Source organism: Maylandia zebra, linkage group LG18 (genome assembly GCF_041146795.1).
Source record: "Maylandia zebra isolate NMK-2024a linkage group LG18, Mzebra_GT3a, whole genome shotgun sequence".
In the NCBI taxonomy this organism is placed as follows: Eukaryota; Metazoa; Chordata; class Actinopteri; order Cichliformes; family Cichlidae; genus Maylandia; species Maylandia zebra.
Genome location: NC_135184.1, coordinates 33,987,299 through 34,059,387, shown reverse-complemented (window position 1 = coordinate 34,059,387; position 72,089 = coordinate 33,987,299). Strand labels below are relative to the sequence as shown.

General features: G+C 44.6%; 1 protein-coding gene across 2 annotated transcripts; it reads right to left on the bottom strand.

Moving 5' to 3' along the window:
- Window positions 1-24,801: 24,801 nt before the first annotated feature.
- paxip1 (PAX interacting (with transcription-activation domain) protein 1) lies at window positions 24,802-56,091 on the bottom strand. 2 transcript variants are annotated; one of them, XM_076876326.1, is made up of 23 exons: window positions 55,896-56,091; window positions 53,720-53,854; window positions 53,453-53,496; window positions 53,115-53,178; window positions 52,887-52,997; window positions 52,615-52,690; window positions 51,770-52,291; window positions 46,486-46,595; window positions 42,133-42,868; window positions 31,080-31,174; window positions 30,880-30,975; window positions 29,529-29,666; window positions 29,257-29,378; window positions 28,659-28,843; window positions 28,362-28,405; window positions 27,952-28,019; window positions 27,734-27,836; window positions 27,427-27,595; window positions 27,186-27,286; window positions 26,119-26,253; window positions 25,820-25,895; window positions 25,644-25,703; window positions 24,802-25,112 (listed from the first exon to the last, which is right to left on the bottom strand). In XM_076876326.1, the coding sequence occupies exons 1-23, from the start codon at window positions 55,974-55,976 to the stop codon at window positions 25,096-25,098; spliced, it is 3,288 nt and encodes a 1,095-aa protein (XP_076732441.1). In that variant the 5' UTR covers window positions 55,977-56,091; the 3' UTR covers window positions 24,802-25,095. The 2 variants fall into 2 exon arrangements, with proteins under 2 accessions (XP_076732441.1, XP_076732442.1); XM_076876327.1 differs by having other exon boundaries at window positions 42,133-42,769.
- Between the last annotated feature and the right edge of the window lie 15,998 nt (window positions 56,092-72,089).

Below are 72,089 nucleotides of genomic sequence, written 5' to 3'. Positions count from 1 at the left end.
TCTATATCACTAAAGCACTTCTGGATGGATGCAAACTGCATTTCGTTGCCCTGTACCTGTGCATGTGCAATGACAATAAAGTTGAATTCTATTCTATTCTATTCTATTCTATTCTATTCTATTCTATTCTAACTAAACATAACCACGCAGACATGACGCATGAACCAGGGAGACTTAGTACAGGGGGAGATGACATAAACAACTAAGGAACAAGGACTAAACAGCAATCTCAAAATAAACTAGATGAGCTAAACTAGGGCACAAATGAATACAAAAGATACATAAAACTCAAACACTGGGTCACTCGACCCAGGACCATGACACCACCCCCCCTCCAAGGGCTGGCTCCAGACAGCCCCAAACAAAACAGACCAACGACCCCGGGCGGGCGGCGGGGGGTCCAGGACGGAGGGCACAGAACAGGAAACAAAAGTAGTCAACAGAGAACACTGGAGCTCATGACCACAGTTCAAACATGGCTCCGGGGGCCGGCCCGGAGGACGGTAACACAACAGCCCACAGTTTATGAGTTCAGGGGGCCGACCCAGAGGTTGACGGCACAACGGCCCATACCATCCTCTATCAGGAGGCCGTCCACGACGGCAATGATGTCCAGCTGACGGCTTGGCAGGGGCCGGTCGTGGACGTGGCTTGGCAGGGCCAGGCAACATAGGCACTGCAGGGGACGGAACTGCAGGCTGGGACTGGACGGGCTCCTCGGCCCTCCAGCGGACGAGGCGTGGGACTGGACGGGCTCAGACAATGATCCAAAGTTCATAGTGGGTTGGACGAGCTCGAGTGAGCTCTCCACTGCTGGGCTTAGAGGGCCTGAGTCTGCTGAGGTCTGTAGTTTGGCATCTGAGGAAGCCCTGGAGAGAGTCTCAGGCTCAGAAGTGAGTGGTGAGGCAGCACATAGAACACCGTTAGCATGACAATCTTTGAAACCATAATTTCTCAGGTCATGAACACTTTCGGTAACTCAAGTGGTAGATGCCAACTCCCTGTCGGCATTGTCAACACAATAGTTCATGGTAGGATTACACATAAGTCCATGGCTGAATTCAGAGTCACATAAAGAGACAGACATGCTCATGGCTGGCCTAACAGTCTGCAACTGAGAAGCAGTATCATCAGAGCTCACGTTCCTGTACATTTGGTCTTGATCACTGTCTGCAATTCCAACATCAGGGAATACAGTATTAGACTCCACTACAATCTGCACACGGGGGCAACACTCTGTCTCGGCTGTACGAGTTGGCTGCGGTAGAAAACAGTCTGAGGCGGAGAGAAAGCTCACGCAGCCCTTGGCCATCTTTGATGTTTCACAATCATTCCCAGCAGGCTCAGAAGCAGACTGTACAGTTGACGTATGAACCCCTTTCACTGTCTCATGAACCTTGGCTTCATGTGGTGCGGCTATGGGAGCAACACTAGAAAAAGTCCTGATTTCTACAGAGTCAAGAACATGGTCTGTGATTTCATTGTGCGCTTCTTCAAAACAGTTACACACAGTCTTTTTATTATCACAACACGACTCTGACTGGCCCTCAGTCTTAACCAGAGTTAGGTTGGCCACAGCATGGAAGTCTATGAAATCATGATTAACACCTGGAGTCCCAGGCTTCTACCGTTCTACCTATAAAACCCGAGAGCAGCCAAATGGCTGGTAGGCTTTTAGCTAAGCTTTAGCTTCAGCCAAGTGGAAGCTAAATTGGCTAGTCATTCATATGTATATTAGGTCGTTACCTGGGAATTCTGGAGGGAGGGGAGTGGGGGTGTGTGATTGAGGGCGTGGGGGAGCGGAGCTGCTAAAAGCTGTGCACTTCCTTTTGTGTTTCATCTTGATGCATTCTCAATCATCCAGGGAAATAAATCTCAAAGTCACCAACTTGGAGTGTTTCAGTTTGCCATCTTAGGGAGAAATCAACACACATGGGTGTATGTCCTTTGTTGCTGAGATTTATTGATAAAGACAGTACAAAAAACCAACCATTTGTACACATATTTACAAATAATAATAAAAAGTGAGTGAGTACATTTCAACATTTTCAGCAATCACTCACAATCCTGGCACTGCCATGGTATCTGTAGTCTGCATTTACCACATGTGTATCTGTTGCAGTGAACACATCGCACAGTGGCATGATTGTTCTTGCATTTGTGTGTTTGTGTCCCAAACTTGTCAGGTTTACTTGCAATATACTGCAGGAAACAGCACCGAGTCTTTGATGGGAAAAGCTGTTCATCAACGGTGATATGTAGACCAGGGTTGTAGCACGTGATGCAGTTGGTGACAAATGATCCCCACACACTGGAAATTGCAGCGAACTTTGCTCGATCACTGCGGGTGGACTTGTCATCAAAGCGTAGGTGTTGCATGATGTCTTGGAAGCGGTTTCGTGCCATAGTTCCAATTATCTGTGGGTTTCCCAGGTTTGCTGACCAGCAGTCATTTAGAGATGGAACCCTGGTAACCCCCCGCAAGATGCATGGCCAGACTAGACTGTCAAAAGATACATGCGAAAAATAAAAAGTAATATTAACTGGCACCATAGAAAAATCGTGAACTGGTTCTTGTAGAAAACCGGTACCCAGCATCCAATTTTTTGAATTTGCTAGTCTGCTTGTTTATCCATCCGATTTCAGGTTGTGTGCCAGAGGAGGGAAATGGCATTGCAGTATATAGTGTGGATATGGACATAACTTTTATTTTTATTGCACAACAGCGCGATGGTAAAGTGGAGGAATTAATTTTTCTTGGTGTAATTAACATACTGCATTACTTTTAGGGAAACGCATTCAGTGTAATGTGTGTAATAATTACTTTTTCTGAGTAGAGATCCGAACACTGATCACAACAAACATGCAACAACATTGTATCAATGTAATGTCTTTCGTATGCAGCTTAGCAATGGTGGTCATTGTCAAAGTGAATCAATGAGGAATCGAATCAGTAAGTGATATCAATAATAGAATCAGAATTACTAAATTCTTATCCATTCCCATTCCTTGTTCACAGTACTCAAATGGACTCCACAGTCACCAGATCTCAATCCAGTAGAGCACCTTAGATGGGAAATGTGCATCATGGATATTCGCTGACAAATCTACTGCAACTGTGTAATGCTATCATGTCAAAGTCTAAGGAATCTTTCCATCATCTTGCTGAAAATTAAGGCAGTTCTGAAGGCACAAAGCCCGTAAATATGTGTACAAATGGTTGGTTTTTGTACTGTTTTTATCAATAAATCTCAGCAACAAAGGACATACACCCATGTGTGTTGATTTCTCCCTAAGATGGCAAACTGAAACACTCCAAGTTGGTGACTTTTGGAGATTTATTTCCCTGGATGATTGAGAATGCATCAAGATGAAACACAAAAGGAAGTGCACAGCTTTTAGCAGCTCCGCTCCCCCACGCCCTCAATCACACACCCCCACTCCCCTCCCTCCAGAATTCCCAGATAACGACCTAATATACATATGAATGACTAGCCAATTTAGCTTCCACTTGGCTGAAGCTAAAGCTTAGCTAAAAGCCATTTGGCTGCTCTCCCGGGTTTTAAAGGTAGAAAAAGCCAAATGGCAGTCCGTGGGGGTTTAAGTAAGTTAATGGTAGAGCAGTCTTTGGCACCAGTTTCTTCGTAGCTGGGCTCACAAAAGGGCAACCCAGTACACTCCACTATATCAGGCTCATGGGATGAAAAAGCACAGTCACTCACCTCCGTTATAAGAGGAGTCTGGGACAAAACTAGGACGGGTGCTGACTGGACAGCTGCTGCCCCCACCTGGGAATCAGATGCGGGTATAAGGTCAAGCAGTGCCACAGCCGCCTTGGAAGTGCACCCAGAGTCCTGAACATGCAATTCAAGGGGTGCTAGCAGAGGGGCAACAACAAAATTAGATCTTAACTCTTCAGAGACTTCAGCACAGTTCAAACAGTCTTTAGTTGCTCCTTGAGGAAAGCTAGACAGTCTCTCTTCAGACTTAGAAAATGGTTTAAGCAAAGTTTCAAACCTGGCATGAGGTGGCTTGGTAATTGTTAAATTGTCTGAGGTAACAGGATTTAATTCTTGATCACACATACAACTAGGACTGCTCGCTGATGATTTCAACACATTAAATCAAAAGTCATATGATACAGAATACTTTGAGTCTGAACCTTTACTCCCAGCATCTTTCATTATTTCAGAAAAACCCACCGACTGCAGGTTCACTGTGTGAGACTTAACGTCCTCATCACTAGTTAACTCAGAAAAACCCTTTGATTTGGTAGGAAGACACAGTACAGAAGTACAACGGTTGGTGGCTGCAAATAATGGTGGGTTAGTTATCACAGTGTTGCACGTTACAGACAATCCGTCCTGTACTGCGCTAAAAACCCCTGTAGAGCTGGGTGCTAGGTTAGTGTTGGCGGATACAGACACATTTTCATCAACGGCAACATTGGGACTGTTGATCGTAGTACCAGATTCAGACATTGTCTGCTCAAAGCTTGCTGTACCAGGGATAAACAACTCTAGAACAAGACAGTTATTGTTTGCATCAGTACAACATTCAGGTTCAGAAGTCATAGAATAGAATAGAATAGAATAGAATAGAATAGAATAGAATAGAATAGAATAGAATAGCCTTTATTGTCATTGTACAGAGTACAACGAAATTGGAGTGCCACTCCCTTGGTGCAAGTTTCAATAATAAATATAAATGTAAAATATAAAAAGTACAAAAAAAACAATCGTAAGTACTCAAACAATAGTATGTACAATATATACAGGATAGCAGCATTAATATAATGACAGTATGAATAGCAGCATAATATAATGACAGTGACGGTATGGAATAGGTTCAATTGTTTTTGTGCTTATTTACTACGGTGGTAGCTCTGGGAAAGAAGCTATCCCTGAATCTGTTTGTCCTGGTTTTATGTGACCTGTACCGTCGGCCTGACGGTAATAGTTCAAACAGTTGGTTGCTGGGGTGAGAGTGGTCCTTGATGATATTGCCAGCTCTGCTGAGGTACCGAGAGTTTGCAGTGACCTCCAGGCTGGGCAGAGAGCAGCCAGTGATCTTCTGGGCTGTGTTGATGACCCTCTGCAGTACTTTCCTGTCCGCAGCTGAGCACCCTGCATACCATGTTGTTATGCCGTACGTTAGGATGCTCTCTATGGTGGCTCTGTAAAATGTCACCAGCAGCCTCTCCTCCAGGTTGTTCCTCCTGAGCACTCTCAGAAAGTGGAGACGCTGCTGGGCCTTTTTAACCACCGCCGTGGTATTTGCAGTCCAGGAGAGGTCATCAGAGATGTGCACGCCCAGAAACCTCATGGAGTGTACCCTCTCCACACAATTCCCGTGGATGTAGAGTGGGGCCGGGTCTGCTCTGCCCTTCCTGAAGTCCAAGATAAGTTCTTTCGTTTCGTGGTGTTCAGTTGGAGGTTGTTAACTGAACACCACTCAGTCAGTCTGTTGACCTCATCTCTGTAGTCCGACTCATCCCCCTTGCGATGAATCCAACCACTGTGGTGTCATCCGCGAACTTTATGATGGTGTTTGAGAGATGGGTAGGGGAGCAGTCGGATGTGTAGAGCGTAAACAGGAGGGGACTCAAAACACATCCTTGTGGAGACCTGGTGCTGAGTGTGATGGTGCTGGACCGGTGGGGGCCGAGTCTGACAGACTGTGGTCTATTTGTCAGGAAGTCCTTGATCCAGAGGCAGATGGGGGTGTAATCAGGACCATGATACCGGATGCCGCTATCTCAAATGGGCCTCTCCAGTCCTGTTCAGGAAACTCAAAAAGAGTCTTAACTGCCTCCTCAATGCGTTCATTAGGTTCGAGGTTCTTTATTTGTCACATGCATAGTTATACAAGTATAACACACAGTGAAATGTAGCCTGACACGCTGGGGGGGGGAGGTGTAGAGGAAGAACATTATATATATATACATATAGTATATACACTGGGTGAATGTGCAGTAGTAGCAGCAAGCAGGTGAATTCTGTACATTAATATGAATAGACATCTGACTATTTTACAGGATAGACAATATAAACATATTTAAAATTAAAGGAATTGAAATGTACATTGTGCCTTGGTTTAGTGTCTGGAAGAGTCCTGTCTCAGTCAATTATAGATGATGTGAGAGGGCGGGTGTGTGTGTTTAGGGCACGGATGGCTTGGGGATAGAAGCTCCTCTTGAGTCTCTCTGTCCTTGCCCGGAAGATGCGGAACCTTCTACCAGATTGCAGAAGTTGGAACAGTTTGTTGCCAGGATGGGACGGGTCCTTCAGTATCTGCGCTGCTCTAGTCCGGCATCTCCTGGTGTAGGTGTCCTGAAGCGGGGGGAGAGCAATCCTGCAGCAGCGTTCTGCTGTACGGATCACTCTCTGGAGAGCTTTTTGGTCCTTCACACAGCTGTTCCCGAACCACGATGTCATGTTCTGTGTGAGGATGCTCTCCACAGCGCCTGTATAGAAAATCCTGAGGATCTTTGGAGAGACCCTGAACTTCCTCAGTTGTCGTAGGTGATACAGGCGCTGCCTAGCCTTTTTGGTCTGGACCTGAATGTGGGCAGCCCATGTCAGGTCTGAGGAGATGTGGACACCAAGATACTTGAAGGACTGCACCCTCTCCACTGGAGCTCCATTGATGATAATGGGCTTGTAGTCTCTGTGCTGACCCCTTCTGAAGTCCACCACCAGCTCCTTGGTCTTGCTGACGTTCAGCTGGAGGTGGTTGTCCTGGCACCACGATGCCAGATTCTTCACTTCATCCATGTAGGCCGCCTCATCTTTGTTGGAGATGGCACCCAACACCACTGTGTCGTCAGCAAACTTCACAATGATGTTGGAGCCATGGGTGGCCACACAGTCTGAAGTGTAGAGGGAGTAGAGCAGTGGCGAGAGGACACATCCCTGAGGTGCTCCTGTGTTGATGGTGATGCTGTTGGAGAAGCACCTGCCCACCCTCACCACCTGAGTTCTGCCAGTGAGGAAGTCCAACACCCATGCACACAGACGCCTGTTAAGTCCCAGATGCCTCAGCTTTGTGAACAGTCTGCAGGGCACTATTGTATTAAACGCTGAACTGTAATCAACAAACAGCATTCGCACATAGTTACCCTGTTTCTTGTCCACGTGGCTGAGAGTGGTGTGTAGGACGTGGGCGATGGCATCCTCTGTGGATCTGTTGGATCTGTAGGCGAACTGCAGCGGATCTGTGGTGTCTGGGATGGAGGAGGAGATGATGTTCTTCAGCAGCCTCTCAAACACCTTCATTACTACCGAGGTCAGTGCAACTGGCCGGTAATCGTTCAGGGATGAGGGTTTGCTGTTCTTGGGCACAGGGATGATGGTGGATCTTTTGAAGCATGTGGGGACCACAGACTTCGCCAGGGACTCGTTGAAGATGTAAGTGAACATACCTGCTAGCTGGTCAGCACAGCAGCGCAGCAGACGGCCGGTGATGCCGTCTGGCCCCGCCGCTTTCCTTGTGTTCACTCTCCTCAGTGCCGCTCGGACGTCATGCTCCGCGATGCTGGTCACCGGTCTTTCGCTGATGACGTCACTGTCCTCGGTAGTCAGGCGGTAGATAGCATTAGCCGCCTGACTCACCGCACGCCGCACGCCGTATGAGGCCGCTTTGTAGGCGCTCATATCGCCAGTGGCGAGACCCGCGTTGTAGGAGGCGGTCCTGGCGTTTACTGCAGTGCGGATCGATCTGTCCATCCACGGTTTCTGGTTTGGGAATGTGGTGACTCTCGCAGTGGGGATAATCTCCTCCGCTAGCATATTGACGAAGCATACTGCTACTTCCGTAAACTCGTTGATGTTGACTGCGCATGCTCTGAACATGTCCCAGTCTACGTCGTTGAGTGCGTCCTGTAGCGTAGCTTCTGATTGGGCAGTCCACCGTTTTACTTCCCTCGTGGTCACGTCTTCCCTCCGTATGCTTTGTTTATACTGGGGAATGAGGAAGATGGCGTTGTGGTCAGACTTCCCAAAAGCCGGGTGTGAGACAGCTTTGTAGCCCTGCTTGTATGGCGTGTAGCAGTGATCCAAAATCCGATCCCCTCTCGTTGGACACGAGACATGCTGGTAAAAGTTTGGCATGACTTGTCTGAGGTTCGCTTTGTTAAAGTCTCCTGCTACAATGAGGGCTGCGCCCGGGTCCTTGTTTTGAAGCGAGCTCAGCACATCATGTAATTCGGACAAAGCCATACCTGTGTCCGCTTGGGGTGGGATGTAGACCGCCGTGGCGATGACTGAGGTGAACTCACGGGGCAGATAGAAAGGGCGGCACTTAATGCTCAGGAACTCCAGATGTGGCGAGCAGCCGCTGGAGAGAGTAGAAATGCTCCTGGCATCACACCACTTTCTGTTTACCATGAAACACACTCCTCCACCTTTGGTTTTGTTTGACTCTGCCGTTCTGTCCGCGCGGAGCACAAAGAATGAATCCGACGGAGTTACGGCCTGGTCCGGCACGGTGGGGGTCAGCCATGTCTCCGTGAAGCACAGAATGTTGCAGTCCCTCATGTCACGTTGGAAGGTGACCCTTGCTCTTAGGTCATCGAGCTTGTTCTCCATGGATTGTACATTGGCCAGTAGGATACTGGGCAGTGGTGCGCGATGCGCCTGCTGTCTCAGTCTGTTCCTAATACCAGCGCGTTTTCCCCGGCGCTTCTTTGTTCTGCGCCTCGGATGAGCGGCCCGTCCTTTGTTGTTCTCCGCGCCGCGTAGAATCTCTGGCGGCCAGGAAGGGTCAGGTTTAAAAGTGTCCAAGATTAGATGTTGCAACCTTGGCACCGATGTTTACAAGTGATCCGCTGTCGTATACTATAAGACTAGAGGATTTTGGGATGTAAACCAGAGCAAAAAATAAGTAAAAAACAAGAAAAGTGGATAGTTATAATTATAATGATCCCGAAGGATTATGATGGTTGTATGAGCCCAGTTCTTAGCATTGCCCTCTATTAGAGTCTGCCCTGGTTCCTGTAGATGCACAGGAGGAGTGGCAGGTCTCAGATCGCCGTCTCTTCCCTCCACCGTCTTACTGGAGAGTGACAGTTCACCTCCAATCGGGTCAGACGTCGTAGCAGTCGTAGTTTTGGGTGCGGCGTTAGCTGTGGGTGGAGCATGAACTTGTGCTGTGACAGAAACGATCCGGCCAGTAGTGGCCTGCAGTGCTGCGGGTTGTGTGTGCAGAGAAGCTGATTGTGATGCTTCAATCAGGGGTGCAATCATGTCCAAATGTCTCACCTCTCCATTTACTTGTGGCTGATGATCTGGTTCATTGATGGTGTTGCTCCACTCCGTCGATCCAATAGTTGCCTGCAAGTCTGCCAGCTTCGCCACAATGACAGCCTCAGTTTGCTCCAAAGATTCAGGCTGAAGACGGCGGCCCAGATTCCTTTTGGCCCAGGATGCCGCTATCTCAAACGGGCCTCTCCAGTCCTGTTCAGGAAACTCAAAAAGAGTCTTAACTGCCTCTTCCATGCATTCATTATAATGATCCCGAAGGATTATGATGGTTGTATGAGCCCAGTTCTTAGCATTGCCCTCAATTAGAGTCTGCACTTCTCTATTGGGGATAGCTGGCTTAATCACAGTCATTAGATTTTGAGCTATCTTGTTCAGAGAGGGAGGAGGAACGTCCCCTGAAACATTTTTTAAATGGTGCACTGTCTTAATGAGTTTATGAATGATGCGAACCTTTGCTGAGAAGTCAGGATCATCTGACTGTATTTTCTTCTGTGGAGGTTCGGCCCGGTCCGTTCGCAGTGGCGTGTCCAGTGGGGTGGCCTGGGGGGGCACAGGCCACCCCCCCAACCAGACTGGCCACCCCAGGTGCCACCCCAAAGGCAAAACAATAAAATTCAATCAAATATCAAATGTACGATTATGTTTTCACGGTGAAGCTCAGATATCCGAGTGTAAGTGAATGCAGCATCGGCTTCTGCACTATGTGCATCACGTTAGCAAAGGTAGGAGAGCCAAGCACGAAAGACGGCACCGCAGGAAACAATTTTTCGGTGAAAGAAAATGAGGAGAGAATAAATGTCCCGGTAAGTAATATTAAGTTTGAGTTTAGTAAACTTCGGTGAAATTAGAATACCAAGAAAAAATAACACTTAAAGAATTATTGCAGCCGTCGAATATTTCAGACAGTAGGCTACTGAGGGGAGCTAACATAAGAGTTATGAGTTATAAGATATAATCTAAGTCGTAACATTGCTGTATGGAGCTGCAGATTTGGTTGCAGGTTAACATAGCTGGACTGGCCATCGGGCATACCGGGCATGTGCCCGGTGACTTATTTTTTATTTATTTTTTGTAATGGCATGAACAATGAGAGGTGGTGGATTGGCCAGATGCAGGTCGATGTGTAAAAATAACTCAGTTGTTTGGTGGTGGCTATAGCGGGGCTTCCACAGAGGCCAGCAGGTGGATGAGGGAAGGGGAGGCAGGAGGAGAGCCCCGAGGCAGCCGCCACGCTTGTGGTGATGAAGTGCTTTGAGAGACTGGTCTGTCAGCACATCAGGGCCGGTCTGCCTCCCACTCTGGACCCCCACCAATTTGCCTACAGGACTAATCGATCCACCGAGGACGCTATCACCATAGCGCTCCACACTGCTCTGAGTCACCTGGAGCACCGAGGAAGCTATGTGAGAATGCTCTTTCTGGACTTCAGCTCAGCATTCAATCATATCATCCTGGAGATCCTGGTCCAGAAACTGTCTCACCTGGGACTCTCCACCCCCATCTGCCTCTGGATCAAGGACTTCCTGACAAATAGACCACAGTCTGTCAGACTCGGCCCCCACCGGTCCAGCACCATCACACTCAGCACCAGGTCTCCACAAGGATGTGTTTTGAGTCCCCTCCTGTTTACGCTCTACACATCCGACTGCTCCCCTACCCATCTCTCAAACACCATCATAAAGTTCGCGGATGACACCACAGTGGTTGGATTCATCGCAAGGGGGATGAGTCGGACTACAGAGATGAGGTCAACAGACTGACTGAGTGGTGTTCAGTTAACAACCTCCAACTGAACACCACGAAAACGAAAGAACTTATCTTGGACTTCAGGAAGGGCAGAGCAGACCCGGCCCCACTCTACATCCACGGGAACTGTGTGGAGAGGGTACACTCCATGAGGTTTCTGGGCGTGCACATCTCTGATGACCTCTCCTGGACTGCAAATACCACGGCGGTGGTTAAAAAGGCCCAGCACCGTCTCCACTTTCTGAGAGTGCTCAGGAGGAACAACCTGGAGGAGAGGCTGCTGGTGACATTTTACAGAGCCACCATAGAGAGCATCCTAACGTACGGCATAACAACATGGTATGCAGGGTGCTCAGCTGCGGACAGGAAAGTACTGCAGAGGGTCATCAACACAGCCCAGAAGATCACTGGCTGCTCTCTGCCCAGCCTGGAGGTCACTGCAAACTCTCGGTACCTCAGCAGAGCTGGCAATATCATCAAGGACCACTCTCACCCCTGCAACCAACTGTTTGAACTATTACCGTCAGGCCGACGGTACAGGTCACATAAAACCAGGACAAACAGATTCAGGGATAGCTTCTTTCCCAGAGCTACCACCGTAGTAAATAAGCACAAAACAATTGAACCTATTCCATACCGTCACTGTCATTATATTATGCTGCTATTCATACTGTCATTATATTAATGCTGCTATCCTGTATATATTGTACATACTATTGTTTGAGTAATACGATTGTTTTTTTTTTGTACTTTTATATTTTACATTTATATTTATTATTGAAACTTGCACCAAGGGAGTGGCACTCCAATTTCGTTGTACTCTGTACAATGACAATAAAGGCTATTCTATTCTATTCTATTCTATTCTATTCTATTCTATTCTAGTTTATTTTCATTGTGCTGACTTTTTACAGTCAGTTACAGTAACTCGTACTGCTACTAGCTAGCATGACGGAGTTTCTATACAGCTGGGTGGGTGCTATGATGTTACTGATAGTAAGCTTTATTTTATTCATAAGGTTAGTTAGTAGAGTTGCCAACAGCTCCTTAAAAAAATGGAATGGTCCCTCATTCAGAGAAAATATTACGCGTTTCGTATTGAGCTGAGAAGAGACGCAGTTTGTCCTGGTCTTTCGCTATAATGAAAAAAAGACACAAAGCTGGAGTTATTCTGTCGTTACGCTGCACAGCTGCCTCTTCTTTTCTCATTCTCTCCCCTCTCTCTCCTGTTGCTACTTCAATCATGAAACTGATCAATGATCAGCTGATCGGCTTTTCTCTCTTGTTTATTTATTGCCCACTTTTCGCCAGAAAGAGGAAACCAGGAGATGTCCTTATTGAATCATCAGAGCTGAACAGGTGATAGAGAAACAGGTTTACCTTTTAGGTGACATGAATGAGTTGAAGGGAAGTTATGAACTGTTTCTGAGAGACAAATAACACCAGGATCCTTTTCTAAGCAACTGACAGCTGGTAACTGTGCAGGGGCGGGTCTAGGAAAGTTTTGCCAGGGGGCCAGGTAGGCATTAACAGGGAGAGGGGGGCACAAAGAAATACTTTTCTTTCTTATTCTCATTTAAAATATCTAGCTTTTATTAAATAATTATCTGAATCTTACAACCAAAGTTTTTATCTGACGTAAAATGTATAGAAATCATACATATACCAACAAGACTGTACATCACTGTCACAACAGCGTTTGTTTTCATTCAAAGTTTTTATGGCTTTAATACCTGGTGGGCCGGTCTGTAGTCAAAATACTACAATACCGTCTACATATGTCTGTGCTTTCCATCTGACATGTTCATTGTTTTTTTCAGAGGCGAGCGGGACAAAGTATCTGCTGTCCAGAGTGATTTTCCTGGGGCGTACGGCACACTGTACGAGTCTCATGAGTCTCGTACAGTGTCTCGTACAGCATGAGTCTCATTCTGAATTGCTTGATCCTGGGTGGCAAGAGATCCAGAGCTTGTCCTCCCAGTAAGGAAACGTGAGGTTTGTGGTCAGTTTTGAGACAGAAATGTTTTCCAATCAGAAAATCACGAAATTGCTCACACGCCCATGTAGACGCCAGTGCCTCTTTTTCCACTTGTGCTTTTTGTTGTTCAGTAGGAGAAAGTGACCTTGGGTCGCCATCTTTCTTCTCACAGTTACAAAAGAACACCAACGAGACCATAGGATGAAGCATCTGCTGATACTTTAATGTCTCCGTTGGGGTCATACATTGCAAGTAGGGCTGGGTTTTGATTATCGATTTATCGATTAAAATCGATTCTAGCTTGGATAACGTGATATCGATTCATTAAAATCCTGAATCGATTTTAAAAATTTTAAATTTATTTTGTCCTCAGGTTAAACCTCACAAAATTTCAACAACCACCAAACAGCTAAAACAGTAAATGAGAGCAGGAACACGGATTCTGCACTAAGACGAAAACACAAAGCGCGGAGCTGCCGATGCATCAGAATCAGTGAGCTGAGCTTTCTCACCCGACGGCACGGACAGCTCGCTGATTCTGATCCGTCGGCAGCTCCGCGCTTTGTGTTTACGTCCTCTTTGCGCTGATTCTGAAACTGCAGGTTTTATCTCTCTCCAATATTGACTGAACCAGCAGCAAAAGAAGATCCAAACTACGCTTCACATTTCGCTTCAGATAAACATCGTCATGAATTCGCTCTGACTTTTCCTGTTTTGCTTCCACCAGGATAAAATCACACTTCATACAGAGCTCTCTCTCTCTCTCTCTCTCTCTCTCTCTCTCTCTCTCTGTACTTCAAGAACAGTTTCCCGTCTAAAAATCTGTTTTCTGCATTATTCGCTTGCTTGTTACGCACAAGTCTACCGTTGTTTACAGCGCTGTGGGCCGCTGTGTTTTCCTTTTACTTACTTCCAACAAGAAAGCCTCATTTCTGCTGCTCAATAGGCTTCTGAACAAATTTAAACTTTTTAAAATTATGCAAAATTGCAAAACGCTTGGTTGTGTCTCTAATAAAACCTCTGTAACTTTGCTCTGCTTCACTTCAGCAGCATCAGGAAATGTTCATATGGTGATTCTTCATTTTTGATCTACTGCAGAATATTTTTAAGGTTATCTGCTATAAAATCCCAGGCCAGGAAAATCTCCTTCATGTTTTTCTGTGTTTTATCTTCAGTTACTTTGACACAAAGGCCTCTGCTGTGATGCTTACACCTTGGATAAAGTCTCGCAGGTGTCAGCTTTCTTTTTATAGACAAAAAAATATAGAAATGTACTGATGCGTGATCAGAATTATAATTTCCCCGATTCAAATTTCCCCGATTCAATTCGAATCGGAATAGAATCGAATAGAATCGAATCAAATCGTGGATCGACTCGATTCGGGACCTTGTGAATCGGAATCAAATCGATTCTAGAGATTAGTGACGATACCCAGCCCTAAGCACTGGAGGTGAGGTCAGGGCATCTGTTAATGTTTTGAAAGCTCTCGCTTGGTCCGTTCCCCAGTACCATGGATCATATTTGGAAAGAATATCTTGCAGGGCTTTGTCTTTTTCAGCTAAATGGGGGAAGAACTTGCCCACTTGATTCACCATGCCCAGAAAAATGCGCAACGTCCCCACACCAACACATCATCAATGTGACACACCACTCTTTTGAGACCCTCAATGACCCTCAAAAGTGTTCGGGCGCTGAGTTGATCCCGAATGGTAGGCGAGTAAAATGGAACCGCCCAAAGGGTGTGATGAAGGTGGTGAGTTTGGCAGACTCATCGGACAGGGGAATCTGCCAGGAGCCCATGTCAGCGTCCAGTTTGCTAAACACTTTGGCTCCTGCGAGCATTCCAAGATTTGTTCAACCGATGGCAGCACATATTTCTCCCTGCACACATACTCATTTAGTCCAGTAAAGTCTACACAAAGTCTCAGCCTAGGGCTGTTTTTCTTTGGAACAACAACCATGCTGGCACACCAATCCGTTGGTTCCTCAACTCGGTTAATGACACCAAGTTCTTCCATTCGTTGGAGTTCCTCCTTTACCCTTCACATTAGAGGCAGAGGAAGCCTTCTCGGAGTTTTGAGCGAGTACGGCACAGCGTTTGGTTTGAGTTTAATATGACAGACCCGCTGCACTTTCCCTAGACCATTGCAAAGTTTAGGGTAAGTAGTCTTCAGAGTATCCACTGATACCACATCAACTCGCACCAGCAGGCCAAGAGCTGTAACACAGGCAGGCCTAGCAGTGGAGTGCTCAGGTTTCTTACAACATAGACCTTCTCTGTTGTTTGTTTTGCTCCGTAGTTGAGCTGTAGCTTTGTAAAACCTGCAACGTCCAGTGGTGTTTTTCCAGGGCCTAACAAAGGTCTTTCTGGCTGCTGGAGAACTGGTCTTTGTTCGTTAGCAAAGATCTTTGACAGAGAAAGTCAGAGTCAGCTATTACAGTCACATCTGCTCCAGTATGTTGGCTGTCCACGCCTGGCTGTCACTGGAAACTGAGCCTAGGAAGAAACCTTGCTCCTCTTCCTCCTCAATACTTTGTACTGTCTTGCTTTGTCTGCAGACGTGCTGGTAGTGACCTTTTTTTATAAACGACATTTTACATCATTTGCTGGGCACTCAAGTTTCAGATGTGGAGAGTCTCCGCACTTGTAGCATTTGTTACTTTGTCTCTCGCTATATTGCTGTTGTGTTTTGACAGTTTTATTTTTGAACATGTTGAACTTTGTTTTGTCGTGCTTTTTTATAACTCTGTCAATTGCATTCACATTTACTTGCATCGCGTTTGTTTCAAAGCTGACTGTTGCTTTTAGATGTCTTCTGACGGCCTGGCCATATTTATAGCTTTATCCAAGTTCAAGTCTTTTTCCATCTGCATGCGCTCAGACAGCCTCGTGTCAACCAAGCCCACCACTATTCTGTCTTTTATCAGCTCATCGTGGAGCGGTCCGTAGTTACAGTGCTCTACTAATGCATGAAAGGCAGTCATGAATGCATGAATGACGAAATCTCTCGAAGTGACGGACCCATCTTGTCCATTCATGTGGTTTGGAAAAATCAAAGGGCTCCGGTGTTCTGGCAAACCATCCTACCCGTTGTTTCTGCGCATGTGCACAACTCAAAATTAAGTGGCGAACCATCCTACCTTTGTGAATATTAGCTAGAAAAATATTGTGATGGCTAAAATTAAGTGGCAAATCATCCTACCATTGTGAATGTTACCTATAAGCATATTTTAACGGGTAAAATGAAGTGGCAAACCATCCTGTCTTTAAGAATATGAGCTATAAGCATACTCTGATGGGCAACGTTAAGTTGCAAACCATCATACCTAGTTAAATTTGTGCTGGAATTATTCTGTGACAGCAGAAATGTGCATAAACTACTTACGGTAGGATGTTTTGCCAAAGTAGGATGGTTTGCCAAAGTAGGATGGTTCGTCAGAACACCAGTGGTTGGATGCTAAACATAGTGCTGGGAGTGCTAGCCGCAATGCTAACTCCTGCCCTCGGACGATCGTCTGCATCATCATTTGGCATTTCCTTTTTACCTTCCATTTCTCCTCACACTTGGCAGATGTATGTCTTAGTCACACAGCACTTCTGACACCATGTGTGATTCTTTCTCTGAATCGGAATAAGTACGCGGGACAACTGTGTGCGATAAGGCCAACTCTTTACTCACTTTATTGCCAGTGCGTAACACGTAATTACACAATTACACAATTATTACACAATTGAACAATAAACACATACAACAAACAAATGTACAACATATGTACCAGGGACAATTATTCAATTTTGAATACATAACAGTTGCTTGGATTCTGATAAAAGGTGGTCTTTGGAACATTTTGTCCTGAAAGTTAATTTAAGCTAAAAATAAATAAATAAATAAATCTCAAAATCAAAGTCAAATTAATCAGACACACTGACATTTAATATTTCATGTGGGACATTAATCCTATGTTTCACCCATCAAATTCTTCACCACCTGCTCACTACACGGACTGTTTTACTCACTTGGAGTATTACATGTAAATAAACACAAAGTTTAAAAACTGAGATAACTGTATGCAAATGTACTGTTCTCTTCCCTATAAAGCAGCCATGTGAGCTGTATGATTTAACACACTGTGTGGACCTCTTACTGCGTTCTGTCTATAGAAATTAAAAAGAAACAAAAAAAACTTTAAAGCCTAAATGCATAGTTTCATATTAGCTTTTACATTTATGCAAATAAATTTCTGGTTGTTTGTCTTGCCAAGATGGGAGCCTGTGCATGGCTTAAACTGTCAGTTTTAAAATGTATGGAGATTATATGTCCTGTAAATGTCTTGTTCTCTGATTTTATAAGCTGTTGGCTCTCTTAGCTTCCTGGAGGTTGGAAAAGTAATAAAGGGCTTCCACGGTGTTGCGGCTCTCCTTTGATTTCACAATACAATGATGTTTTGTACCACTAGAGGGCAGTAGACACACACAATGACCTAATGGATTTCATCTGATCCTCCGATCATATATGAATATAGTTTGAATGAAATGACGCTGAATATTTACAATGAAAACATTTATCTGCTAAAAATAAAATCAAGAATGGATTCATTTCGTAGGAACCACTAGTGTTAGTACTGGTACCTAAATTTTGTGCTTTTACTTTATATAAATAAATATTCTTTCGTCATGAATTATGCACTTCTGCATTGTGTGCTACAGCTATATATAAATTCAGCACCTAGTACATTCAACACATGCACAAACAACCTATCAGCATAATGCTAAAGACTGTTACAGGTTATTGAATAAATTGGTTTTTAAATGTTATCTGATCATAGATTCTTTTTCTTTTTTTTCTCTCATGGACTGCTCGAGATAAGATAAGAGCCAGTCCATTACAGTTTTCCAACATTCGGAAGAATTGCGGCCATTTCAAACAGAAGGAGCAGGTGAAGAGTCACAACACGGACATGAAAGGAACGAACTTCAGTGTAAACGATCAGTTCCCAAAAGAGATCCTGGAACGACGCAAGGTCCTGTTCCCCGTCTGACGCACCTTAATACAGATTGGCTCCCGTGCATCGCCATGCAGGTCCGGCTCTACCCTGTTAGTTTGTACTAACGCCATTCCAGATAAGAATCCGCGACGTTTTTCTCTCCTCCTCTTGCATTAACATAAATCTAACTTATCAACTTTTTAATACAATGTGACGTCATAATAGAGAAAACCCATCAGTCTCCATAGCGCTAATGCATTAGTTACAGTGTTCTTCAACGTTCTTCAACGTTCTTGAGAAAACTTGAACGAAGAAAACTTCGTTTAGGTTTTCTCTTTCATCCCTCCCGCTTGCCCTTTTCCATGGTTTTCCTCCTTCTAATTTCTTTCATGCACCGATCACCTGTTTTTCTACGCAGTCACAAACGTCACCTGCTATTTTTACACAACTGCACAGCATGATCACGCACATTCACATCACCACATCACCACAGCCTCACAGCGTACACAGACATAGAGGACACACATGTGTCATATATATGAATATGCATGCACATAATAAGACTTATGGAGCCTCTCGCCACACATGTTTTTCTCTGTTTCTTTCTTACACTCGATTGATGTATTTCCTTGTTCCTCACTCATTTGAGCTGCAACGTTAGCTGCACACACACAACTGTGGGACGCTAAGGTTTGTCACATGGAATGTGCATGGAGCTGGCTCCACAGGGAAGAGGTTAAAAACTAGGGCTGGGTATCGTCACTGATTTCTAGAATTGATTAGATTCCAATTCACAAGGTCCCGAATCGATTTGAATCGGGAAAATTTTGCCTCAGAAATATTATAATTCCGATCACGCATCAGTACATTTCCATATTTCTTTGTCTATAAAAAGAAAGCTGAAACTTGCAAGACTTAAACCAAGGTGTAAGTGTCACGGTTTGCAATGGCAAACCGTGGGGAAGGAGGACCCAAGATGCAGGACTCTGCCATGCAAACTGCATTTATTTACAGTGTGGTTAACAATAGATGCACAGTTTATCCCCGTTGCTCCCCAAGACTCCCGTGTGTGTTTCCCACTCAGACGTCCGTGTTCGTGCTCCCCGCTGTTGTGTTTGCTGTCCTTCCTGCAGGAAAACAATAGAAGCAGCCGTTAAACACTGACCCCCGCGGGGACACACGCACGCACGCGCGCGCGCGCGCGCGCGCACACACACACACACACACACACACACACACACACACACACACACACACACACACACACACACACACAGACTTGGAGTCTAACTCAATGATCCTGCGCCGGTGGGAGCTCCAACACTCTCCTAAATAGCTCCCCTGACGAGCCCTGATCAGCAGCAGGCGTGTGGCAGGGGCTTCAGGTGTGGCCAGTCCCCTAGCAGGGCCATACCCACCAGGCCTGAAGGCGCCTGTAAACAGGTGTTCGCAGAAACACCTGCATCCACACACACACACACACACACATCTGCAAACAGGAAGAAGAGGGAAAGCACTACCAAAAATACATATAATGAAAGATAAGTCCATAACTGCTCAGGACAGTAAGCATCACAGCAGAGGCCTTTGTGTCAAAGTAACTGAGGATAAAACACAGAAAAACATGAAGGAGATTTTCCTGGCCTGGGACTTTATAACAGATAACCTTAAAAATATTCTGCAGTAGATCAAAAACGAAAGAAAACCATGAATCAGCATATGAACTGTAAGTCCGCTGCTGCTCTGCTGGTTAATAAAACCACGTCAGTTGAAACTACTGCTTCATCATTATCATACTGGTGAACATACAACATGGTGTCAGAAGCGACGGAACACGTACTCCGTAGTTAACGGTATTTTTTTTTCGTTTATGCACCCACAAAAAGTCTATTTTGTGGGTGCATTTTTTTTTTGTCTCTGGACTGTAGCCGACATGGCGGAAGGATTCAGGAGGCCCGACCCGCTTGTTTTCAATGGTAATGTTGCTGAAAATTGGCGCATTTTTGAGCAAGAATATGACATCTTTATAGCGGCGACACACTCTGACAAGCCAGCGTGCACACAAGCCTACATATTGCTCAACTTAGCCCCAAAGCTATAGAACGAGAGCGGCCTTTTGTTTACGCGCCAGAAGTGAGAGAGCCCGGCGATGGAGGACGAGTCCTTATTCCTGCAGAATCGAAGGAGGATCCTGAGTGCCTCAAAAGGAAGTTCAGAGAAATGTGCAGCCCACAAACCAACGTCACGATGGAAAGACACAAGTTCAACATGCGGAATCAGAGGACGAGACTGTTGAATCCTATGTAAGTGGTTTACGGATTAAAGCAAAAAGCTGCAGATTTGGTGATCTGAGTGATGCACTAATAAGAGACAGACATCAACAATGACAATTTAAGGAAAGTGCTACTGCAGTGATTTAACGTTAGCGAAAGCCATATCTGTCTGCCAGATTCATGAAATGACTGAAGAGCACAATAAAACACTTGCTTTTCCTCAACAATCTGCGACAAATGTTGATGTGCTCCAGCCCAAATTTACAAGAAAGCACAGAGGAGATAAAATAAAAATGCAAGGAGACAGGTCTGAAACACAGCATATCACTAACTGTACTAACTGTGGGGGCGATCATTTGGTTTGCAAATTTAAATGTTCCTAAGGACCAGCATATGTGACCTTTAATGCTGTGATTATTATTATTTAGCATGCATTAAACTTTATATCTGGTTAGGGATGTACTAAAGAAGGGGGGTGTAGATAACCTCCTGTCAGTTTCGTATTTTGTCCTAATCCGCTTGCCGTACCTCCGTGTAGGTCTGTATATGTTTGAGTGGTGTATGCGGCATTCGGCTATTGAATCCAAGCGCTGCTGCTCTGCCGGTTAATAAAACCACGTCAGCTGAATCTACTGCTTGATCATTATCATACTGGTGAACATACAACATGAACATTACCTGATGTTGCTGAAGTGAAGCAGAACAAAGTTACAGAGGTTTTATTAGAGACACTGTTACGGCCCTGGGCCTTGGAGGGACTGAGACTGCCTTTTTTTTGTTCATGCAAATCCAAGTGTGCTATGACTCGCGGATGATTGGTTGCTGGGAGACCCGTGCCAGCCCTCTTCTATGCAGATTGCAGTGTGCCAGACCACGCGGACGATTGGCTGCCTGGAGATCCCATGACACTCCAAAAGGAAATGACTGGCTGATTGTGTGCACCTGTGGGTATAAAAGGCAATTGTTTGCCCAGTGGTCTGTTGAACAGTCCTGTTGGTTTTCTGTTTAAAGTTTGCAATAAACCCTTTTATTTTACTCAGTTTTCATGTGGGGGCTTGTGTATGTTACTCCCCTCCTGTCGCCCAGCAGAGGGGGTCATAACAGACACAGCCAAGCGTTTTGCAAATTTTAAAAAGTTTTTTAAAATTTGTTCAGTAGCCTGTTGAACGGCAGAAATGAGGCTTTCTTGTTGGAAGTAAGTAAAAGGAAAACACAGCGGCCCACAGGCTGTAAACAACGGTAAACTTGTGCGTAATAAGCAAGCGAATAATGAAGAAAACAGATTTTTAGACGGGAAACTGTTCTTGAAGTACAGAGAGAGAGAGAGAGAGAGAGCTGTGCATGAAGTGTGATTTTATCCTGGTGGAAGCAAAACAGGAAAAGTCAGAGGGAATTCATGTTTGCGTAAAGCGAAATGTGAAGCGTAGTTTGGATCTTCTTTTGCTGCTGGTTCAGTCAATATTGGAGAGAGATAAAACCTGCAGCTTCAGAATCAGCGCAAAGAGGACGTAAACACAAAGCGTGGACCCGCCGACGGATCAGAATCAGCGAGCTGTCGGCTTTCAGCCCCGGCCGTGTCCGTGCCGTCGGGTGAGAAAGCTCAGCTCACTGATTCTGATCCGTCGGCGGGTCCACGCTTTTTTTGTTCACGTCTTAGTGCAGAATCCGTACTCCTGCTCTCATTTACTGTTTTAGCTGTTTGGTGGTTGTTGAAATTTTGTGAGGTTTAACCTGAGGACAAAATAAATTTATATTTAAAAATCGATTCAGGATTTTAATGAATCGATATCACGTTATCCAAGCTAGAATCGATAAATCGATAATCAAAACCCACCCCTAACCACAACTTCTGAGGGACAAGCTGGAGCTATCAGGAGTGGACGACCACATGTCCCAGTGGATACTGGACTACCTCACAGGACGCCCACAGTATGTGAGGACACAGGGCTGTGTCTCTGACACGCTGGTCTGCAGTACGGGGGCCCCACAGGGAACTGTGCTGGCACCGTTCCTCTTCACCCTCACCTTCACGCAGACCCACCACACTGACAGCGGTGAACATCCAGGGAGTGGACATTGAGATAGTGGACTCTCATAGGTACCTGGGTGTTCACCTGAATAATAAACTGGACTGCAGCCACAACACTGATGCTCACCAAACTCAAAATGCTGGGACAAAAAACCCAGAGCCAACCATGACATAGAGCAGGATACAGGACTCTAAGACCAGGCAGACCAACCTAAGAACCACCTGGATTGGGTACCAGAGAGCCTGTAATTCAATAGATGAAACAATCCTGTCACCACTTGTGGACACAAGCAGTTAAAAACATTCACTACTCTGAGATCCACTAAACGTATCATTTACATTGTATTCGTTTGTCTGTTTTCTTCTTATATGGCTTTGTTTTTTTGGTCATGTAATTTTATTTTTCTGCCCTATTGCTGAAAAACCTACATTTGATCAAATGTGCTAGTTTCTCAGTACTATTTGAGCCTGCAAAGCTGTTGCTTAAAATACTAGCATTCATCACCACCTCCAATTATATCTAGCAGCCCCTGAGCAGGGCACTGAGGCTGCTGCACAGTGAACATGGAAACCTGACTGTAAAACCAACCTTTTCCTGTTCTCGTCTTCGTCTGTGAGTAAAACAATGCATTCCCCTCCAAGCATAATTTTCTCCAAAAGTAGAATGAGATGGCCCAGCCCATGTAATTGGTTACATTATTAGTCATTAGTTCCATCGTATGCTAATTAGCTCATATGTTAATTTGCAGGGCCCGATGAATCCCAACGCCCGTCTCTGTGTAATTAGTCTGTAATTCCTTTGCATCCTGTGGAACAGGCAAACCAAAGTGTGTCTGAGCCAACAGAGGGAGGAACTGGGGACTAATTAGAAATATCTCACATGAAGCATTTCTGTATTAATTACAACAGTTTCTGTGTCCTTCCTTCTCCCCATAACTGGGCTGTGTCAGAGGAGGACATCGCAAACCAACAAGGAGCCCAACTGCTGCTTAATCAAAGATGTGGCTCTTTTTTTTTTTGCATCTTTAATTGGAATTAATTAGGATTGCCCAAATACTGTGTGTGTGTGTCTGTGTGTATTCGCTGTACTCTGAGATGTTCTTACTTCTTTTGGATTTCTTCATTTATCTGATGATGTCATTCTCAACAACACACAGGCAGCAGGATTGAACCAACATATCAGAGGGAGTCGGCTGTTTTTAAGGCGGACACATTGTTGTGTCCAAAACTGCCGATGCCCACTGTAATGTACTGCAGTTTAACAGATATCACTATACTCTGTGTCCCGTAGATCAGCTTTCAATCACATTCTTGGCGTATGGTTTCTCTTTTTTCACACCTCATTTTGTCCAATTAGCAGTCTTTGGTTGCTTCATCATCTTCATGCTTTCCATCAGCCCGATGTCATCTCCCGCTGCAGCTGTACAGGGCTTTCTGACCCTAACGTTTCAACAGTAAATATTACAGGTCGATGCTTTCATTTTTTAGAGCCTTCTTAGAAGACAACATTAAGTTAAGGGAAGAACAACCACTGAACCTGTGAAAGAATCATGGGCACATAAGGCTCAATAATTGGCATCGAGAGCAAAAGCTGGCTGCGTAGCTTCAGAATGGACAAAGTGCCAACGCCAAAAGATCCTACATTGAACGCAAGCATCACAATTGAACCATGAAGAGGTGGTTACGCTGTGTTTTAGTTAAAAGTGCTGAGTGAGAAACCTCTGGCAGAACTTTTAACAGTATTTGCTCTGATTGCTTGTTTTCTCTCCAATACTGTGGGATCTTTACAATACAAAGCACCATTGCTGTGGTTAAATCTGAATTCATCTCAAACACTTCCAGTACCTAATGTATCTGCTGCTGTGTCTGCGCTCAGTCTCAGGAATGCCTGCACCCACAGCTTTAGTCAGGCTTATTGGTGTATTCAGTGACACGCCAAGTGTGTATGATGGCTCTTTTTCAATACAGCAACATGAATCTCTGTGCAGTTCAGCCATGATTCTGCACGGTCAGCCATGAAACATCAAATCTCACGTTCATGTAAATACACATCGAGCAGTGCTACTGGCACCCGCACGTGGAATATGTAGTACATGACCTTGGCTCAGGCTGTGTCTAATTCAGTCTGTCGTTTTTGAGGACAGCACCGCAGGCGACGCCGCACGTCTCACTTCCACCCACATGATCTCAGGCTGTCTGTCTGACAGCCAGCAATTAGAACTTCACCAGTAACTACCCCAGACCCTCATTAGCAGTTAATTAAATTAATTCTATCAGGAATTATCCGTTTAAACCTGGGAGGAATAACATCGAGAAAGCGTTGAAACCCTCAAAAACATGAGAAGTCAACAGACCTTTTGTTCTCAACATGTCCATCTTTTACTGCGTGACTGCTTGAATTGTGAATTTAGCATACTCTGCTATGAGGCTTTATTGCACATGCACAGACATTAACTTTATCTAAAAAGCTAATGTTTTACTTTAGTTATTAACAGTTTTCTTGATCAGGTATGAAGCTGAAAGCATTTTTCACAATCAAAGTGTAGTTTTTATTCCAAAAAGCAGCATTTGTGAGCTGAAGCTTTACACATCCTATTCTCAACAACAGAAAACAAAGTTTCATCCTCCATAATTTAAACAATTATTTCACAAAAATAACATCCATTTAATTCGTCTCAAACAGGTAACAAAAGGCTACAAAAAGACTGGAGACATCTGCACAGAAATAAAAACATAGAAAAGTCAGTGTGGCTGGACTGTACACACGGTCGTCCTCATTCTGTCCCGCGTCCTCTTCTTTATGCTTCACTGCTGCGTCATCAAGTGAACTTATATGTGTGACTGTCAAGGAAACTGACTGAACACAGTAACACCACCATCCGGTCACTCTACATCACACAGCAAAACATTTCTCCATGGGCTCAAACGCAGCTGCAGTTCTGGCCTCTATCTGGTAATAACATCCACATTAGTATTACAGGGGAGGGGCTCCAGGCCGCTTTGGAAAATACCCCTATTGCGTACTTTTGTTGATGCCAAACGATTGGCATGTGTGCATTAGTTCATAGATAACATGACAGTAAGTGAAGACCTGTGCAATCTCAGGCAGACTTATTAGATTAATCACTGTGGATTCATCATGAGTGATGAATCCACAAATCTCCCAATAGTGTGTTTAGTCCACACTGCAGTGAAGAGGACATGTGACTAATGCGTTTGTTTCCCACTGACTGCATGATCCCTGCCTGGAAGAACAACTCTACAGCTTTAATTTGGGATCATTTTGGGTTTAAAGACTGAAAGTATCATTCAGCCATAAAACATGTCAGCAAACTAAACTAGTTGCTGTGAGACTGTAAAGGATATGATTCATAGTCAAGTTTCTGGGTGAGAACTCCAGTCAGAATGAACTCAGCATTGTGGACATCTGGAAAACAGAGACCACAAGAGTGCAAATGAAACACAATGTCAACTTTATGAAGACACTCTGTAAAAAAAATAAAATGAGGATAAATACAAGTGGGCCCTGGGAGAGCATCTTACCAATGTTTTTCAAGAAGTATTCCCTACAGAGGTGAAGGTCATTGTCGCAGGAAATTAATATGATCTCCGGAAGGTTCTGCAACCAAATGCCAACATGTGGTTACTGATTTATAGAGAAAAACTGTAATAAAAGACTTCTGTCAAACACATGTCTGTTTTATTTTGTGCTGAAATGAAAATACATGAAATAAAAGCTACACTCCTCCCAGGTTTCTGCCATATTGTCACAAGAACCCACCACCTCTGTGGACATTTACGAGTGCCTAGAGACATGAAAGAGTTGCAGCAACTTTCAGCACCTTATTCTGATTGTGCTCCATGATCTTTCTGTATGAGGGCTGCTTGGTCAGCAGCTTTCCTCCGGCGCTCTCCAGAATGGACTTCATTGTGCTGAGGCTTGGACAGATCCCTGGTGTGAGGTAGAAGTACTTCCCCTGCATCACCGTGTCACAGGAAACGCAAAAAGAGACTCAACCGTTAATCATCAGAACAATTAGTACACTGGTTTCCAGTTAGTCCAGCTCAGTTTAAATATACTAGTTCAGTCAACTGACCCACTATATATAAAGGCCTAATATATTTAAATGTTGTGTGATCATCAGCACGAGTGACTTTTTAATAGTTGAACAAAAAGGTAAAATGAGTTTAGCACTTCTGAATAGGGCTGTGCAATATGACGAAATACATCAGATATGAAAACATCTGTCGTTTCAAATTATACGCTATCGTTTGTTTCATGGTGTTGCAAAGCACACTGTTTACAGCAATATTTGTTCATCGGGGCACAGAGAATCCCAGCATGGCCAGTGAAGAGGAGGCAGGAACAACTGGCTCCAAACAGACCAGTCAAAACAAATCAAGGACCTTATTCCTAAACGAGGGGCTGTAGCATGGACATGGTTTGGTTATACAAACTCTGACACGGACCAGAAAACTGTACTATGCAAATTATGCTGCAAACCGGTCCACCTCAGACTCAAACACAACAAACCTCTTCTAATGCAAGAATCACGTGAAAGAGGATGGAGAGAGCTGAGAAGCAATAAAAAAAGAGCCGTCAGGTGCTCAAAATAAACCTTAGACTCAAACGCTTTTCCCCGCAGCGCCGCATGTAAGAAATACAAAGAAAACAGCGGCCGTTACAACTTATATCTAAAAATATAGTTTCATGCATCGGTCAAAACACTTGACTCCAGGTACAGGACGCCCAGCTGAAAACACTTCACACAAGTCGGGTTCCCAGAACATATATTGTTATCAGGATATGATTTTGGTCACATGGCACAGCCCTACTTCTGAATTCTTTAACTGGCATCAAGAAAAAGACGGTTTTTGGTTGAACACAGCAGTTATGTTGTCAGAGGACCTTAAAGAGAGGTGCACTTTGGGCTCTCTTTAGCGACTCCTCCAGGCTGAAGCCAAACAACACCTCCGCTTCTGCGTCCCTCAGAGTGCAACTCTGCTCGTCTGTAACACACACAACAGGTTTGCTCCCGTTAACGAAACATATACAGGTAAAACCGCAGCACAAGACCAATTTCAGTTCCACTTTGATCTCTACAAAACACAGTTAGATAAGAAAAAGGAGGGGTGGGACGCAAACATACCCACAAACTTCTGACTCCTCCAGCTTTCCTCCAGCCACTCTGGGGTGACTATGTGTTTGACCACCGACATGGCAGTGAGGAACTTGACAGTGCGAGTCACCTTACTGGCCACAAGGTGAGTGACTTTCTGACTGCTGTCTGCAAGCTCACCACCTAAAGCATGTAACCTCTGCAGGAGGAAAGGGGACACATTCAAATAGCAGCTGAGGCTGCAGATGTGCTTTGAGAGTAACTTCAGCGTTCTCACTAATCTGAGCTTCAGTCTAACAACACACTAAATGTTTGAGCGTGGGAAGGCTGCTTTCACCTTGGTGTACTGCTGTACTTGCATAGGCTCAAAGCCTGTGAACATGACCCGAGGAGTGGACTCTGGAGGAAGCTTCTTACTCGGGGACTGGATCTCTTCCAGTCTTCAGAGACAGAAATGCAAAGTATCATTAGAACATGGCAGTCTGGAGGGTGTGTGGTCCAACTCTGTTCTCGTGCAGAGGAGTGACAGGCTAGTCCCTAACCTGCTATACCGACCTGGCCTTCTTGTTTGCAGGTGGGTTTGCTGAGTCGCTGATCTTCTGCTTCTGCAGCAGCTGGAGGCTCTAAACACCAAACAGACGCCACAAAAGCACAATCAGACGAGCCGGTACACTGTTCCTCTGTTGCTTCTCTCTCTTCTATGACTGATTCAACTTTTTAAGGACAAACGCACTAAAAAACAAATCACTCTCACACAGATATTTTCCTGTGAATAACTGCCCACAACAACTGAAGAGGTGTGTGAGGTGTTGTGGTTAAAGCTAGAAATGTGTGACGTTATGTCAATCCAAGAGTCGGAAAACTGTCTGGAGCAGAGGATTCAGAGCAGGCTGAGAGAGGGGTTACGGAGCTTCTCGACATTCCAAACAAAAGAATGTGAAGAACACTGTGACACAAAAACTCACCGCCAAAGCTTCAGAAGAGACTTTGATTGGTGTTCTCCAAGCGGCTACAGAGAAATGCACAAGGTAATCAGGACAGTATCTTAAAGTGTGGCCATTCCAAGTGATAAAACATCAAAAGCTCTTCACTCTCCTGACGAACCAAAATCAAGCCACACAAAACCAGAGCTGTGTGGCTCCAGTCAGGTTAGACTAACTAAGCATACCCCACAGGAGAGAGTGTGTGGCAAGTAAGAGATATTGGGTAATATCTTCATGTAATTGCTCACTACGTAACAACTCCAGTGACGGCGTACATACCAAGCAGGTTCTGGACCAGCTGTGGGTTAGGCACCAGTGGTTCAGGATGTGTGTAGATGGAGTATCGGCTGTGCTGGATTTGTCTCAGTGCTTCAAAGTTGCCCAGCAGTATATCACACAGCCACTGGGCATTCACACAAGGGATCTTCCACTCCTTGGCCTTCTCATATTTAAGCCCACTGGGTCTAAAGTGATATTAGCAAGACAACCATAAAACTGACAGTGTGCTTGAGAAGTGAAGGTTCTCAAGCAAACTGAACGTTCAACCTTCACACAAGAAGGTTCAACTGAAAAATGTTTAAAAGAAAATGAGACATTTCAAACAAGTTGCAACAAAGTTGGGAAATAAAAGAGTGAAAATGCTGGATTAACAAAACAAAGCATCTGATCTGACTAAAAAAGGTTAACACTTAGGATAAAGAGAAGCTTGAAGATAGGCTGAGTCCTTCACACATACAAATGAGGAGTACAACACTCCAAGAACGACATAAAACCAAAAGTAAGATAGTTCTTGTATAGTTTGAGTTCTATGGATATACTGCGTGCAGTACAAAAGAATACCCAAAGAGGAACTCATCTACCCGACCCCAACTCTTACTCTTTGCAAATGAGGACAGTGTTACTGCGACAAAGATATCCGGTGTATCTGGCACCAGCCAGGTAGGCCATCAGTTTTAGATCATCTCTGTCAGCATCCATAAAACCCGTCACTGATATGATCTGAGGAAAGACGGCAACAGAGAGCTGGAGTAAAGATCTGACAAGCAGAAATGCTTCCTGCCAATTGGAGTGCAGTATTTTGAAGTTCATTAAGTTCACCAAGTACAAAGACTGTAGAAAAACTACTGTTAAAAGAAACGGCAGACGTACATGCTGAGAACAGGGTTTGGCTCCAGGAGGGAAGGCAAATGGCACATGTAACGTCCGGTGAGGAGGAACCATCCTCTTCTTCTTCAGCACAGTGTTGAGCCAGTGGGCGGTTACACAGCGTTTCCCCTCTCTGAGTGCCTGGAAGAGGCAACGTGCTTTTGGTTCAATTTCAACCAGCAGAAGTTCAGTATTTATCCTCTATACTCTGAGGAGACAGCGGGTAATATCGGTCCCATTCAAGGGTTTGTCTCATTCCATCGCAATAAAGTATCAATTAGGTGATACTAAATGTTGCACTCCAGTTAAAGGCCAATAATGATTAGGGATGGGTACCGGTATCGCACCGGTTCTGACATAAACGGTAGTAACCAGACCGAAAAGCAGCGCACATTTCAGTGCTTTATTTTGGTGCTTTTTTTCCCCCTGAGACGTGATACACTTTGGATTCTAGCCAATCATTTTACCTTTGTAAGCGTAGTAGGCGGGCCCAGGTACGTACGTTCTTTTAGAGCAGAGCTACAGATTAAAAATGCCCAAGGCGAAGCGGTCAAAGTCTGGCTGTACTTCACAGCAAAAGATGCAAACTCAGCAGCAACAAGTGCTTTAAGCTGATACTGTGCAAAGGAGGTAACACCTCGAATGTGATGAAACACCTGGCGACGCATAGCGTTTTTTTTTTAAAAGCCGAGAAATCCACCCTATTTGATAGCTTGCTGCGAGACCTCACACCGAGCACATCTACTGCGGGTGTAGCCGTAGCCCTGCCAGTGTAGCAGAAATGATGAGGATGATGATGCAGCAGCAGCCGTTCTTCTCTGCGTGAGTAGCTTAATGTTGTTCGTGTGTAATTTACGCTGAGTAGGCTAACCACGCTATTACATGAATGCATGTAAGGTGAACTAGCAAACACCGTCGTAGTTACATGCAGCTATCTTCTTGTTTGATGGCAGATACTCCCTTCACCCTGGCCAAAAAGGCTAAAATGACCAAAGAAAAGTGGAAAACAGTTAAACATGAGAGGTTTTTGGACAAAGTTTGTGTTTTTTCCATTGATTAAGCACTGCTTCCAGCCAAGAGTGATGCCATATATGCCCCATAGCTGCAGAAAAGGCTAACATTGTTATCTTTTCACAAAAAAACAGCTGAACATGAGAGGTTTTTGGACAAAGTTTGTGTTCTCCATTCTTTAAGCACCGGCACCATTTCAAAAGTACCAGTTTGGTACTGGTATCGGATAAAACCTAAACGATACCCATCCCTAATAATGAATGAGTACGAAAACATTTATGATAGTCATACTGGGATTCCACACTCCATAAACTGTGTCTGTTCTCATGGGAGACATCCTTACCTGTACGTACATGCTGCTGACCTGACTTTCACACAGCAGATGTGTGCAGCGGCTGGTTAGGGTTGGATCAACTGAGCCTCCACACGCCTGAATGACCTGACGAAGGAGATCGGTAAACAAACACTGATCTGTCTGATGCTCAGCATTGTTTCCTGTCTTTCACCCTACTTGGGTACTCATACTCTCTCTCAGTGACTTACCCTCTTCCATGTAGCAAGGAGCTGTTTGTCAGCCATCTGTTCTGGATAGTCGGCAATACCAAACACACAGCCCAGGAGGAAGCCATCCTGTGGGACTGCGGAAAGAAAGAAATTATTGTCACTGACTCACAGACTGAAGAGAGTGCAGGACTGACAGCAGTTTCAATCCTGCAGTTACCAGAGACCCAGCCTTCTATAGAAATTCATCATCTCAATCAGCAGGTGTGCTTATTTTCTTAATTAGACTTAAAAGACTTGGACAGGTTCAGTTTGTGGTCACACAGACTTTGTGTGACTGTGTTTCAGTGCATTCTGTGATCTAAACTCACCCATTAAAGCACAAGTCACGCAATAACACAAAACAATATCAAGCCAGCAACAGATAATCAGTCACCCTGTATTACTTGGAGTCTCCTATGTTGGAAAGATAGGTGGTGAAAACAGCTGCTGTCCTCTCAGCCATCAGAGCTGACTCTTTCTCCCGTCTTCGACCTGTGCTGCTGCTGACTGTGAGCACAGCAGCACATCAGTTTCTGTGTGGCCATTACACCACCTATTAGTGTTTAACCCAATGACTATACATGACCTTTCACCTCTGTTGGATAAAATGAAAATCACGACTTGTCCAAATGACATACTACCTGCTGGGCTGTTTAAAAAAAGCTCTCTCTGCTATTGGCTCCTCACTGTAGAGATATGCCTCTGTTTTAACAGGTGTGGTCCCTCGGCCCTTTAAGCATGCTGTTGTTTTTCCCGATATTAAAAAAGAGCAGTTTGGACCCAACAGAGTTTAAGAATTATAGGTCCATCTCCAAGCTCCCGTTATTGTCTACAATTCTGAAAAAAGGAGTTTCACATGAACTTGGGGCTTTTTTAGAAAAACATGAGATGTATGACAAATTTCAGTCTGGATGCCACTCAAAGGAAACCACATTACTTAAAGCGACATAGTCACAGTTATGGTTTTGCTGGACTTTGAAACCGTCGACCCTACCAGCCTGATGAACAGGCTCCGGGATGTAGTCGATGTGTCCGGTCTGGCTTTGCAGTGGTTTCAGTCATAACTTTCCAACAGATCTTGTAGCATTTTTGCAAATCAGTTTATGTCACACTGTAAGAACCTGACTAGTGGGGTACCAAAGGGTTCAGTTCTTGGACCTATTCTTTTTCTCCTGTACACCTCTAGGACTTATTAGTCAGTTCCCTGATTTGTTTATCACTTCTATGCTGATAATATTCAGCTTCAAAAGTTGTTCTTTTTAAATGCTTTGTTTAGCTTCCACTGAACAGTGGCTTGCAGGTAGGGCCGCCACAAACTATTATTTTGATAGTCACTAGTCACCAATTATTTTTAGTCGACTAATCAGATCATCATCCACTGGATGTAAAATGTACAGCTTATTGCACCAGCAGCATCTGCTCTTATTTAACTATCATTAGCTTGCAGCTTGAAGTGTTTAAGGTCTGTGCTAACTAAAAATAAAGACAAGATGATAGTTTATTAAATTTTAATGAAATTTGCAGATTGTCTCAGGTTTAAAAATATTTAAAAAAAATTTTAAAAAACATTTTAAAATATAACAGCACACTGGAGTAAACTCTCGACCATCTCACACTTCTGTTTTATCAGTTCTCTCTTTGACGTTTATTCAGCTGTGTGAAAACTATAACTTTAATCTCAGTCAAACCAATTTACTGAGGAACAAATAAAACACTGAAAAAAGCCAAACAATAACATTTTTAAGTTATCTAAGTGACTTATATATCATGTTTAACCTGAGTAGCGAAAGACCGCGGGGGGTTTGAAAACGATGTGCCGGGAGTCCGGTGTTCTCGCCGGCTCTAGTGAGCCTCGAACCCCAGCTAGCTATCGAGCTGGTGGGTAAGAATAGAATAGAATAATCCTTTAATTGTCCCACAAGGGGAAATTTGGTTGTAACAGCAGCCAAAAAGACACATATACAAACAAACAGTACGCAGGACACAGAGCAGAAACATACACAATTTTTCTTACATATTTACATTGAGGACAATGGTTACTATATACAGAGTACTGTACAGTTATTAAATTAAATAAAAATAACTACAGATAAGAGGCAAACCAGGTTGTAGTGCGAATCGGTTAACTTTTTGCAGTTACAGCGCTGATGTGAACATCTATGTTTGTTGGGAGCAGGTCTGATTGTACAGTCTGACAGCTGCAGGGAGGAAGGACCTGCAGAAACGCTCCTTCATGCATCGAGGATGCATCAGTCTGACACTGAAGCAGCTCTGCAGTTCAGCAACATTTACATGCATGGGCTGGGAGACTGTCCATCAGAGATGTTATTTTGGCCAGAGTCCTTCTGTCTCCCACCACCTGCACTGGGTCCAGGTGCATCCCAGAACAGAGCTGGCCTTCCTGATGTGGTTATCCAGCCTCTTCCTCTCAGCTGCTGATAAACTGCTGCTCCAACATACAACACTGTAAAAAATGACAGATGCCACCACAGAGTCATAGAAGGTCTTTAAAAGCGCTCCCTGGACTCCAAATGACCTCAGCCACCTCAGCAGGTAGAGTCTGCTCTGACCCTTCCTGTAAAGAGCATCAGTGTTGTGGCTGCAGTCCAGTTTATTATTCAGGTGAACACCCAGGTACCTATGAGAGTCCACTATCTCAATGTCCACTCCCTGGATGTTCACCGCTGTCAGTGTGGTGGGTCTGCGTCTCCGGAAGTCCACCACCAACTCCTTGGTTTTCCCGGCGTTGATCAGCAGGTGGTTCTGCTGACACCAGTCCACAAAGTCCAGAGTCCACTGTCTGTACTCTGAGTCGTCCTCACCTGTGATGAGGCGACTATGGCAGAGTCGTCAGAGAACTTCTGTAGGTGGCAGCGTGGGGAGCTGATGGAGAAGTCTGCAGTGTAGAGGGTGAAGAGGAACGGTGCCAGCACAGTGTGGGGCCCCCGTACTGCAGACCAGCGTGTCAGAGACACAGCCCTGTGTCCTCACATACTGTGGGCGTCCTGTGAGGTAGTCCAGTATCCACTGGGACATGTGGTCGTCCACTCCTGATAGCTCCAGCTTGTCCCTCAGAAGTTGTGACTGGATTGTGTTGAAAGCACTGGAGAAATCAAAGAACATGATCCTCACAGTGCTTCCAGGCTTCTCCAGGTGAGTCAGAGCTCGGTGCAGGAGGTAGATGATGGCGTCCTCCACCCCAATGCCAGGCTGGTAAGCAAACTGTAGCAGATCCAATGAAGACCTCACCAGGGGGCGCAGATGGTTTAGAACCAACCTCTCGAGGGTCTTCATCAGATGCGATGTCAGGGCTACCGGCCTGTAGCTGCTGGGGTCCTTGGGATGGGAGGTCTTTGGTACCGGTACCACACAGGAGGTCTTCCACAGCTGTGATACTTTCCCCAGTGACAGGCTCAGGTTGAACAGATATCCTAGGATGCCACACAGTTCATCTGCGCAGCATCTCAGGAGCCTGGAGCTGACGCCATCTGGACCTGCAGCCTTCCGCACCTTGATCTTGCGAAGCTCATTCCTCACTTGAAGTGCTGAGATAGAAAGAGAGGATTTTGGGGGAGGGGTGTGTATGTTGGAGTCCACAGAAGCCGGGGGTGGGTGTAATGACTGGGAGCTGGGAGGTGTGAAGCTGAGAGGTGTGAAGTCCTGAGATGAAGGACAGGCAGGCCCTGAAGATGAAGGAGATTGCAGCAGGGGGGACGATGCTGTGGGAGGGGTGGGTGTTTGATCAAACCTATTAAAATATTTATTTAGGTCATTCACCCACCCCAAGTCTCCTGCAGCCTGGGGGGTTGGTTTTTGTCCTGAGATTGTCTTCAGGCTGTTCCAAACCCCTCTGATGTTGTCCTGTTGCAGCTGCTCTTCCATCTTCCTCCTGTAGTTTTCCTTTCCTTGCCTTATCTTCCATTTCAGCTTCTTCTGAACAACTCTCAGCTCCTGTTTGTCTGCAGATCTAAAGACTCTTCTTCTCCTTGAGGAGAGCCTTAATTTCAGGATTTATCCATGGCTTGTTGTTAGAAAAACAACGTACCTTTTTGATGGGTACGGTGTTGTCCACACAGAAGTTCATGTAATCCGTAATGCAGTCTGTGATGCTGTTGAGGTCATCCTACAGGGGGCTGCAGAGGTTGTCCCACACAGTAGAACGGAAACAGTCCCTCAGGGCCTCTTCAGTCTCTGCCGACCATTTCCTTACTGTGCGTTTCACTACTGGTTCTCTGTGTACCAGAGGTTTATACACAGGATGGACATGAACCAGGTTGTGATCTGAGCCCCCCAGGGGAGGAAGAGGTGATGAGCTGTATGCCTCCTTGGTGTTGGCATACAATAAGTCCAATGTTTTATTGTCTCTGGTGTAGCAGGTGACATACTGGGTGAAGGTGGGGAAAGTGGAGGACAGGGAGATGTGATTAAAGTCCCCAGAGATCAGGAAAAGGGCCTGAGGGTGCTGTGTTTGGAGTCTGCTGGTTACAGTGTGCAGGACCTCACAGGCTGCTGCAGCGCTAGCAGAGGGCGGGACATACACAGCTATCATAATCACGTGTGTAAACTCTCGCGGTAGATAGTACGGTCTCATGCTAACTGCTAGCAGCTCAATGTCCTTACAGCATAGCGTCTCTTTGATAGATAAACTCTGTGAAGCACATCAGGCTGCACTCCCTGTAGCTCCTCTGATGTCGGGTAAGGGCTGCCAGTTCGTCTACTTTATTGGGGAGAGATCTCACATTCCTCATAATAATAGATGGAATCGCTGGCCGGTACCTGCTAACTTTACTGCGACGCCCGGTCCCGGCCCAAGAACTACGTCTCTTCCTCCTCACCTCGCGGGGGATGTTAGCTTGCTCGGCGGTAGGCAGGGCAACGGAGGCTCCAAGGGCTAACAGCTGATCCCTGCTGTAAACAATGGGAGGTCGGACCTCCGAGCGCTCTCCGGACAAAGACGCCGTAAAAATGTAATAAAGAACACGATAGAATTCTGAGCTCCATTGTGGGGGGAAACAAAAACAAACACAAAACAACAGAGAAACATATATTAAAGAGAAAAAAGGACTGTCAGCTCGGAGCTGCTGATACTGGCTGCCAGCTCGGAGCGGCGCCGGAAGTACTGTAACAGACGTCTCCAAAAACATCGGAGCACTTTTTGCAAATATGTGGTGTCTTGATAAACCGAGCAGATATTTGAAGTTTACACAGCTACATTCTCACCTGAAAATATGTCAAAAGTTTATTTTGTGACCCAGAAACAGTCATAAGAGTAATATTCAAACTAAGTAGCCGCCGCCATTGTTGGAAACTGGAATTGGCTGGACCGCGCTATGAATTCTGGGATAGGTTGGGCCACGAAGGATACGCCCGACCCATTCTTCAAACCTGGGGAAATGAAGGACGCATTATTCCGCCGCATTTAGGGGAGTCTTCGGATTTGGACAGGCTTTGCCGCGTCGCTGTAACGTAATCGGCCTACAAATGCAGCCTCCGAAGGATGCAGCCACTAAATTTGGACACAGCTATGAAAGCGGACACTAGCGCTGGGCCATTTCATACCGTTCACGGTAATAGTATAATGTTGGGCAACGCTAAGAAAATGAAATATTGCGATAGAATATGGGTAAAACGTGCATGCACAGTGCCTTTGTTTTCATACGCACATGGTGAAAAAAGCATGGCGGTGACACAGAATGAGAAGAGCGAAAGCGGATCGTTGAATGAAACAGATGAACCAGAACTGGTTTGTAAAAATGCTGCAGCTTCAGTGGTGTGGAACTGGTTTAGCTTTCGTCCGTCAGATACAACCGAACACTATTTTTGGTAGAGCATGCTAGCGGGCCGTCGTTATTACCGTGTTGTTTGGAAAATACGGCGCACTTAAAATCAATCCTTTGATTTTTCTGAAAGTCGACAGAGCCCCTTATAACCCCGTGTGCCTTATGTATGAACTCTGGTTGTGTTTACTGACCTCGAAACGATTTTATGTACACGGCGCTCAAAAATCTGTCAAATGTTTCAGTACGACTTTGCTAAGCTACGAAGCCGCACCGCTTGATGGATTGTCGGAGCATTACGGCTATCGTAGGCGGAGCCTCGCGGAGTGATACGTACTGTGCTTCAACATAATATTACCGTACTGTGTGTGTATAACCTCTTTAAGTTTTGTGGATATTATACATGGTTATGCTGAGGATACGTCGGCCAGTTTCCACTGGAAATGCCTTTTGGTTAAACTGTCAGCAAGGAATTTGCACTGTTAAAGTTTATATAACTTTAATGCATACAGTGGGGCAAAAAAGTATTTAGTCAGCCACCGATTGTGCAAGTTCCCCCACTTAAAATGATGACAGAGGTCAGTAATTTGCACCAGAGGTACACTTCAACTGTGAGAGACAGAATGTGAAAAAAAAAAATCCATGAATCCACATGGTAGGATTTGTAAAGAATTTATTCGTAAATTAGGGTGGAAAATAAGTATTTGGTCACCTCAAACAAGGAAAATCTCTGGCTCTCACAGACCTGTAACGTCTTCTGTAAGAAGCTTTTCTGTCCCCCACTCGTTACCTGTATGAATGGCACCTGTTTGAACTCATCATCTGTATAAAAGACACCTGTCCACAGCCTCAAACAGTCAGACTCCAAACTCCGCCATGGCCAAGACCAAAGAGCTTTCGAAGGACACCAGGAAAAGTATTGTAGACCTGCACCAGACTGGGAAGAGTGAATCTACAATAGGCAAGCAGCCTGGTGTGAAAAAAATCAACTGTGGGAGCAATCATCAGAAAATGGAAGACATACAAGACCACTGATAATCTCCCTCGATCTGGGGCTCCACACAAGATCTCATCCCGTGGGGTCAAAATGATCATGAGAACGGTGAGCAAAGATCCCAGAACCACACGGGGGGACCTGGTGAATGACCTGCAGAGAGCTGGGACCAAAGTAACAAAGGTCACCATCAGTAACACACTACAACGGCAGGGAATCAAATCCCGCAGTGCCAGACGTGTTCCGCTGCTGAAGCCAGTGCATGTCCAGGCCCGTCTGAAGTTTGCCAGAGAGCACATGGATGATACAGCAGAGGATTGGGAGAATGTCATGTGGTCAGATGAAACCAAAGTAGAACTTTTTGGTATAAACTCAACTCGTCGTGTTTGGAGGAAGAAGAATACTGAGTTGCATCCCAAGAACACCATACCTACTGTGAAGCATGGGGGTGGAAACATCATGCTATGGGGCTGTTTTTCTGCCAAGGGGACAGGACGACTGATCCGTGTTAAGGACAGAATGAATGGGGCCATGTATCGTGAGATTTTGAGCCAAAACCTCCTTCCATCAGTGAGAACTTTGAAGATGAAACGAGGCTGGGTCTTCCAACATGACAATGATCCAAAACACACCGCCCGGGCAACAAAGGAGTGGCTCCGTAAGAAGCATTTGAAAGTCCTGGAGTGGCCTAGCCAGTCTCCAGACCTCAACCCCATAGAAAATCTGTGGCGGGAGTTGAAAGTCCGTGTTGCTTGGCGACAGCCCCAAAACATCACTGCTCTCGAGAAGATCTGCATGGAGGAATGGGCCAAAATACCAGCTACTGTGTGTGCAAACCTGGTAAAGACCTATAGTAAACGTTTGACTCTGTTATTGCCAACAAAGGTTATGTTACAAAGTATTGAGTTGTATTTTTGTTATTGACCAAATACTTATTTTCCACCCTGATTTACGAATAAATTCTTTACAAATCCTACCATGTGGATTCATGGATTTTTTTTTTCACATTCTGTCTCTCACAGTTGAAGTGTACCTCTGGTGCAAATTACTGACCTCTGTCATCATTTTAGGTGGGGGAACTTGCACAATCGGTGGCTGACTAAATACTTTTTTGCCCCACTGTAAATAAAAAGCAGCTGCTTGTTTAAGAGAAAATACATTGATGGTTTTTTTTGCACTAATAAAGTTGTGGAGTTGTAAAGTATTTTGTCTCGTGTCAATTATATCGTCAGTTATATCGTTATCGTAAATTTTCAAATGTATATCGTGATAAATATTTTTGGTCATATCGCCCTGCTCTACCGCACACAGCTTCTTCTTCAGGGTTCGGGGTCCAGCTTGCATCTCTGGACATGCAGTGCTGCCATCTTCTGTTTTAGTCCGCTATTACACTCTTAAATCCTGCTACTTATTCCTGCACCTTTTGGGATCTTACAAAGCTTCAAACGACGCGTCGACTATTAAATTAGTCGTCGCCGATTCGTAATCGTGACTAGTCGACTAATCGTGGCAGTCTTACTTGCAGGTGAACTCAGAGAAGTCCGAAACAGTAATTATTGCTCCCGACAGCGAAATATCTGTAATCAAACAGCATCTTGGTTCTCTTGGCTCCTCTGTTCAGCCGAGCCTCAGGTACCTCAGTGTTATTTTTTGAGTCTACCATATCCCTAGAGCAACACTCTCGACAGATAATTAGGAACTGCCTCTTTCAGCTAAAAAAAATATATATATTTATGAACCCTGTTGTCTAAATCTGAATTGGAAATAGTTAATCATGCTTTTATTTCATCTCGCTTATTGCAACAGCCTTTTTCTTTGTTTGAGAATGCTGCTGCAAAGCTCTTAACAAAGACACGAAAAAGAGAGCTGGTTTTATTCTCATTACACTGGTTTCCAGTACGTTTTAGAATTCGTTAAAAAAAAAAAAAATCTTAGTACTGACTTTCAAAGCTCTGAGTCGTGACGCTCCTGCCTACATCTCTGACATCATCATCTCAAAGGCTAATCAAAATCAGTCTTTTAGAGCGGCGGCCCCGAAGACGTGGAATGCTTTGCCTCCATCTTTACATCGCCTTGATTATATTCATTCTTTTAACTCATTCACTGCCAGCCATTGGCAGTGAATGAGTTAAACCCATTGACTCATTCACTGCCATTGACGGCTATAGACGTCAATGGCAGTGAATGAGTTAAACAAAAGCTAAAGACTCATTTATTTAGACTGGCTTTAATTAGATTTGTGCTAAATGATCGATTGGGTTGTTTTTGCACATCTGTTTTATATTATTGTGAAGCATTTTGTGGTTCTTATCCTGTGAAGAATGCTATATAAATTATTACTATTATTAATTATTATTATTATCATTATTATACGTGACACTCATTCTGTCAGGCCCTTAAACAAGCCCACCACAAAGAACCTGAAGCATCTCTAGCTGAGTCTAAGCAATTTAGATGTTGTTATAGCAGAGAGCAGAGCAAGTATGGAAAATCATTGTACTAAATTTCCTGAAGACTGCAGCAGCTTCTGGTAGAGCATGCAGCTACTTTATTGAGGGCCTAATAAAATTATATTTGGCTCATTTCAAGCCATCACATCGAAATAAAAACTTTATGGGCCAAAGTTTGGGTATAGACAATGATTGTACCAAAGCAGTTGTTCCCTCACAGCAAGAAGGTTCCGAGTTTGAATCCACCACTGAATCTGTGTGGGTTCTTTCCAGGTACTCCAGCTCCTCCCACAGTCCTGAGATGTGCACCTTAAGGCCCTTCACATGCACTGTGCTCACCGCTAACTAGAGCGAAGGACCCAAAATCATCATTTATTGGATGAAGGTGTACAATTTCTCAGTTTAAACATTTGTCATGTTATTTGTTTTGTTGTGAATAAAAAAAAAATGGCTCATGTGATTTCAAAGTGTTTCAAATTAAAAGAAAGTCCCAACTTTTCTGGAATTTGTATTCATTTTTAGTAAACTCTGGCTCTCTTTTGTTTTCGGTTTCTCCCCTCACCCCCAGCCGTGGCAGATACCTCCCTGAGCCTAGTTCTGCCAGAATTTCTTCCTGTTCAAACGGTGTTCTTCCTTCCCACTGTTGCCAAGTGCTTGCTTAAAAGGTGTTCTTTAACTGTTGGGTCTTTTCTCTGTATTATTGTGGGGTCTTTACAATATAAAGTGCCTTGACGCAACTGCACAATATAAATTAAATTCCACTGAATTGAATTAAACTGAAAAAAGATAAATTTAATAAAATAGCCCATTCACCCCTCTTAAGAACCTGAAATTTTCTCTTACCATAGAAATGAATCAGGATCTATAATTTGTGAAAGATGCATCAAAAATCAAAAGTCTGAGTAAAAATTATTTAAAAAAAAAACAAACAAAACTAAAACCAAACTGTCCTGTACAAACTTAATATGATTAAAAGTCCAAAAAACAATTAGTGAATATCTGAATGGTATATAGTTGTGGTAAATGGACGGATTCTTATATAGTGATTTTCTATTCTCCCGGAGCGCTTTATACTACATGCCACATTCACACAAGCATTCCCTTCTATGCTTTTAATTGTTTACTAACTAAAATTCAAACAACATTGTTCAAACCCTGGGGAGCCAGGGATCAAACCACTAACCTTCCGATCAGTAGATGACCTGCTCTACCTCCCGAGCTACAGCCACCCCAGTTGTGTTACACAATGATGCAACAATAGACACTTAGAAAACTTTGATGTGAAATTCTAAGTCACAAAAATGAACAAAATGCTATTTTAACTCTTATAACTTGGAAAACATGTGTATACTTTTCATATTCAAGGCCCACGTTTTGGACGTGCACATTGCCCTGCAGCAGTCTTACAACTGTACTGATATTAAAAACGTAACAATCTAGCATATTCATAAATTATTCAAATTCTTGCACTATTACTACTAATCCCTTTTTCATTGCTCTTAATTGTTTGACATTTCTTTTTACGACAATAAATTATTCCCGTACCTTTAAATGTTTTGATCTTTTAAACTGTAACTTCAGATTCAGACACACTCCTACAGGGCAGTAGGTCTAAACAAAATTATTTTTTCTCTGTTGTAATTTCTCAGTCATTTAATTTTCACACTTTTCCATGTGTGGAAAAAAGGTCTGAACGTGGATGGTTGGGTTGAAAATGATTTTTTTTTTTAATGTGATGATTTAAATACAATGAGGGAAGCTTCACTCTGGCCTTCTTTAGTTCTAGCAGTATAAATGTGACCCTAGCCCACAGTAATCAAGACTTCACTCACTTTCTTGGCCCGGCTCGTGTCCAAACAGCTGGGAGACGTGAGGAGGCTGCTGGAGCGGTGGCTGCAGCATAGCTGTCTGCTGCTGCTGCACGGCCTGCTGGTTCTGATGCTGGTTCTGCAAATGCTGCTTTTGTTGCATCTGATGGTGCTGTTGCATGAAGTGCTGCTGCTGCTGTTGTAGATGCTGTTGGTGCATCTGCTGTTGATTCTGCTGTAACATCTGCATTCTTTGCTGCTGCTGCAACTGCTGCAGCTGTTGTTGCAGCAGCTGTTGCTGCTGCAACTGCTGTAGTCCAGGCCGTAAGGGCTGCTGAGGTCGCAGCTGCTGCTGGGAGAACACATGCTGCTGCTGTTGCTGGGAAAACATCTGCTGTTGGTGCATTTGTTGCTGCTGCTGCTGTTGTAGGAACTGCTGCTGCTGTAGAGGCAACTGTGGGAACCCTTGTTGCTGAGCAGCCTGTGGCTGTTGTTGTGGGTGGTGTTGTAGCTGCATCATCTGTTGTTGCTGCTGAAGGTGCATCATGGGGTGCTGTGGTTGCTGTGATAACTGCTGATGTTGCTGAGCGGCCTGGTTTGACTGCTGCTGTTGTAGTAATTGCTGCTGCTCGGCTGTCAGGGGCTGACTGGTCAGTTTGGCCTGATTGAAGAGAAGAACATTGGTGCTGTTCAGGGTCTGAGCATGACTCTGATTCGTCTGCTGCTCCAGTGGCTTTGTTTGATTAGCAGGCTGGATAATCTACAAAAGAGATGATCAAATGAAATGAGAAAATGAGAATTTGCTGGGGGAACAGCAAATTGAGGATGTTTTCAAAAGGAAAAGGCATGAGGAGCACATCTGGAAACATGCCCGCTGTAAGAAACAACCCAAGGAGCATGAGCCCCTAGTGTCAGGTTGTCTAGAGTCAGACTTTCCACACAACTTTGTGTTCTCCAGAAGCCTGTCATTCACTGACAGTCTCTTGGACAAACTGGCGACTGTGTTTGTCTGACGCAGATCAAAACATTTATTTCAATTTTATTTAAACAATGCCAAATCACAACAGCAGTCACCTCCAGAAAAATGAGGTGAAGTACCTTCATCTTGGCTGACCTGCTTGCTGCTTATCTGAGACAGCTCAGAGCTCCTATTGTTCCTGTGTCTTTATAGTTTGTTTAGTCCCAAAACTTATTTCCAAAAATCTTGTTTATTTTTATTCTCCGATTTAAAGACAGTTGTATGAGATTAAGTCTCTTCTTTTTACTTTGTCTTGATGATAACATAACCAGTGTTGGGCAAGTTACTTTGAAAAAGTAATTATTTATAGTTACTAGTTACTTCTTCAAAAAAGTAACTAAGTTAGTAACTAATCCCGTGTGCCTTATGTATGAACTCTGGTTGTGTTTACTGACCTCGAAACGATTTTATGTGCACGGCGCTCGAAAATCTGTCAAATGTTTCAGTACGACTTTGCTAAGCTACGAAGCCGCACCGCTTGATGGATTGTTGGAGCTTTACGGCTATCGTAGGCGGAGCCTCGCGAAGTGATACGTACTCTGCTTCAACATAATATTACCGTACTGTGTGTGTATAAGCTCTTTTTAGGTTTTGTGGATATTCTACATGGTTATGCTGAGGATATGTCGGCCAGTTTCCACTGGAAATGCCTTTTGGGTAAACTGTCAGCGAGGAATTTGCACTGTTACGTTTTTATATAACTTTAATGCACATAAAATAAAAAACAGCTGCTTGTTTAAGAGAAAATACATTGATGGTTTTTTGCACTAATAAAGTTGTGGAGTTGTAAAGTATTTTGTCTAGTGTCAATTATATCGTCAGTTATATCGTTATCGCAAATTTTCAAATGTATATAGAGTGATAAATATTTTTGGTCATATCGCCCTGCTCTAGCTGCAGGTCTGACAGCAGCAGGTGTGTCACTCCTCCTGTTTTTACCTGGAGACAGCAGTCACCTCATTGTTCTGACACACAACACAAAACTATAAAAGTTAGTATTTATCCTCCAGCTAACATAGCTGTGTCACTAGCGACCACGTAGCACATCATTATATACCAGCTAGCCAAACTTCAGTAACCCTACAAATGTCCCTGCTGTTTACTTTCCTGTCTTCACTTATGTCGGAAATGATAGCAGAGCTGTACGTCTTAACTTGTTTCATAAATCCCTCAGTCAGAACATGGTATATTATATTTAGATGCAAACTAGCGAGCCAACTTCCTGCTAACTTCTAACTCCGTTAAATTTCATAAATTCCGTTTTCATGGATGTTAAACCTAATTGTTACACCTGGTAGAGCAGAACGCTGATCATTTTATTACAGATGAAAGGATTTAGACAGTTTTTAACTGTCAGTGATGCCGCAGTGATCGTTGAACTTACGGACCTGCAGCAGAGTTTGGGCCCAGGCACGGCTAATGACGTCAGATTTAAAGACCGGATTGTTTATTATGACCCTGGTTTTACGTGGCCTATCAACACAATTTAAAAACTGGTACATATCACCTTGTTGCTTTGTGATCTTGAAGTGGTCATGTGATTGGCTTACCACGACTACTTTATTCTTCCTCAGTCAAACAGCAGCACTCCTGCCATTGTTTTGCCCCCTGAGCTCCAGGTGTTGTGCCAAAAAGTTATTGTTTCCCGCGGGAGCGCGCAGCTGCTTTAAAGCTGTAGCGCCCAGATTACTTACAGCTACTTCCGTGCAACTGATATAAGGTGCGGTAAGCTGAACACAGCTTCAACTGTCCGTTGAAAAACAGTAACGCGACCGCATTTTCTTGTTAGTAACGGTAACGGCGTTGTAACGATAGAAATAGTAATTAGTTAGATTACTTGTTACTGAAAAAAGTAATGGGGTTATTCCCATCACTGAACATAACTATTTATACATGTACATGACATGATTACAGCCTCTACATAAAAAGACTTGGTCACCATCCCCCAATGGTATGTAAGCCTTATGTCACCGTAACATATTTCAAACCAAATATTACAAGTGCAGCTGAAGATCTGAATGAAAAACTAATAAAGCGGGATTTATAGTCCAGCAGAGGTTGAGTTTATAGTCTGCTCTGCTGCAGTCAGACCATTTGTCTGCAGAGAGCTCTGCTGTCGTTGGAGGCAGTGTACAATACATGCATTCCAGTCTGTGGACAACTCTTGCTTGCGCTGTAGTTAGTCTGTCAGCCAGCCACAAAGAACAGTGAAAATCCAAAGAGTAGAAGTGAAACTGAATGTGCGCTTCATGCTTGATTTTTTTTAATGTTTTTTAACACTGCATGCTCCTAACTGTTCTGCCCATTCAAGACCTGAAGTCTTTATTGGATCATAAGGTGATTGCGGGGCACATAGAAGAAGCTGCCTTTCCACTGATTTCTACACCAGTGATTCTCAACGGGTGGGTTGCAACCCAAAAGTGTGTTTTTTTGTATTGTCATACTGTGATATTATGATCTACCATCTCAGATTCAAACCGCACAATATTTTCATTCACCAAATTTCTGAATCTGAAAATCTGGGTCACGGCTTATCGTTAAGAGGTGATGGTGGTGCGTCCTGAAGCCAGACAAGTTGAGAACAATTGGATTTGGAAGCCAAGTTCAACTTATACATACAGAATTTGGTCAGAAGTGTGTTACCCGTATTGGCCACTAGTAAAAATGCCTACAGCCAGCTTAGAACCCCCGTTAACCTAATGTGCATGTAGATTAGAAGACACACAGGCTCTTCTTCTGATTTTTGTTTCCGTCTGTATTTTAATGTAGTGCTACTCATTCGGACTACATCCAGCAAACTTCGAGCTACGCGGGCAGGAACAGCTGTGACTGGATATGCTATATGCAGCTGTGTTGTTGGGATTTAGGGAGTGCTAGATTTGCTTCTCATTCTATTTGATAGAACATTCATTTTTTTGTATCGGTTGATCAGATTAACCGTGGGAAGTCACATCACGATTGAGATTCAAATGTGAGTTGACGTGTGCAGTCTCATGGAGCATCCATCGACTCAGCATAACTCACCACCCAAGACACAGTGAATATCTCAATGAAATCTTCTACGCACCCTGTGCTCCCACTTTGCAGTACTATCCAAATATTCCATCTATGCTGTTCTAACAACTGTACAACTCTTAAGGTTCACGGCCCTGTCTGTAATAGCTACTGCCCGCGCTCTTACTTTCTTCAACAGCATGTGTGTCACTGTCGCAGTGCAAAAGTAATGATTGAAAATGTGAAACAGAACCAATAAACACAGAAAACAAATAACCACTCAAAGCACACTCCTTTAGCATCGTTTCCTTTCTAGCCAATGTGAGAAGTGCTGGTGCTCAGTGGAAGCAGGCTGTGTTTCTTACATGAACGCTGGCTGCTCGATTGGCAGGCTGCATGTCGGAGTTGTTGGTGATGTTGCGGAGCGTTCTAACAGCCGGGCTCCACCCTGACATGCTCTCTGGAACAGATACACCTGAAGAGGCGAGAGAAGTAGCATCTTCATCATATTGCATCAGGAGTAACAAAACAGAAATCATACAATTTAATACATTGTGCTCAAAGAAAAACATCATTAGAATGTCCTGGGCATTTTTCACTTTTATTGGACAGTGCAGAACTGAAGAGCGCAGAACTGAAGAGGGACTCATGACGGGGGACATGGACCCGTACAAAGCCGCATCATATAACGTGCGGAGGGCGGTGAAAGAGGCGAAGCAGCGCTACGGGAGGAAACTAGAGTCACAACTCCAACAGAGTGACTCTAGGAGCCTGTGGCGGGGACTAAGGACAATAACGGACTATAAAGCACCAACAACCGGTATGACGAACGCGGCCGTGACTCTGGCAGACGAGCTGAACACTTTCTATGCTTGCTTCGAGGCTGCAGCTAAGGTCTCCAACGATGCTAGTGTTAGCGGCGCTAACGGCTGCAGACAGGAAGATACTGCCAGCACCGGAAACGTGCTCGTCATCTCCGAGCATGAAGTAAGGAGAGCCTTCAAGAGAGTGAACACCAGGAAAGCAGCAGGACCAGACGGCATCCCAGGTCGTATCCTAAGAGACTGCGCATACCAGCTAGCTCCTGTGTTCACTGAGATATTCAACATCTCTTTATCTCAGTCGGTGATCCCCACATGCTTCAAAGAGTCCATCATTGTTCCTGTCCCGAAGAAACCCCACCCTGCTTCTCTCAATGACTATCGCCCTGTAGCCCTCACCTCAGTAGTGATGAAGTGCTTTGAACGCCTGGTCAGAGACTTCATCATTTCTTCACTACCAGACACACTGGACCCACTACAGTTCGCTTACCATCCAAATCGTTCCACAGACGATGCCATCTCTCATCTCCTCCACACATCACTCACTCGGACACTAGAAGGGGGAATTATGTTAAAATGCTCTTCATAGACTACAGCTCTGCATTTAACACCATAATTCCCTCCACATTCACCACCAAGCTGGAGCATCTGGGACTCAGCTCATCTATGTGTCAGTGGATCTCCAACTTCCTAACTGGCAGACCACAGGCAGTAAGGATGGGCGGACATGTCTCAGCCTCCACCACTCTCAGCACTGGAGCCCCCCAGGGGTGTGTTCTGAGCCCCCTGCTGTACTCTTTGTACACATATGACTGCGTGGCCACTACCAGCTCCACCACCATCATCAAGTTTGCTGACGACACCGTCGTGGTGGGCCTGATCTCTGATAACAACGAGACGGCCTACCTGAAGGAGATTAGGAATCTGGAGAACTGGTGCCAGAGGAACAACCTCCTTCTAAACGTCAGTAAGACAAAGGAGCTGATAGTGGACTTCAGCACTAAGCAGGAGAGGAACTACCAGACCCCCGTCATCAACGAGTGCCCAGTGGAGAGAGTGGACAGCTTCAAATACCTCGGAGTTCACATCACGCAGGACCTGTCATGGTCCTGTCACATCAACACCGTGGTGAAAAAGGCCCGACAGCGTCTCTACCACCTCAGACGCTTGAGAGACTTCCAACTGCCCTCCAAGGTGCTCAGGAACTTTTACTCCTGCACCATAGAGAGCATCCTGACGGGAAACATCTTAACCTGGTTCGGGAACAGCACCATGCAGGACAGACGAGCTCTACAGAGGGTTGTGCGGTCAGCTGAGCGCACCATCCGCTCCGAGCTCCCTGACCTGCACTCAATCTACAGCAGGCGGTGCTGGACCAAGGCCAGGAAGATCGTGAAGGACCTCAGCCATCCCAACAACAGACTGTTCTCTCTGCTGAGGTCAGGAAAGCGATTCCGCTCCCTGAAGACCAACACAGAGAGACTGAGGAGGAGCTTCTTCCCGCAGGCGATACGGTCTCTCAATCACACCACCACACAGTACTGACCCACACATACAGTTCTTACACACACTGGACTTTCTGGACATTGTTTCACTTCATTACTTAAATCACGCTGCTGTTATTGTGTATATGCTGCTGTTATTGTGTATATATTTATTTATATTTCTTCATACATTCTTATATAGTTCTATATTGTGTATTGTGTATTTTGTTGTACAGTTATTTTATTTTCAACTTTAATTTATATATTTTATCTTATTCTTCCCAGTTAAATTTACCCTTCATTCTAATTTGTGTTGTACAGTTATTTCATTTTTAACCTTAATTTATATTTTATTCCTTCCTAGTTAAATTTACCCTTTTTAATTTTTCATATTTATTTCCTATCTTATTCATAGCCTTTTCCTTTTTTGTTTTCTTTAGGTCACAAGCAGTTGTCCAAGCATTTCACTACATATCGTACTGTGTATGACTGTGTACGTGACAAATAAAATTTGAATTTGAGTAGACTGGAAAGAGAGAGAGAGTGTGTGTTTGTGTGTGTGTGAGAGAGAACGTACATGTAAACAAAATCTAAACAACACTGAGTTTGGCTCTGCTGGCTGCTCTCCCAGCGCACTAAGTCCTGTGAGCTCACTGTACTCACCTCAGCATCAGCGAATTTTCTATGTTTTCAGACATATATGTCTAAGTTTTATTTAGAGAAATGCTCAGTGACCAACTGCAGTTTTCTTGGCTAATTCCGACTTGCAATTTCTTTCCAAGGGTGACCTGCTGAATCTCCTAGTACCGTATTTTCACGACCATAAGACGCACTGTACTAAAAGGCGCAGTCTCAGTTATGTGTGCCATTACTGTATTTAACACACACATAAGGCGCACTGGATCATAGGGCGCATACAAGTACCGTATGCGTATTTAAAAATAAAGCGGGAGCAAACCTGAGTTCGGTACCTTACTCACATTTTTATTACCAGTAATCGTCATCATCAACAACACACAAGCATACAAGTGTGCGTATTTAAAAATAAAGCAGGAGCAAAACGAAGTTTGGTACTCACATTTTTATCATCAATCAAACCCATCGAAGTCCTCATCCTCTGTGTCTGAATTGAACAGCTGCGCTAAATCTCCATCAAACATGCCAGGTTCACTTTCTTCACTGTCAGAGTCACTTTCCGTGCCATGCGGCTCCTCGGAAATGATGCCGGCTTTTGCGAAAGCTCGAACAACAGTGCCAGCAGACATGTTAGCCCAAGCATCTACAATCCATTGGCAAATTGTGGCGTAACTCGCCCGGCGCTGCCTTCCACTCTTGGTGAAACTGGTCTCCATCGGTCATCCATCGCTCCCAGGCCGCTCGCAGCCTTACTTTGAACGGCCGGTTCACACCGATGCCCGGCGGTTTGAGCTCCTTTGTCAGGCCTCCCGGAATGACAGCAAGCTCACAGTTCATTTGTTTCACTAGTTTTTTTCACATTGGCTGTGAGATGGGCACGCATAGAGTCACAGATTAAGAGCGATGGTGATGCGTGGAAAAAACCACCTGGTCTCCTTACATACACCTCCCTCAGCCACTCTTTCATCATTTCCTCATCCATCCAGCCCTTTTCATTTGCCTTAATGATGATTCCTGCTGGAAACTTCTCTTTAGGCAAAGTCTTTCGCTTAAAAATCACCATAGGCGGCAGTTTCTGTCCATTAGCATGGCAGCCAAGCACAACAGTGACAGAAGACTTTTCATACCCCGTTGTGCGTATCGCTACCGTGCTGGTCCCCTTCTTCTCTACAGTGTGACTCACCGGGATGTCAAAAGTGAGCGGGACCTCGTCCATGTTTGTGATGTGGCTGGGCTGGATGTTTTTGTCGCCGATGTGTTTGCTGCAGTAGGAGCGGAAGATGGCCAGCTTTTCCTTATAATCCGCTGGAAGTTGCTGCGCTACCGTAGTCCTGGTCCGGATGGAAAAATGGCACCGTTTCATAAAAAGTGAAAGTGAAACTGCTTTTAGCCGAATGGTGACCATCGAAACGCTTCTCCCGCTCGTTCTTTGCTCGATGATCCACCGCTTGAGTCTTTCCTCCAACTCGGGCCACCTCGCCTTATGTCCGCGGAAACTCAGCTGCGTTTTGACCTGCCGGAGCTCGTTTTCTAGCTTCCTCCATTTGCGAACCATCGATTCGTTAATCTTAAATTCTCTCGCCGCTGCTCGATTTCCATGTTCCTCCGCGTAGCTGATGGCCTTCAGTTTAAACTGTGCTTCATAAGCGTGTCTCTTTGCCATTTTCAGGGTTGCGCCCACACTTCACCCTTTAGCGTTCTCATGGTGTTCTCTACTACGTCCTCCTTACAACACACAGGGCGCACTGCGCTATAGGGCGCGCCGTACTTTTTGAAGAAAATCTAAGACTTTTAAGTGCGCCTTATGGTCGTGAAAATACGGTACTTGGATGGGAGACTGCCTGGGAATACCAGGTGCAGTAAGCTTGGGCTTTTTGTAGCTCAGGAGGTAAGATAGATGATAGAAAGCGCTGAGATGGTAAAATCATAGAAAAGGTTCTTGTGTGAATGGGTGAATGAGGCAAGTGCGTGAGTATTTTGAGTGTTCAAGTAAAGTAGAAAAGTGATACATAAGAACCAGTCCATTTACAAACAAACAAAAAACGCAACTTTTCTTCAATGCAAAACATTATTTTCATAATAAAAGAAATTCTTATACTTTAAACTGCACTCATTTATAGGACCTATTCTCAGTGAAACAACTGAATATGCAGTGCTTTGGGCAGCACCGTATACACCTCTCTGCAAACAATTTCCTGCTAATGATTGGCAACACCCATTCACAGAATACGCACTTTTCCCCATCAACGTGTGGTTGCCAGGAATCCCTGACAGGTCCAGCACGAATGGAGTTTTAGGAATCGATTCCATAGCGGCTGCCACCAGCTTCTAACCACCACTAACTGACTTGTCAGGGAGGACTGGTTTTCCCTGTGACTGGTGGTTACCAGGTCGCCACAAAGCAAATCTTTAGGCCCAAATCATTAATTGCTGCCTTGAGGAGACTGTTGTTGTGATTTGGTGTTACAAGTGAAACTGAATTAACCTGATTTATATGAGCCAGAGGTCTCTCACTTTACAGCTGTTTATGTTGGCACAAATCCAATGCTCTCTCTGTTGCGCACATGATGCATTATAGTGGCTTAACAGTGTTGCATTCATTTTTGTTTCCACAAATACTTCCCATACTATCTGACATTTCTCAACACACAGTGTGCAAGAGAATCTAATGCAGGCCTGAGCAGCAAACGAAGCTTTTAAAAACCTACCTTGCTGTGCGGAGTGAGCGATGGCGGCAGCAGCGGAGCGAGCCTCTGCAGGCACGGCACCGCCACTACCGGGCACAGGAGGCACATTCGCACATAGGTTGATCAGCCCACTGCCTGTGGACGACACTGGGTCTTTGATGCCGGGTGGCCCACTCCGACGCCTGGCTGTACCGGTTGTAATAGGGGGAGCTGGGGTGACCACCTCAGCCGGCGTCCAGTTGAGGTTGGTGCCCTCCTTCTCTGTGGAAGAGTCGTCGTCAGAATCATCAAACATCCGTTCGCTGCGGCGCTCGGGTTTGCGTGGAGAGGTCGGGGAGACAGAATTCAGTCTTTTGGGTCCCGGTCGTCTGCGGGGGCTGGACTCCTCATCTGATGAGCCACCACTGGACAGCCGGGATCGCTGGGGGCTGTAGCTTCCATCAGAATGACGGTTGTATGACTCTGCTTCACTCTCCTCCTCTTCCTCTGGCTCCACATATGTGAGTCTGGGGTGATAGAGTGCCTCCTCCTTCCTGGCTTTATCTTTAAATGGTGAAGAGAGGGACAGGTTATTACAGATCTTCTGTCTGACAATGATTACTAGCAGCTCCATTATTGGTCAGAATTTATACATTATTAAAGTTGAATAAGGAAAATGAACTGATACAGGCATACACTTTCTTTTTGCAACAAAAATAGTGAAAATGCCCGTTTCTCAGTAATTTAGTCCAAAACCAAAGATATTCAGTTGAACATACAATGTTAAACAGAAAAATACAGTTTGAAGAACTGATAATTAACAACTTGCCTTTAAGAGAACAACAACTTGATAAAACGCATCATTAGACTGCCTGCACTGATGTTACCTTTAACAGAATCTGTGATCCAGTCAGGGGTGACAATCTTGATGCCGGAGTGCTTCAGGGCACACTCAAATTTAGCCTGGAGACAAATATATATATGTATATGCAATCAAACACCATCTGTAGTGAAAACAAATAAGTGAACCTATGAAAAAGTCAGATATGACTTTGTGCCAAGAAGAAAGTAGCCGCTAACACCGTATCAGCACCGATGGCAAAGAATGAACTGTGGCAAAAAGCTAGTTTAGACTCAGCTCCATGGAGCGCACACTCACCCCTTTAGGTTCCTTCAATACTAAATGAGTGACCTTCTTGTTTAGGTTAAGCTGGCATTCTCCTCCATAAAAGGTTATGTAAGCCCACAGAGCATTGAGATCATCAGGAAGCTGCGTACAAACACAACAAACAAGCTTCACATTTTTCAGAGTGCAATAACACCAAACACACACACCTGATAGTAAGCCCTCTCACACACACACACACACACACACACACACACTTACTCTGGGAAGACAAGCTGTGACACCAAAGAATATCTGCCCCGATTCTGGCGAGAAGCCAGTAACTCTGTGGCGTTCTTGGTTATGGAAAAAGTAAGAAAGGGAGAAGCCACTGTTATTTGACAATTTGTTATTACCAACGTGGTTACATCAGTCTGTAGGAACAGACTGAGGTTTAAAAAAAGGATTTGACCATTAGCTGATGCTCACATTGATGTGAACTGTTTTTGTTTTTCATAGGTCTAGTTATTACCCTTCAGTACCAATCAATGAATTAATATAGATTTATGTATTGGCAAACAGCAGTCTGAGCTGCGCTGGTCTGGACAGTGGAAGGATACGGTAACAGGTCTCCACATCGGACCGACAGAATGACCCAGGATGGCTGAAAAACATGAGCAGAACTGTAAGTCAAAGGCTGACAGCGTGTCTGTAAGCTGCTGGTACAGATTCAACCAGAATGCATAAATGATCAGGCAGAAAAAATACTGCTGTATGACAACTTTATGGCAGAGGAGCTAGAGCTGTCTCAAAAGTTATGCTGTTACAGAATCAAGTGAGAAACAGAAAAACTTGGAGTAGTGAGTATGTTGTAACACAACCCTTACCTTGACAACAGGAAGGTCAAAAACCTCTCTTGACTCGCCCACCTCAGGGTTGTCCCCATCCTCTGCAATGATGTGAGTGGCCAGAGCATTGTAGGACACCTCCTTTGCTTTTCCTGCTTTTAGCAGCTGCACCACCTGGAGTACGAGCACAGAATTCCAGTTACATCAATTTAACTAACTAACACAGACGCTGTGGGAGCCACAAGTTCACAAAGTTATTTTGAACTAAATAGGTCAGAAGGATAAATACAAATACTGACATTCTTAATAAACTGTAGATGCTCTGAGCACAGTGTTTCCAACTAAAGTCTTGTGCAAGTATATCTTGTGATTTCTTTATCATCCATGTGAGAGTATCAGTGATTATGAAAGCTCAGTTGCTGCTAACCAGAGAGCTTTGATCTAGTGTTTCTCTGAAGGCAGGCTGCTGTTGTTGGCTTCCTCAGTGTCAGTCAGCAGTCTCAGCTCACTCTCAGTCAGACAGGTGGAAACTCCTACATCTCTGACTGCAAAGAGACTAAATGGACACTTGGTTTTATTGTAGCTCACCTTTGTTGCTTAGCAGAACAAGTACTGCCAGCTAAGTCCAAGACCTTAAAGTCTATCCACACCAGCTTTGGACAATGTCCACGTTATGAAAACTGAAGACTAATAGTCATCATTCTTTGGAGGAGGAGCACAGAGTCTGAGAGACAACTTCAAACTACCTTCACCCAGGCACCGATTCAGGGCAACCTCCAACATTTTAATGAGGAAGTCTTATTGGCAAAGGAGCATTGTTTAAGCTGACGCTTGTGGCAACTATCTGGCAGCGTGAGCACTTATCTGAGAAGGCCCATCCCTGACAAACAAAATTATGACTAGTGGATTTCAAAGGCTGTAATGCTTCAATTAAACTTTGCATCAAAGATTTGAGACATTTCATTTATATCTTGATGCCTATTTTTATCACTGGAACCATTTCCACACATTCTGATCAGGACATGATCCCTTAAGAGACAGCAGTGTCAGATCTGTTGCTGGCAGACCAAAAACCTTGCTGGTTTATGGTGTAAATGTCAGCATATTATCGTGACTGTAAATGTGTACAAAAATATAATCGTTCAATGCAATGTTCAAGACTAAACCGCCGTTAAAGCCCCTTCTCACTGGCTGAAAATTGGCCTGTCACATCCCTTAACCTGGACTGCATGAAGCACTAACAACTGATCATTTAAGAGATGAAAAAGATGAGAAGCCCTGTGCTCCACCCAAATCTAGTGTTAATAACAGCATGTTTGATAATAATATTACAATTATTACCTGTGTGCCTTAACAGACAAAGACGGAGCTGGTTACTGTCATTTTTTCAGTGACTGATATAACAAAAACTGAAATACTTTTTTTTTTTTTTTTTTTTTTCCATCTCTCCCACCGTGCACGACTGCATTCTAAAGGAAGACACGGCACTGTCCACCACACCTCTCTGCTCCGAATAAGTGTAACTCAGCCTTTAACCGCAGCCAGACTTCAACACGACCCACCAGCTTTTAGAATGTGAGGTTTAGCTTGGAGCAATCCCAATAAGACATCAATCCACGAGAAGACTGTAAATGATAATTGTATTGTTTGTTCTCGGTGCAGACTCAAAGCGTCTGGATAATGCCATTTGACAAGAAGGACAGCTCTTTACCACAGGTGTTCAGTACCAACGAGTGGAATTGTGGACACATGCGCAGTAATGGGCGAATAACTGAGCAAGATGCTGACAGTCATAGGTTGATGAAAAGTAACACAATACACCGGCAGTGCAGCGTTTCACTGCTTATCAGAAGTTCCAAGCAATATTACTGAGGCTAATCGTTTAGAAAATAATGCTAACAAGCGGCAGCAGCAAGCCTTAGCCTCACAAACCGCAAGCTAGGAGCTAGCAGCTAACATGCAAAACTCGCAGCTAGTGCTAAAGGGCTGCGTGAAAGTGCAGTTTGAAGGAGCTTCTGCACAAATTATTCAGTGAGCGAGCGTCACTTGAAAGTCTCAAGCACCGTTACGTGGCCTGACAGAGGTTAGCTAAAGACAGCTCGAATACTTAGCTACTACTTAGCTTCTCTTGCATCACCTGCTTTAGAGTCAATGACTTTAGCTAGTTAGCACAGGCTACCAACTTGGCTAAAGCTGCTAACGTCCAGAATCTCACCTTTTGGTCAATATCCCCAACCACGTAGAATTTGACATCTTTGAAAAGCTCATCGGAAACCTTGATCTCTTCTTCAGACATGACTGGCCATGAAGGTCACGGCACTGTATGATTCAAAAACAGCCAGAAGCTCAAAGTGGAAAGTGTCTGCGCTGCAGCAGCTGATTACAGAACACCGGACACACACTAGCGCCAAATCGCTTAGCGCGCCTTGGACTGCAGCATTATGTGCTTGCTGAGGGGGGTCTGTCGCAAATCAACACTAATGTATTCAGTCGCTTTGTTTTTCATAACTCTCTAAACATTGCATCGCTAAATGTAGTTTATCGTAAATATTACTGGGGTAAAAGAACCCATATAACAGAATAACGGCGACGGGAATTTACAAATATGTTTTCAAATAGACACATAACCCCCTGTGACGTAAAGGTTATTGTTTTGATCTAAACGTGTAACCAGATTATCTCAAACAGACTGAGCTGGGTTCATTTGACTTTAGGACAAATGCGATAGAATGCTTCGAAAAACGACAAACACACACACAAAAAAAGCCTGACCGTGGAAACCAGCGGTGGTGTATTCATCTAAGAGAACCAAATAAAAGCATTCATTTCATCCTATATTTAACACTGCCAACAGAATAATCTGTCATATCAAAAATATTGATACAAATATTATTAAATTAAACACTGTTAGTGGAATCTGGGGGGATTAGCACATGGAAGACCAAGAACCAGTTGGGCGATGGCACTGTCAAATCCGAGAAATCTTTTAGGAAAGAACAACTCAACCTAAAAACAGAAAATTCTGCAAGTGTAGCCAGATGGGCTACTCGCCTTCCGTTGTTTTTCTTCTCTCATTCTCTCTCTCTCTCGCTCGCTCTACCACCCTCGCTCTCTTTCCACTGCACTCGCTCCTTGTATCAGGTGATCGGGTTAATTGGGAACCCACCTGCACATTGATTGCAGGGTGGCGCTAGCCTGTATAAAGCTAAGCCGATGTCTTGTTGGATTAATTCCTCCCGAGCTTCTGGTACGATACAGCCGTAAATGCTGGCGTACTGCGACGGACTGATCAGCAAGAGCCGATTATACGACAGCTACAGGTATGCTCTCGCTTAATCTTGGATTCCCTCCGAATACTGGAATTGGTGTTAATATCCTTTTCTGGCCTGTTGTAGCGCAGCAGTCCGTTTAATTCTGCCATTGCGGAGAGAGGTGTTCGTGGTATCTCCACCAATGAGAGTATAGTGCCTCCGGTCCTGGGGTAAGCTGTTAGAACTACTTTTATTAGCATTCATAGCTATAAGAGTTTAAGGTTACACTTATCTGTTTCAGGGTTCACTGCTGTACTCACCTCTCCATGGTAAATTGTCCAACCTAAATTGGAAGAGTGGACTGCCTTCTCAGTTGCTGTTGTGAACTCCTCCTTGGTGGAGTCTGCTGTCTTGTCTCGTTTTGTCTTATCTTGTTTTTATTAAGTAGGCTTACCTTTTTTTGGGTTCGCCTGGTGTTCTATTTTACCCTGGACTGTTGCTCGTACCCACACTTCTGTGATCGGGCTGAAGTGATTCTCTGCCCGAGTGTCGTGCTGGGACTCTAAATCGCCTGGGTGGCCGGTCTCAGCCGGTGGGGAGCCAGACCGGCCTACGCCTGAGAATAATTATTACCAGCACGAGTGGTAGTTTGACCCGTGGGGAATAAGCCTTTCCCGTGTGTGTGTGTGTGTGTGTGTGTGTGTGTGTGTGTGTGTGTGTGTGATTTCTTTTATTAAAGCGTGTTTTAGTCTTTTTATGATTTGTAGCGAGCCTGACGCTCAGTGTCCTTTTATTCTTTTAACATACTTTTCTGTGTTTTATTTCAGTGAAGGAGGACGAGCCAGTGGCCCTGGGACCTCAGGTGGTGGGTCGCTTTCACACTTTCTTTTGTACAGCACTGGGTGGTCTGCAGTGATTCTTTTGGTGTGATTTTCTTTTGGTTCCACGGCTGCTGGTAAGTCCAAGTTCCACGATTGTTTATTTTTACTGTAGGACACTGTCAATAATGACGCTACATCTTGACTTTTAATATTTTATTTATAATATTTTATTTATTTCTATAAATAAAACTGTTTTAATATTGGAAGCCAACCTGCCTCAGTGTGCATCCTTGAATCTGTGCGGTCTTCTTTTATTCCTTTTATTTATTTTTCTTAAATATATTTCCTGGGGGTGTAATTCCCCTAGGTGGCGTTGTCAAGTTTATTTATTTTGTGCATAACCCCGCCGACCACTTGGTCACATACTTGGCGTTGTCGACAGGATGCACGTTTGAGGTAGATGTTTGGTTTTGTAAATTGTTTTATTTTTTTGCAACGAGTCTAGTTCACCTGTTTGAAGGCTCTATTTGTTTTAGAGTGTGATTATAGACAAGACAGCAGTATCCAGGTAGAAGGAAGAGTAATAGGATTTTAGCACCTTGCTGATTTAATTTTCTCTTTTTTTTTGGGTTAAAATTTATTATGGAGGAAGAATTGCAGCAACTTAGAGACTTGGTAGCGCAGTTAAGGGCAGATAATGAGCAATTGCGCCGGGATGGGGGCGCTGTGCTCGAGTCTGGTGGCGGGGCCGCGTCGTCCTCTTTCGTACCAGCTGGTTGCATACCAAATGTTGGTAGCCAGGCCGCCGTTACAGAGCGTCTGGTGGTGGTGCCTAGGGACCGTAAATGTCCCATGTTCAATGGTAGAACAGGCATCAATATAGCTGAATGGGCCGAAGAGGTTCAAGCATGCATGCGGGCCCGGCACCTGTCTGTTGCTGATCAAGCTTTCTTTATTTTTGACCATTTAGAGGGAGAAGCAAGGGAGGAGATCAAATTTCGCCCTAATTTAGAGCGAGGGGATCCTGCTCGGGTGTTGACCATTTTAAAGGAACTGTATGGCAATGCGCAGTCCTATGTCACTCTGCAGCAGGCTTTCTTTTCGAGGAGACAACGGGAGGAAGAGACTTTGCAGGAGTTTTCCTTAGCGCTAATGGCTCTGATGGAGCAAGTAAAACAAAGTGCACCTGATGGTATGCGTAACGCAGAGGTGCTGCTCCGAGACCAATTTGTAGAACATGTTGTTGATAGTGGTCTCCGCAGAGAGCTTAAACAATACGTTCGCCGTGTGCCCACTGCCACCTTGTTAGAGGTGCGCGGGGAAGCAATTAGATGGGAAAGAGAAGGGTTTTCAGGCGGTGTTCGCGACCGTGGCTATTCTCAACCATCGGCATATGGTTTTCAGTGTGGAGTGCACACTAGCCCTAGGTTCGCTCCTGTTGGTACACCCGAGTCCGAGTGGCGTGAGCTAAAGGAACTCCTAAAGCGCCAACAAGAGCAGTTAAATCAGCTCACTGAGACAGTGGCTTCTTTACAGAACCCCCGAAGAAGTGTTCGGCCTTCACGGGCTGGCTCGGTGATTTGTCGCCGGTGTCAGCAGCCAGGACACTTTGCTAGGGAGTGCACTGGGGAGCGGGCTTCACGCCGCCCTAGAGCAGGTTCTGATTCAGGCCCTCCTTACGCCGCAGTTGGCAATCATCTTCCCGCTACCCAGTCGGAAAACTAACGCCATCTGTGCTGCAGAGTCACAGTTCAGGTGGGGAGTTCACTGGCTCACAGAAAGATAGGATTGGCAGGCTAATTTCATCGTGTCCAAAGATGGATGTGCTTATTAGTGGGGTAACTGTCCCTTGTTTGGTGGATACTGGGTCCATGGTTTCCACCATCACAGAAAGTTTCTTTTTGGCACATTTTGCCCCTTGGGGACAAGAACGCCTTCAGTCATGTCATTGGCTACAGCTTCGGGCTGCCAATGGGCTTGCCATCCCTTACATTGGCTATTTGGAGCTCAGTGTACTCCTGTGTGGCAAGGAAATGCCCTCTTGTGGAATCCTTATAGTGAAGGACCCTCCTGGGGCTACGCCCTCTGTCCCTGGCATCTTAGGAATGAACGTAATCCGCCGCTGTTATCAAGAACTGTTTGGGGCTTTCGGTGGCTCCTTGTTTCATTCTCCTTCTGTGTCACAGGCACCGAGACCAGTTTTGGAGGCTTTACATCAGTGTCACCAGTCTGCAGCCCAAGTCCCAGAGGACCCTGTCGGTACCGTTAAGGTACAGGGCCCGCGGGCCGTGCGGATACCTGGTGGTGTTATGCAGCTGGTGGCCACTACTTGTTCTCAGCAGTTGTCAGGTCAGGCTGTGCTTTTTGAACCTTCTGAGTCCGGGTTGCCAGTTGGGTTGCTGGCCTCTCCATGTTTGGTTCAGGTGGATAAGGGCGTTGCCTACATCCCAGTCACCAATGTAGGGACAGCGGAAGCTGTTCTCCACCCGCGGACCCGTTTGGGAGTGATAAGCAAAGCTACTGTTGTTAGCCTCCCTGCCGGTGTTAGCGAGGAACACTCTTTTCCCGTTACCGTTTCCTCCCATACAACCAGCAGCCCTGCTCAAGAGATGGTGGATACGATTGACCTGTCTGCTCTCGCTGAGTCAGAGCAACACGAGGTACGGTTACTTTTGCGGAAGTACCGCTCTGTTTTCTCCACTTATGAGGGAGACTTGGGCTGCACAAACCTCATTTCGCACGACATACCGCTACTCGATGACGCACCTGTCCGGCAGAGGTACAGGCGAATTCCTCCTTCTGATTATGAGGCTGTCAGGGCTCATATCAACCAGCTACTGGAGGCCCAGGTAATTAGGGAAAGTAGCAGCCCTTATGCCTCTCCCATCGTGTTGGTCCGCAAGAAGGATGGAAGCCTCCGGCTGTGCGTTGACTATCGTTTGCTGAATAGCAAAACAAGGAAGGACGCCTTCCCCTTACCTCGCATCGAGGAAAGTCTGGATGCCCTAGCTGGCGCACGCTGGTTTTCTACCATCGACCTGGCCAGCGGGTACAACCAGGTGCCAGTTTCTGAGCAGGATAAGCCCAAGACCGCTTTTTGCACGCCGTTTGGCCTGTTCGAGTGGAATCGTATGCCATTCGGGCTGTGCAATGCTCCTGGTACCTTTCAGCGCCTAATGCAGAGGATGTTCGGGGATCAGCAGTGCCAGTCATTACTGCTGTACCTAGACGACATCATTGTGTTCTCCTCGTCTGTCTCTCAGCACCTGCAACGGCTAGAGATGGTGATGGCAAGGCTGCAGCAACAGGGGCTCAAGGCTAAGTTAGAAAAGTGTGCCTTTTTCCAGCAGAAGGTTAACTACTTGGGCCATGTAATCTCCTGTGAGGGTGTCTCGACCGATCCAGCCAAGGTTGACGCAGTAGCCAAATGGCAGTGTCCTCGTTCCGTGTCAGAGTTGCGATCCTTTTTGGGTTTCGCCAGCTATTACCGGCGCTTTGTGGAGGGGTTTGCCGCATTGGCGGCTCCCCTGCATCAAGTGGTGGCTAAATCGGCTGGCACAAAGACAAAGAAGGGCTCGGGACAGAGTTTGAGTGCTATTTGGACCCCTCAGTGTGAGGAGAGCTTTGAGGCCCTGAAAGCAAAGCTTGTGTCTGCACCTGTGCTAGCATATGCTGACTTTACGCGCCCATTTATCTTGGAGATTGACGCCAGCCACAGTGGTTTAGGTGCAGTTCTCTCCCAAGATGTAGAAGGTGTCGTTAGGCCAGTGGCTTATGCTAGTCGAGGTCTTCGGCCACATGAGCGCAATATGGACAATTACAGCTCCATGAAGCTGGAGTTTCTTGCACTCAAGTGGGCCATGGCCGAGAAGTTCCGGGAGTACCTGCTGGGGCAGAAGTGTGTGGTTTACACCGATAACAATCCACTCAGTTACCTCTCTTCAGCTAAGCTGGGTGCCACCGAGCAGAGGTGGGCCTCCCAGCTGGCGGCATTCGATTTTGAGATCAAGTATCGCTCAGGCCGCAGTAACAGGAATGCTGATGCTCTCTCTCGACAGTATGAGACGAGCTCCAGCTTGGCCGAGGGTGTGTTGCCTGGGACTTGTGTCCCGACTTCACTTCGGCAGGCTCAGTGTCCAGCCGTTTTGCCCTCCGTTACTCAGTTGGAGATTGGGGCCTTTCCATCTCACTCCCTGGAGGATATTCGTGCTTTGCAGGAGGCTGACCCCCTCCTCAAGGATTTCTTGGTACACTGGAGGAGGCACACCCTGCCCTCTTCGGAGGAAAGGAATCAGCTCCCCAAACCAGTCATGGTTCTGCTGCGTCAGTGGGATCGTCTGGTGGAGAAGGATGGCATCCTTTATCGCCGTATTTTGCGTCCAGGTGGAGGTGAGGAAGCCCTCCAACTTGTTCTCCCAGAGGCTCTGAAGCCTGAGACCTTGAGGCAGCTGCACCAGGACCATGGGCACCAAGGTATTGAGCGCACCACTGAACTGGTCAGGCAGCGTTGCTATTGGCCCGGGATGTCCTCTGACATCAAGCAATGGGTTCAGCGTTGTGAACGCTGTCAGGTCGCAAAGGACTCAGGGTTGGGGCCTCATAGTTATATGGTTCACCTGTTGGCGTCTAGGCCAAATGAAATCCTGGCCATAGACTTCACGGTGTTGGAACCTTCCCGTAGTGGAGTTGAAAACGTTTTGGTTATGACTGACGTTTTTAGCAAATACACTGTTGCAGTCCCTACTCGGGACCAGCGGGCCTCTACTGTGGCCCAGGCCCTGTTAACAGAGTGGTTTTTTAAGTTTGGCGTTCCAAGCCGCCTCCACTCTGACCAGGGTAGAAATTTTGAGTGTTTGGTGATGCAACAGTTATGCGAATTGTATCGGGTAGCCAAGTCCCGTACAACCCCTTACCACCCAGCGGGTAATGGGCAGTGCGAACGGTTTAACCGAACCCTCCATAACCTCCTCCGGACTCTGCCATCATCTCAGAAACGCGACTGGGCTGCATGCTTACCGCATGTGCTCTTTTGCTATAATAGCACGCCACATCAGGGCACCGGAGAGTCACCGTTTCTCTTGATGTTTGGCAGGGATCCTAGGCTGCCTATTGATTTCCTTCTAGGCCGCGTTCAGGACCCAGTGCCTGGAGAGGTACAGGACTGGGTGGCCGAGCACCAAGCCAGGTTAATGGTGGCTTTTGAGGGAGCTCGGGCACGGTTGTCGCTGGCCGCTGACCGCCGTAAGGAACGGCATGACCAGAGAGTCCACCCTGTTCCTTTAAAGGTCGGTCAGCTGGTGTATCTTCGAGATCATAGCACCCGGGGCCGGCACAAGATCCAGGACCTTTGGAGCTCTGTGGTCTATCAGGTGTTGAGGGCACCCCAAGAGAACGGGGCTGTTTATACCATTGCCCCCGTGGGAGACTTGGAGAAGGTTCGACATGTCCATCGTGACATGTTAAAGGCACAGGTCAGCCTAGGGCCACCTACACCTGGTCCACCGGTTCCACCCCCACCTGTACCCGCTGACTCAGAGCAGACCTCTCTGAGTGACGACGAGTTGTGGCTCCTTGTCCCTGAGGTACCCTCACACCCTGTCGCACCTGTGGTGTCACTTCCCGATGCCTCTAGAGTTCCATCGGTGGAGCTCAGGTCTACTCCCAGTGTGATTGTAGCACCCTCGACCTCTGCTCCCCCAGGTTCTTCCTCAGGCTCTGTTGAACAGTCTGAGGTGAGTGGGCCACATTTGCGGAGAACAGCACGTTCAACAGCTGGTCATCACTCAAATGTTTATCACTTGCCACGTCCTGTTGAATCTGCGTCAGTTGCTAATGCTCAGCTTGCCATATTCAGGCCATGGTGTTAGGTTCCTTGAGTTATTGTCGGGGCGCCAATACAAAAAAAAGGGGGGTAGATGTAGCCAGATGGGCTACTCGCCTTCTGTTGTTTTTCTTCTCTCATTCTCTCTCTCTCTCGCTCGCTCTACCACCCTCGCTCTCTTTCCACTGCACTCGCTCCTTGTATCAGGTGATCGGGTTAATTGGGAACCCACCTGCACATTGATTGCAGGGTGGCGCTAGCCTGTATAAAGCTAAGCCGATGTCTTGTTGGATTAATTCCTCCCGAGCTTCTGGTACGATACAGCAGTAAATGCTGGCGTACTGCGACGGATTGATCAGCAAGAGCCGATTATACGATAGCTACAGGTATGCTCTCGCTTAACCTTGGATTCCCTCCGAATACTGGAATTGGTGTTAATATCCTTTTCCGGCCTATTGTAGCGCAGCAGTCTGTTTAATTCTGCCATTGCGGAGAGAGGTGTTCGTGGTATCTCCACCAATGAGAGTATAGTGCCTCCGGTCCTGGGGTAAGCTGTTAGAACTACTTTTATTAGCATTCATAGCTATAAGAGTTTAAGGTTACACTTATCTGTTTCAGGGTTCACTGCTGTACTCACCTCTCCATGGTAAATTGTCCAATCTAAATTGGAAGAGTGGACTGCCTTCTCAGTTGCTGTTGTGAACTCCTTGGTGGAGTCTGCTGTCTTGTCTCGTTTTGTCTTATCTTGTTTTTATTAAGTAGGCTTACCTTTTTTTTTTGGGTTCGCCTGGTGTTCTATTTTACCCTGGACTGTTGCTCGTACCCACACTTCTGTGATCGGGCTGAAGTGATTCTCTGCCCGAGTGTCGTGCTGGGACTCTAAATCGCCTGGGTGGCCGGTCTCAGCCGGTGGGGAGCCAGACCGGCCTACGCCTGAGAATAATTATTACCAGCACGAGTGGTAGTTTGACCCGTGGGGAATAAGCCGTGTGTGTGTGTGTGTGTGTGTGTGTGTGTGTGTGTGTGTGTGTGTGTGATTTCTTTTATTAAAGCGTGTTTTAGTCTTTTTATGATTTGTAGCGAGCCTGACGCTCAGTGTCCTTTTATTCTTTTAACATACTTTTCTGTGTTTTATTTCAGTGAAGGAGGACGAGCCAGTGGCCCTGGGACCTCAGGTGGTGGGTCGTTTTCACACTTTCTTTTGTACAGCACTGGGTGGTCTGCAGTGATTCTTTTGGTGTGATTTTCTTTTGGTTCCACGGCTGCTGGTAAGTCCAAGTTCCACGATTGTTTATTTTTACTGTAGGACACTGTCAATAATGACGCTACATCTTGACTTTTAATATTTTATTTATAAAATATTATTTATAATATTTTATTTATTTCTATAAATAAAACTGTTTTAATATTGGAAGCCAACCTGCCTCAGTGTGCATCCTTGAATCTGTGCGGTCTTCTTTTATTCCTTTTATTTATTTTTCTTAAATATATTTCCTGGGGGTGTAATTCCCCTAGGTGGCGTTGTCAAGTTTATTTATTTTGTGCATAACCCCGCCGACCACTTGGTCACACAAGCTTCAATGCAGACGTCCTGTTTCAGTAAGCAACATTAGTAAAATCAGAATATGTGACAGCTCCTTAAATATATGGCAGCCACATAAAAGTTTAATTTTTGTATTGGATATTTATTTATTTATGTTTTTGTTTTTTGCAGACTGTATCAAACATATCCATGATCCTATCTGTTATGGTGTTAGGCACTGTAAGATGTTGTAGTCCAGTATACCCACCTCCACACACCCCAAGTCTTGCTCTTTGTGTCTTTTGAATTGTAGTTCAGCTAGACTGGTGGTATGGGCATGTGTGCGGAATCAGTCTACACGCACATATAATGATATACCATTGCAGAGATGCTGTGTTTGGAAAAGATGACATGTTCTGCAGGAAACTTTGACAAAAAAAATCTTTATGTTGGTTTGTCGAGTGTTTTGGCTCCTTGTTGGTATTGCAGTGCTGACAGCGTTTTTTTCCGAGTGGTGACACAGTTTAGAGCATCCACAGTCCAAGTATTAAATGGTCTGTCTTGACAAACAGTCCATATGTTTGAGCTTCATGCCAGAAAGGCTGAGTCAATTGCTGGCACAAAGCTCGCCACCTTGGAGGAGGTGGTCGGTGACAGAATGCTGGTAAGACTACTAGCAATCAAGGCTGACTCCCACCCCTCCGTAACACACTGGACAACTGGAATCCTTGAACCTTGCTGTCAGAGGGAATGTTACAGAAGGTCGTTTCTTCCTGCTGCAGACTCTTTCATTTATCCACGTACAATCCACCTTCACTCCCACACCTCACTGTACTCTGTCACTTTTGTACACCATGGCATGTATTTGCGTCCTTTTATATTTATATTTTAATTTTCTTGCCTTTTTTCAGTTTTTATTAGATAAGTACAGCGAAGACTTGACAGGAAAGTGGAGGAGAGGAAGACATGCGGCAAAGGGCCGTGGCCGGCTGCTCTCAGTCATACGGCATATGGTCACCTGCTCATCCCACTGAGCTAAACCGGTGTGTTAATATTATATATTACAATATCTCATTACCCAGTTGATCCATGTCCCCATTAAAAAAGCGGAGTAATGAATGGTTAGTCAGGCACAGCTATGGGTATATGGTCAGCAATAGTACTGATGAGCATTAATGGATCAGACATTAAGTTTGCCCATTACTCTTCAAAATCGGTCGCGGGTACACGATATAAAAGAACAACGAAGCATAACACAAAACCATCACTTCCTGTTTGCACGCGCTGTTCTTTGTATGTAGTTTTGACTGTTTACATTGTTTCGCGTACTGATTTTGGAATATGGCTAATGGACGATGACTATGGCTGATGTTACAACAGTTGGGTTAACACATCCACTTTGTATTGTCTCTGTCCTGTCTTTGTTTATCGTATTGTTAGCATTGTATAGTTATCATTATAGTATTGTATAGTTAGTAATTAGTACCTTTTTATCCCTTAATTTTACTGAAATTTAGCATGTTATTTATTTGTAATTCCTAGTATATCTTTTATATACTTATAAATGCACCGTGGGGGGGTTTGGGGTGAAACAGCATTTCAGTACACTCTATACTGTGTATACTGCTGTATTGACAATAAAGCTCTTGAATCTTGAATCTTTCTTGTAATAATTGGGAACAACAAAGCCAGCTAGCAGTGGTTCTCTAAGGTAACACTACAAGAGTTTGATTCATTAAGGGACCAAGGGATGTGATGACCGCTGGAGTTAATGACTGCTTGACTGATTTCTGCTGCTAAACTGCAGAATGAAGAGTGCATCCATTTCCTAACACCAGAATGTATGGCCCTGTTTTGATGTAGAAGTGTCAGGCTTTTTTCTTTTTAAAAAATATAATTGTTATTGACATTTAGGAATCACTGTACAGTATCATGTGCATCAGCTTCAATAATTAGATATCCATCTACATGTGGTTTTTTTTCAACAACAAAAACATCCACACAAAAGCAGAAAAAAAGAAGAAAATAATAAAAAAACATAAACACTTAGGGAGTGAGATTTAATTACCAGTAATATAAATAATATATTATCTAATGTTAACAAAGTCAGAATCTGGCCTCCGTGTTATTCCATCTATTTCTTCCAGTGTGATACACACAGGTCCGTCTCGTAGTTCACATCCGCTGTCATTTTCTCCATCCTGTCCAGTGTGACATCCATCCACATGTTCATAGTTGGGCTCTCACATGAACGCCAGTTTTTGTGAGGGCTTTTTTGCCTGCCACCAATAAAATATTAAACAAATATTTATCGTTCTTTGTCCATCTTTCTGGCATGAGTCCAAAAAATAAAGTTTTACTTTCTAAATGTAAATGACGTCCAAATATCTCTTGTTGCATGTATTCCCTTCCAATACGTTTTAATAACATGACAGTCCCAGAAATATGATAATGATTTGCATTTGTGTTTCCACATTTTCTCCAGCAAACGGGAGGGTTACCTTCATAGTGAGATTTTTGGTGAGGTGTAATAAAATATTTTATCAGGCTTTTCCAACCAAATTCCCTCCAGCTCTGTGAGCGGCTACATTTCCATTGATATGTGCATATTGTTGTCCACTCTTCCTCCATTATATCTATTCCTCCCTCCATTTCCCATTTTGTTTTGATACATAGGGTCAAGTGTGATTTCATGTTTTATAACCCATTATACAAATAAAGATAGAGATCCTTTCAAATAAGTCCAACAGCTGTTTGCTTAATTCAGCCTTAGATTTTATCCTTTTGCTGACAAAATGCCTCATCTGTAGGTATCTATGAAAATCCTGTTCCTAATGAATATTTTTCTTTAATCTTTTCAAAACTAAGTAATCTACCTTCCTCCATTACCATACATAAAGTAATCCTTTATTTGTCCAATCTTTGAAGCTAGTATCCAGCGATCTAGAATCTAGTGTCAGCCTTAAAGTTTTGTAGCTTCTTCCAAAAGCGGCGGACCGACCATGACCAGTGATTCTCTGCCTTCACAGGTTTCAGACGAAAGAGCTCATCATCAGGGAGGCGTGCTGAAGGGGAGTTCTCAACTGCCGGCATGTAGATCATTTCTACTTAGTTAATTTATTCATTTATTAATTTTTATTACTATTTCTTATGTTATTTTATTTGTTTTTAGTCTTTTTTGTAATTAATAAATTAATTAATTCATTAATTTATTTATTTTTCATGCATTCTTCTTTACTGAGCTGCTTATGCCAATAGAGTGCGCTGTTGGTCACTTTTCTTTGCAAGGTTTCTCCACATCTTTGAGTAATGCTTCAGTGCATACTTCAGATCGGGGTGAGAGCCGAGTTAGTAGTTTTGACCTGGAAGTTGTTTTTTTCTTGGAGGAACAAATGTTGTATGGGTGAGCTGCTGCTGCGTTCTTCAGTAGGTGTCCAGTGATTGGGGTGAAGCAGGAGGGATCAGGGGGTTTGTGTTGTTGGAAAGCCTTTTTTCCACCACAGAACTCATATCCACATAGGGTGTTATCCTATGTTCTGTACTGGGCTTCTTTCATTCCTCTTTTCACTTGTATGACAAACTCTGTTTTTGCATTCCTTCTTTATTTTAATCTTTATACAAGATTACCATCGTGTATGATCAGTGCCTTAGATTTGCCCAGAATGTTAAGGGATTAAATCATTCAAATCAATCATTATTTTGCACAAATAAAGCAAGACGATGCTTCTGTTGCCTTTTAACATGAAACTCATGTCAGAGGTTCAGGTAATTTACAGCTTGGTAGTTCCATTCATGTTTTGAGGCCAAGGCTAGAAGAGTATCCATTCTCATCAGCAACAAGGTTTCAGATCGGTAGGTTGTTTTGTTATTGTTTCAGTGAGATTATATAACATACAGATAGTTTTAGTTAATGTATACGCTCCTAACATTGATGATCACAAGTTTTTCGAACACCTCTTTGATACTCAGGGACCTCAGTTGCTGGTTAGACCCTGTTTTGGACTGAGCCTCGTTAAAACTGACCTGTCTGAGTAAATCAGTCTTGCACATTCACTATTTCTTCTCTACATACGTTGTTAAAGATATATGGCAAAATCTTGATGTGACTGATGGACTGATAGTGAGTATTCCTTGTTCTCTAATGTGCATCACACCTTTTCTAATTTTAGGATGATATTTTTTCTTGGATAATTATTTAACTAGTTTTATGAGTGCCTGCGAATACTTTGCCATAGTAATATCAGATCACGCCCCCTTAATGTTGACCCTGTCTATACCTGCCTTACTCAACTTATCAGAATGGAGTTGGCATTTTAATTCAACATTGCTGTCAGATGATACCTTTCTGGAATTTATGAACAACCAATTAACTTGTTCTTTTTTTTTTTTTTTTTTTTTTAGAAACAAACATCTCCCCAAATGTTTACAGCTCTTTAGTTTGGGACTTTATGAAAGCCTACCTCTGAGGACAGATCATTTCATATACAGCTAACATGAAGAGGGAAAAGTTAAAAGAAATTTTGGCTGATAAAATAAAAGATTTGGATCATCAGTATGCACACATTAAGGATCTTGAGGTTTACAGGAAATGTACTGAACTTGAAACTAAATTTGAACTTCTTTCAACTCATATCGCTGAGAGGCAACTTTTAAAAAGTAGGAGCACATTTTTTGTACATGGGGAAAAATCCAGCAAACTTTTAGCTAACCAAATAAGGCATCTAAAGCCGTGCCAATGTATAACTGCTATTAACTCGGATGATGGGCTTGTTACTGACCATAAAAAAAATTAATGACATGTTCAGGGAATACTATCTGAAGATTTATACCTCTGAACCTCCTACTCGTACCTTTACTCCATTCAGATTTATCAGAGTCGTTCATACAGGGCACTTTGCCAACTTCCTGGTACCATGCATCTATAACTTGAATTTCTAAAAAGGGGAAGGATCCAGGAGAGTGTGCGTCATACAGGCCAAATTACTCCTGATCGCTGACTTCAAAATTTTAGCTAACATGCCGGCCTATAGGCTGGAAAGGGTCTTCCCAACAGCTTACTACAGTGGTCAATCTTGAACACAACTCTGGTCAGTCGAATTAATTCCATTAAAATGAACATTCTTTCTAAGTTTATATATATTGGTTTAGAGCAGGTATTATCTACTTTAAAGATCTCATTATACACAACAAACAAGCAACATTTGAGCTGATGTCTGCAGAATACGCTCTTCCCAAAACTAACATTTTTAGATACTTGCAACTCAGACATTTCTTGCAATCCCACCTCTCCAGCTTTCCAGAGCTCCAGATGCTAATTTACTGTTTGCAACTATCAGGCAAAGGTATCTTCTGCATTTACAATAAAATATGCAGTGCAACTTCAGCTCTCTCCGAGGGCCTCAAATCCACATGGAGAAAAGAGTTGGATCTCTCTATGTCAGATGATGTTTGGGATTGCGTCCTCACTTTGGCAAATTCCACTAGTCTCTGCTGCAGCTGCCTTGCTGACTGTCTGCGGATGCTGCTTCATTTCCCTACCTGAGAAAATTGTTCTAGAGCACGTGTCAAAGTCAAGGCCCGCGGGCCACATCCGGCCCGGCGTACATTTATATCCGGCCCGCGAGATCATTTTATACAGATGTACTATTATTGTTATGCATGGCCCGGCGATATGAGGCGCTAATAATATACAAACTACAGATCCCATAATGCAGCGCTGCAGCCTCCTTGCTGAACCTAGGCTAACGGAGAACATTCCCGTGTAATCAAGTCAAACATCTGTTATTGCGAAGCTAGCCGCTCACAATGGTGGAGAGAAAAGTTGATTCTGAAAGCAGAGCCTTTCAGCACCAGTGGGAGGCTGAATATATGTTTACAGACATGCTGGTAAACCGTGCGTCTTATTAGTGGAGCTAATGTGGCTGTAAGGAATTTAGTTTAAGACGGCACTACGAGACAAAACGTCAGGATAAGCTGAAAAACCTAAACGCAGAAACTACAGGAAGTAGAATCTAACATTTCAGCAGACGTTTGTCATCAGAGCAAAACCACAAAGTGAAGCTGTTGTGAAAGCAAGTTTTATTGTAGCAGAGGAGCCAAATGAGCCCGGTACCACTCTGAAGAGCTGCAGGATGAAGCTGTGGACGTCTTCCGTCCAGACAAAACGCAGATTTAGGCAAATGTGAGCCTGAGCAGAAATACGATTGCTGATCGGGTTTGTGAGACGGTCACTGATTTAAGAACACAGTTGTGTGAAAGAAGCAAAAACTTCACTGCATACTCTCTTGCTGTGGATGAAAGTAGACATGATGGACACTGCACAGCTGGCCATCTTCATCCGTGGAGAGGAAATATTGAACATTAAATCGATGCACGGGACAACGACAGGAAAATACATTTTTTAAAACGTATGTCAAAGTGTAACGACGTGAAACTGTCCTGGGACAAACTTGTTGGACTTACAACAGATGGAGCACCGGTGCTGTGCGGTGAAAAAAGTAGTCAGCAGGATGCGAGTAAAGATGCAGGAGAAATGTACCGGTGAGTTATCAGCATATCACCGCATCACACACCAGGAAAGGCTGTGTGGTCCTAAAAATGGAGCATGTAATGATCACCGTGACGCAGACCGTACATTTTATCTGAGCTAAAAGTTTAAATCACCGTCAGTTTCAGTCTTTTATGTGGGAAATAGATTCAGAGTTTGCCCACATTCCTTCATGCAGAGCTCCGCTGTCTGAGTCGGGATAAAAGTTCTCAATAGAGTTTTTGAGCTCAGCAAGGAAACCTGTCAGTTCATGGACATGTATGATGCGGTGAAGGCGTTTCAAGCTGTCACAAATGCACCAGTGCAGCCTGCCTCACTTCCCCTGTTGCCAAGTAATGTTGAACCAAGTCAGCGCACTTTGCTGAGCTGCACCTGTGCAGATTCAGATGCAGCTGCAGTGTAATGATGCACTCAGGGAAAGTACGACACTGAATGACCGCACAGTTT

Excerpts from the sequence above, each read along its gene's own strand:
- paxip1 (XM_076876326.1), bottom strand. The coding sequence starts at position 55,976 with ATGTCTGAAGAAGAGATCAAGGTTTCCGATGAGCTTTTCAAAGATGTC. Across the intron at positions 46,596-51,769 it reads CGCTCACTCCGCACAGCAAG|GTGTATCTGTTCCAGAGAGC; the intron begins GTAGGTTTTTAA and ends TCGCCTCTTCAG. Across the intron at positions 27,596-27,733 it reads AAGTACAGCAGTACACCAAG|AGGTTACATGCTTTAGGTGG; the intron begins GTGAAAGCAGCC and ends TTCCTCCTGCAG.